The sequence below is a fragment of the Natrix helvetica genome (assembly GCF_964273705.1).
Source record: "Natrix helvetica genome assembly, chromosome: 1".
NCBI lineage: Eukaryota > Metazoa > Chordata > Lepidosauria > Squamata > Natricidae > Natrix > Natrix helvetica.
In genome coordinates, this window is record NC_138548.1 from 179,905,569 (window position 1) to 179,977,657 (window position 72,089).

Below are 72,089 nucleotides of genomic sequence, written 5' to 3' on the forward strand. Positions count from 1 at the left end.
AAGCAACACTCCATGATTTCTTTGACTGTAAAATGGTGTGTGTGTATGGTTTGGGGGGGGGGGGCATTTATATACTTCCAGGCTTTCAAGATTCTGTTAATGTAACTTTACAGTACAAATAGAGCTAATACTCCTGGATATGCTTCTTGTCTGCACTACTTCACAAAGCTGACATAATGTCACAATACAAGTAAAAATGATGGCGCTTATGCCTGGACAACATCCCATACATATATTGTCAATAAAAATAATATAAAAAAATATGTGTAGCTCAAGGATGAAACAGTTGGATTCTTGGTATCCTCTGAACATGGTTGTTTTCTTTAAAAAGGTCAGAGAATACTTGAACCCTATTAATATTTTGCAATTTGGTTTTTATATGGTTACGAACAGACATCAATGTGCCCTCTTACTTTACATATCTTGCACTTCTTGGGTGAAAGCAAATTGATCTTCAACAGAGAAAAAACATGTTTTTGAAAGGTAAAATACTTGCTAGGAATCTACCTGCCTTTGTTTACCCAATACACAAAACAAAGAGAAGCTATATTGTAAGTGAAAATGACATTACAACCTCTATTATCTAGTTTGTATGTATGCAAGTAAAGTAGTCAACACCAATAAGGAATGGCAAAATGACAGATTGGAGGACGGAGGAGTGCCATTCCCTTTGAGACAGTCATCTAAAAGCTCTGGGAGTCTTTTGTGTTCACTTCACGTTGGGATTAATCAGGCTGAGAGAGGAAACTATTATATCTGAGGCTGAGTAGAAGTGAATCGGAGAAGATAGTTAGTCGGTCTTTACGCAGCTAGGAACTGCCTCTGAATTGAGAATCAGGAAACCTAATTGAGCTCCCTTGATAGATTTAGCAGAATTGAGACAAGGGTACCATAGAGCCAACAAACAGTATTTTCCATACAATTTCCAAGATGACCTTCAGAGGAAATACTAAAGCATGAAGTCAGAAATGGAACACTGCCCAGAGGAACAAATCTGAAGCCAACCCCGTTTGATTCTTGTTTTCAGTTTAAGAGGATTGAGGTGAGGACCATTCAAGCTCTTACTCTTTTAAGATCCTCAGAGACTTGTAACTTCCTTCCTTTATAATCATCTCCATCACAAAGATTGTCTTTCACCTTTAAATGGCACATGGATCTAGTTCCAAAACAGATAGGAACAAAAGAAAGAAGCGAGTGAGCCAAAATTATTGTTGTACTCAATTTCCCTGTACAATTTAAACAAATTTTACTTTAAAGAAAAAAGTCAAACAAAACCATTTGATATTATTACTTTGATATTATTACCACTGACATGATTTCTATCACCTTAAAAATGGCAATCTGAAGCAAGACTTTTCTTTAGAATGAAAAAGTTGCATGCCTGTCTCCTTTAATTCATTAATTACTATCCTGCTTTGCTGCCAATGCAATTCTTGAAAAGAGCACCTTAGGTAAAAAAAAATGTTTTGCTCTCTTAGATTGAAGAGACTAACAGAAAGCTTGTATTTTCCTTTCTCAGTCTTAAAAGCTGAGATCTCAACACTTAGAGCCCTTTGCAGGATGTTATGAGAAGGGTGAGGTGGGATCTCAAGTGAATTATATACCCGATGGAGTTTTGCAAAGTGTTCCAGGAGGAGCTCCTGACTTCTGTAGAGATCTGAAAAGACAATCGCATGTTGCAATCACAAAGTCTGCTCCTGAAAAAAAAAGAGGAACAATCTGTCTGCTTTGGAGAAGAGGAAGTTACAGCTCTGGGCAGGTGAGATCAAGTTGCCGTTTTCTCTTCCAGATCTTTTAAAATACAACATTTGTCAAATTAACATCAGTGAAATTCATGTTCAGATGTTTTTAATTGCCTGGCAGCTGACAGTTCAAAGATCTATTTACACATCTAGAAGTGCTTTTTCAGAAAAGTAAAGCCAGTAGTTTACAACAAACCCAAATTGGCCCAATTTGCGACTTCCCAAAACCACACACCCACGTTTATGAAGGATGACATTCCTCCTCCTATCTGCTATCAGACAGTAATCATCCCAGAAGGCAGCATCTCAAAATAACTGCTCAGTATATGCGCAGAGAATACATTTTACATTAAAACTAACTGCTCAAGACTTGGAACTTTTGCCAGTGGATTTTCTCCAAAACGATATTCATTCCAACTCTGTGTAGGAAACAGCTAAGATAGCATGCTTTCCATATTGTATGATCAAAGTGGCTTCCAAAAATGCAAGCTTTCTTACACAATAAAATGTCATCAAGGAGATTTTTTTAAAATACTGTTCTGCATATCACAGGCGGTAGAGATTATTTGCACGACTATACTGTTAGCAACAGAAGATAAAAGGGAAGGGAATATCTAGTGGGTTCTGTATATATTTGACATTCTTTAGAGAAATATACGAAAATGATTGGATAACAACATTTTTTAAAATTCATGTAGATTCTTAAAGTAAAGGAGTCCCTGTGGATTTTACTCCACTAGTCATTGCCAACTATAGTGGGCGATGCTCATCTCTGTTTCAAGGTCATTGAGCTAGCGCTGTCCAAAGACGTTTCCACAGTCATGTGGCCAGGGTGATGTCAGGGGGCGCTGTTACCTTCCCACCGAAGTGGTACCTATTTATCTACTCACATTTGCATGCTTTCAAACTGCTAGGTTGGCAGGAGCTGGAGCAAGGATGGGAGGTCACTCCATCATGTGACGCTTGCACCTTGAACCTGCCAGCTTTCCAACTGACAGGCCTATTGTCTTAACTACTGAGCCACCACCCTGAATGTAGATTCTTATGAGCATTATTTAAAATTTTGCAGCAGATTCTCAATCTATAGTGGGAGAAAAAAGCATTTTCTGAAATAATATCTCTATGTCCGTTCCACCTCCAGTCCACCCTTTCATCAATCTGTAATTATTATTTTAAGGAAAAGCATTAGATTTCTTACAATAAGTATGGAATCCTTCTTCCCCTACCAGCTATCTTCTAGATGTGCTAAATCTACATTTCCTGAAATTTCTTAGCCACCATAGCCAGATACAGATATTCTCAATTTATCTCAAAGACACCAAATTTAAGAATTTGCACTTGAAGATTAGTAGATCCATCTATTCAAGTGCACAGTTGTTTTGCATTTCATTACTTAAAAGACACACTTAAAACCATAATATTGTAAATAATTAATAATAGTGCCAAACAGTTGGGAGGAGAAACAAATATTTTAATGTTCCCCAAATCCCCCTTCAAAAGTTAGGATTATTCGTACCTGTTTACATCTGAACTGCAACCCCTTTCTGTTCTTCACTCTGGTATCGTTTTCTAAAACATTTTTTTTTTCTTGTTGGCTATGTAAAACAATCAGTGTTTATCAGGTGATATAAACACACCATGTCATTAAACACATTTCTAGATATAATAACAGTATTATAAATGTGTTCAGATATGCTAATTTTATATAATAACAATATTTAAGGTATTGCTCACTGCAGTAGCCCCTCTTTGTTTTCACAGCAGAAATTTCTCTCCAATATTTACAAGCAGTCCTTGACTTACAATCATAACTGAGCACAGAATTACGTTAGTAAGTTGTAAAGGACGTTAAGCGGGTCATCACATGACTGTGCCTAATTTTACCACCTTTTTTTTTGCAGGGGTTGTTAAGTAAACATGGCGCCTATTAAGTGAACCCATTGTCCCCATGGGCGTTTCTTGCCATAAAGTGAAAGTAAATGCTAGATTCTGACAAAAATGTTGTATGTTGTGACCCCAAGACTGTGGGATGCTGCAAACGTGGCTAGTTGCCAAGTGCCCAGAATGCAAACTTAGAATGTGTATTATAAGGATCTTGGGGGGTAGGGGGGGGTATCTTAATTTTGAATGTTTTCTAAGCAACTCATTGTAAGCCTGAGGACTACCTGTTTAGAATCCATTCCATAGGATTCCCCCCCCCCCCAATATGACTTTCTCAATTTCAAAATCACATACAGAGAGAGCAAAAGAGGGGAAATGATGCAGAAGTTATATTTCCATTTTATGCATATTGATAGGTACGGTGATGGAGGAAAGTGATGTTTGTCTTCACTATTCCTGATTCTATCCAGAAATACATGACAGCACTAAACAACACATCCAGAAGGTTCTCCCCTGCTTTGGAACAATTCAGTGTGGCAGTCTGGGGCTGAACTTCCCTCTTTGGAGCCTTCAAAGCTTTTCCGGACCACTTGGTGGAAATAGTTTCTTATCAGTTTTCAGGAAGGCCCAGATGAAAACTGTAGTTCTGAAATAGGCATTTCACTGTCACTCTCCAAACTGCTGCCCTCCCACTTTGCAGCCTTAGCTCTCCCAAACATTAGGTGTAGTCTTTTATTCCCTAAGGTTGCCCACCCCTGCAACAGCATATTGTTGACCAGAGTAGCAAGCACAGGGAGCAACAACCTGGTTGTCTGAATAAGGAAGCCACATAGTTCTTCTTCCTTGTCTCCACTCAAAATGAGACAGCACGAGGGCTTCTTGTTCTCAGCTCCACCATTGTCAAACTCAACTGGTTAGATTATGCCATGATGTGATAATTCTACCTCTTGCACAAACATTTCAACATCTTCTGGGGGTTGCCATGAAAAGAATCACCAAAAAAGGAGCACTTTTGTGGGGGAAGTGGGAGGAAATTGCTTTGCAAATTTTATTTTCCTCTTTTCTGCTGTTACTTAAATCATTGTGTAGATGAAGCTGCCTATGCAGCTTACTTTCCTCGACTTACAACAGTTCGTTCAGTGGCTATTCAAAGTTACAATGGCACTGAAAAAGGTGACTTATGAACATTTTTCACACTTATGACCATTGCAACATCCCCATGGTCATGTGATCAAAATTCAGACGCTTGGCAACTGACTCATATTAACCATGGTGGGATTCAACTGGTTTGCACGTATTCGCTAGAACCAGTTGTTAACTTTCTAAGCAGTTTAGAGAACCGGTTGTTGGAAGAAATCATTGCATTTAAACTCTTTTAATTCCTCAAGGTGCTCTGGCACTCTGCCTGATTTGTAACTCTGGGTTGCAGGTATTTCTAATCTAATGATTGGCATTTAGGGCAGCTTTTTGCAAGCAAAGAAACTTTTGGTATTTTTGTACAGGTAATCTTTGACTTACAACAGTTCATTCAAAATTACGATGGCACTGAAAAAAGTGACTTATGACTCTTTTTCACACTTATGACCAGCATCCCCCAGTCATGAGAAGCCTGGTGAGGAGAAGCACCCCTCGATGTGAGTGATGTCGAGTTGGCCACACCCACCCAGTCACCCAGCCACGCCTACCCAGCTGGTAATTAGGGCAGAGAACCGGTTGTTAAATTAATTGAATCCCACCACTGCATATTAATGACAGTTGCAGCACCCCAATGATCACCTCATGTTACTAATTTAACAACTGCAGTGATTCATTTAACAACTGTGGCAAGAAAGGTCATAAAATGGGGCTGAACTCACATAACAAATGTCTCATTTAGCATCAGAAATTTTGGGCTCACTTGGGGTCGTGAGCCAAGGACTACCTGTATTAGTGAAACTATTTGTATTCTAAAATTTGTTTCTCAGCAATGCAAAGTGTCACAGTGAAACTTTTCCTCCGAAACTCTGAGTGCTGATTCAAATGGGCTTATGGAAACCAATTTCCTTGTCTGCATCTCTGGGCAGCAATCATAATATTTGGAGCCTGATCACTAAGCTACTTGGCTTGGAGATGTGATGTGTGTCTCCCTCTACCCGCAACACACTCATTCATTGAAGCTCCCTCACGCTACCCTCACTTCCTGGTGGTTTGCAAAAACAGTTGGCTCATCTTAGCGATAACGAGTACTCCAAGCAACGCCATCGTATGTTCCTTCTGTGTGATGGATAAAACGGGAGGCCAGACGGAGAAAGCGATGGGATGAAATACATGTCGTCCTCATTAATTACATTGCCTGCATTGCTCGAGAGTGGCTTTCACTCCTGTCAGTTGAAAATTGTGGATTTTAGCATGAAGGAAGCCTGGGAGCTTAGCTTTAACAGATGGTTGGTGCCATTTTGGATTTGGCTTCTTCTTAGGAAAACAGCTCTTGCTGCTTTTAAAGCTGCTTTTTATATGATCAAATACATATTTATGGATGCTGTAATAATCAAGTGTGTGGGTCTAGGACAAAAGAGAAAGAGGAGCATTTACATCTCTCAGAAAGATTGTCAGCTCAGTTTCCTAGGAAAAATAACACAGGGTAAACTTGAACCACTTTCTTTTTGTTTTTGTTCTTCTGGAGCAAAGCATCTGACCAGATGATTTGGGAAGAGAATGAATGATTGTTTCGCACAGGAGCGTTTTGATGGCTTGAGGGAATTGGGGAGTGAACTCAAATTTTAGTTTGTTGAGAGCACCTGTAATGTATGGTCAATACATATTTGGATATAAGCATGAAATATGTCTGTAAAGTTGGCATTGTATGGGGTGCATCTTAGACCAAAATGTTGAAGACCAAGAACACATAGCTTTCTGTGTAGCAAGCACTGCACTTAACCTCTGAGAAATATATTGGGAGGCTAGTAAGAAATTGGGGCCACTTGAAATTTATTTGTCTATCTCCCAAACTTAGAATAGAATAGAATAACAGAGTTGGAAGGGACCTTTGAGGTCTTATAGTCCAACCCCCTGCTTAGGCAGAAAACCCTACACCACTTCAGAAAAATGGCTATCCAACATCTTCTTAAAGACTTCCAGTGTTGGGGCATTCACAACTTCTGGAGGCAAGCTGTTCCACTGATTAATTGTTCTAACTGTCAGGAAATTTCTCCTCAGTTCTAAGTTGCCTCTCTCCTTGATTAGTTTCCACCCATTGCTTCTTGTCCTGCCCTCAGCTGCAGGTTTAATTTCATGAAACACATTCTTCTCTGGGTATTATGTAAATTCCTCCTTTTGTCCAGTTAACAATTAGAATGTCAAAGGAACTCTGGGGGAAAATTAGATTCTGAAGCCTGAATACAATGTGGAGACTTAATTTATTCTGGACACAACCCTCATCTGATGGACAACTTGGAATTATGTCAGAAGCCAGATAAGGATTATATGGCGACTTGTAGCTAATGTGGTCTAGCTAGTTATACAAGCATAGTTATACTAATTATGATTCATGTACTATGGGGTTTGTGAGAACTGAAGTTGCTCCTGTTGCTGCAAATGTTTGCTTCTATCTTTTCTGAAGGGACAGTACATATCACTGGCATTTCTGTTGACTCATAAGGGCCAAGACTGTAGCCAGAGGCTCTGCCATTCCCATGTTCATGAAGGAAGACCCTTTATACTTCATACATCTGAATGGTTTCCTGCTCCATTTTTACATTTAATAACTAATATATAGAAAATCACATTGGACTACAGTCTGGATCGGAGAGTAAAACCGGGCACTTTATTAAAGAGTTATGATTTCTACTATTGGAATTTACATTTGGAACTCTGTAAACTGTGACATGGGTGTGGTGAGCAACACATTCTTCATGAGAAAAATATATTGCGAGCGCACACGAACACACACGCGTGCACACACACAAAATGTACAAGAAATAAATCCAAGGTAAGGCTATACTGCTAATAGAATAGGACATGCAGAGAAAGGAGTGGGACATACAGTGGGACAGAAGGGTCTGAGATGATGAAAGGAAGGATCTATAGAGAGAACACATTTAATTATTAGTTGGTTTCTGTGACTGCCTTGAAATAGAACCAACTGAAGTCAGGCTTTGGTACAGTGCCACAGATGAGGCATGGCAAGACCTGAACCTAATAATCTAAGAGAAATGGGAACATGGATTACTGTATTTTTCGGAGTATAAGACGCACCAAGGTTTTGAAGACGCAAATTTAAAAAAAAGTTGTTAGGAAGATAGAGGGATAGAGAGGGAGAAAAAGAGAGAGAAATACAGTAGGTAGGTAGGTAGGGAGAGAGAGAGAGAGAGTAGTTAGGTAAGTAGGTAGGTAGATAAAGGGAGGGAGGGAGGGAGGGAGGGAGGGAGAGAGGGAGAGAGAGAGAAATACTGAATTTTTTGGAGTATAAGATGCACCGGAGTATAAGATGCATCAAGGTTTTGAAGAGGCATTTTTTTTAAAAGTAGGTAGGTAGATAGAGGGATAGAGAGGGATAGAAAGAGAGAAATACAGTAGGTAGGTAAGGAGAGAGAGAGAGAGAGAGTAGTTAAGTAAGTAGGTAGATAGATAAAGGGATAGAGAAAGAGAGAGAGAGAGAAATAGAGAGAGAGAGAAATAGTAAGTAGGTAGGGAGAGAGTGTGTGTGTAGGTAGGTAGGTAGGTAGGTAGAGGGATAGAGAGAGGGAAATAGAAAGAGATAGAGAGAAATACATTAGATAGGTAGGGAGAGAGAGAGAGAGAGAGAGTAGTTAGGTAAGTAGGTAGGTAGATAAAGGGAGGGAGGGAGGGAGGGAGGGAGAGAGGGAGAGAGAGAGAAATACTGAATTTTTTGGAGTATAAGATGCACCGGAGTATAAGATGCATCAAGGTTTTGAAGAGGCATTTTTTTTAAAAGTAGGTAGGTAGATAGAGGGATAGAGAGGGATAGAAAGAGAGAAATACAGTAGGTAGGTAAGGAGAGAGAGAGAGAGAGAGTAGTTAAGTAAGTAGGTAGATAGATAAAGGGATAGAGAAAGAGAGAGAGAGAGAAATAGAGAGAGAGAGAAATAGTAAGTAGGTAGGGAGAGAGTGTGTGTGTAGGTAGGTAGGTAGGTAGGTAGAGGGATAGAGAGAGGGAAATAGAAAGAGATAGAGAGAAATACATTAGATAGGTAGGGAGAGAGAGAGAGAGTAGGTAGGTACGTAGGTAGATAAGAGAGGGAGAGAGAGAGAGAGAGAGAGAGAGAGAGAGAGAGAGAGAGAGAGAGAGAGAGAGAAATACAGTAGGTAGAGAGAGAGAGAGAAAAAGTAGGTAGGTAAGTAGATGTTTCCAGGTTCTTTATCCATCTGCTGGAGAAGGAAATCGCTGACAATCTGCAGCACCTAAGACTTTGTTTCTGCTGGCACAGCACTTGATCAATGTAATTCTCATCAATCAGTTAAACAGTTTTCCAAAAGGAAAAAAAAAGTTTTTGCACTCTGCAAACCTCCCAAAAACGGCACGTTTTTTGCAAAAATGGGCCCATTTTTTAAAAAAGGCATGAATAGCCTTGGGGGGGAGCTTGCAGAGTGCTCCTGGGGATGGAGGAGGCAAAAACGAGCAAAAAATGGCCCGTTTTTCACGAAAACGGGCCCGCTTTTTGTTAAAAAAAATTGCATGCATAGTCTTATGGAGGCTTATAGAGTGCTGCTGGGGGCTGCTAGGGCAAAAAAATTGCCTGTTTTTTGCTCATTTCTGCCCTCCCCAGCCCCCAGGACCTCTCTGAAAGCTTCCATAAGGGTATGCATGGTCAGGAGGCAAAAAATGCTGTATTCAATGTATAAGACACACCCAGATTTTCAGCCTCTTTTTTGAGGAAAAAAGGTGTGTCTTATACTCTGAAAAATACGGTAGCTCCTGGTCAGACCTGGTGTAATCTTATGCCTCCTCCCAGATTAATGGCTACCTTTCTTCTGCAAATAAAAAAAGAGAATAATTGGTATCAGCATGATGGTCTGTTGTGAGAGTGACAAAACTAAAGAAGTATCATGAAGATAAGAAGGAGTGGGTATGCTGGGGTATCGGCATGACAAAATTGCTTCTAACTGTAGAAGCAGTGAAAATGGAGAAAATGATATCCATCCATCCATCCAAACAAGAAATGGGCTCTGGTGTTGTTTATCCTCACATATTTCTGATACCTGGCAAGATGGTGTGCTTTCTTTCTGCACTGGTGCAAGGAGAAAGAAATAATAAAGAAACATGCCTAGATAAAATAACATTACAAAGGAGTTCAGGGAAGCAAATACATGTGAAAAGTATTTCATTGTTTCTTTTGGACAAGTGAAGGGAGACCAGCGTTGTGCTAAAGGGACTCAAATAGGAACATCTTATAAATATTATGAAATAATGCTAAAATAAGAAATAATGGCAATACTGTACATAATAGGGAAAATTTATAGGGGAAATAATAAAATATAGTAGGAAATGAAAGGGGGAGGAAGGAAGGAAGGAAGGAAGGAAGGAAGGAAGGAAGGAAAGAAGGAAGGAAGGAAGGAAGGAAGGAACAAATAAACAAACAAACAAAGAAGAAAATTGCTAGCCATTCTGCATCTTGCAAGACGTAAGAAAAGGAACCAGAGCAGGGGTGGGTTGCTGCTGGCATTACTGCCGGTTCGGTGCACATGCAATTTTGCGCACACACACACTGGGTTCGCTTATGCACACACCTGTGCATGTGCTCCTCGCACATGCACGGTTGCCCATAAATAGGTCCCCGCATACGCAGAACATTAAAAAAAATCATGCTCTGCTGACCGGGGAACCAGTTTGGAGACGTGGCACGCCTGGGTTGCTGCCGGTTCTAGTGACCCAGGCTGGCAAATCACTACCGGTTTGGCCAAACCGGTCCGAACTGATAGGAACCTACCTCTGAACCAGAGGGATTCTCCCTCTCAGCCAGTATCTTGGCACACCCTGTACATTAGTTCAAACTTCCTGCCCTTCACATTATTAAAGACTCTTCCACTCACTCATATTCTGCCAGTACACAGGTTCTTTTAGAACAACCATGAAGAAATTCCAGATACAATTGAAGATCTGGGCTTCCATCTTTAGAAGGAAGTTTTGAGCAACTAACCAAAGAGTCACCTACTTTGTAAGGATGTGCCTGAATGTAAGGTCATCGTCCAGCATACTTTTGTCAGACCAGCAAGGCATTTTATTTCAATGTACGGAATCAACTCAGGCTTTATGAGTTTGAGTTACAGTTGTACAGCTTAAAACTTAGAGATGACAGTGGATTTTAGGAGGAGCCTCCTACTCTACCCCCTCTATCGATATTAGACAACACAATATCAAAAGTAGAGACCTTCACATTTTTGGGTTCTATAATCTCCTGGGATTTGAAATGGACATCTAACATTAGAACCATCATTAAAAAGGCACAACAAAGAATGTTCTTCCTGCATCAACTCAGAAAATTCAGACTGTCCCAGGAGCTGTTGATATAGTTTTACAGAGGAATTGTTGAGTCTGTCATTTGTGCTTCTATGGCTGTCTGGTTTGGTACAGCAACCAAACAGGACAGGTACAGACTTCAGCAGATAGTTAGGACTGCAGGAAACAACAACAACAATTGTAACCAGCCTGTCTTCCATTGAGGACCTGTATAGTGCACATATCAGAAAGAGGGCTGAAAAAATATCTACAGACTCCTCCTCCTCTTGCATGCCAAAACAACTAGATACAGTATTTTCACTTGAACCATCGCTCTGCCAAACACCTAATTCCCATAGTACTATCTTGTAACTAAGTACATTTACCCATGTGGTATGGCTGTATTATTATTATCATTCTCATCTTTTCTACTATTGGTGCCATTATTATGATTATTACTCTGTTATTTTGAATGTACACTGAGAGCTTCTGCACCGGAGACAAATCCCTCGTGTGTCTAATCACACTTGGCCAAATAAAGTCTCCTCTTCCCTCCCCTCTTTATTTCTATTTTATTTGCTTTTAAGCATTACTGTTTTATTCTGTATTACTTGGAGCAGAAAGTCATCATATTAATTGTAACAACACAAATACAGTATATAACATGAGCAATATGCCAAGAAGTAGATTTGGTTCAGCAGCCCTGGGATTAGCAATACAGGAGAGGGAGGCCATGACTTTAGGGAACTGTCATGCCTTTTCTACATATGCTTCATGCAAATCTATCCATCAGGCTGCAGGTTTCTGGCCTGAATTTCCAGCACACAGGCATCTTTTCACAACATAATTTCCCAGAGACAAGTTTCTTTGCTGCTGCAACGCTAAGCTGCTATCTGCACTCTTTTAGCACACTGATGGTTAAAGTCTAAAAAAAACCTTACATTGGCTGAGTTCCTTCTTCCGTTTGATGGCTCAACTGAAGCTTGATGTTTATGGTGGATATTGTCTCGATTTCTTTAGATGAGATGAGCATCTAAGGAGTTTGAAAATGTGTTTTAATTAAGATTCTGCTAAATTTTATCAGACACCTACTTGGAAAACAAAGCAACTGAATAATTAACTCTGATGAGAGCAGATGCTGCTCTAATGACAACCTGTTACTACTCAAGTGCCTCATTAGTTGTTTTACTATGTTCTTTTAATATGTCCAGAGCTCCTTGGCTAATGAGTATATTGGTGACTATGTACTTTAAATACTTCTTCATTGTGGACAGTTGTAACAATCATATTTTCCCCCATCTGCAAAAACAACAACAACCTCCATTAAGCCAGCTTCCTCTTCACCCCCTGACGTGTCATCTTGTATGCCTTCATGCACTTCGAAGCTTCCTTCTCCTTCTGGGATGTATTTTAGCCATACATCAAGTGAAGCTTACAAATTGATGAGAATCTAATGATGCATTTATTTACAGATGTGCACCCCTGTTCTTTCTTTTCTTGCCAAGTGCTGGGAAAGAGAGAGGCGTTTTCTTTTCCCCCAACAACATGAGACATTGTTTTGGACCCTGCAGCTTTTTAAAAATGCCTGTCCAAATATTTGTAGCTATCAAAAAGTAAATGTGCTTACACGAATACCTATAGGGCTGCCTACAAAAGCACAAATATGCATACACGTGTTTGGGTGTATTCCCTTCTAAAAATATGTAGATAGAAGACTGCAAAAATAGTAATTGGCTATTCATAGCCATTTAATGTATTTTAGCTACGTGGTGGTTTTATATTTTTCCCCCCTCTCCCAATGATATATTGTGGATTCCCCTAAGGGAAAGTTTTATTTTTATATTTAATACTGTGGGATTCTAGTCTGAACCATATGTGTAAACTGGAACCAAGCTGGCTATAAAAATAGATCATTAAAGGTTTAAACCATCATATTATTTTTATTTTTATTTTAAAAAGGAAAGTGAATTATCCAGAGAACTTGATTTCTCTTTTATAAGGCGCCTATTTCAACCACAAACCAGTTCCCAATGACGTGACATATTTAAAAAATTTGCCAGATACAACAGCTGTATTCCAGATAATTAGAGAATGGTAGAAATAAAAGCTAATGGCTTTTAGAAGTTTACCATCCTGTCAAAGACTTTTAAATATGATCCCTAAATTAAAATGAATTCAATGAGCTTTATGCACAAGATCAGTAAAAGGAGCATTGCCATCAAAGGCCAAGTGACTGGGGGGCGGGGGGGATTGTCTTATCCTGATGGTGTTGGCAGAGAAAATGCCTACTGCTTGGAACTCTGTAAGGCTTACATTTTGCTTATAGTTCAACTTTATACTGTAGAACATAGTTACGTATCATGAGTGCACAAGATCATTAGGGTTGGAGGGCACATCCAACCTATCCTATCACTGACATGATCATAAAAAAAATTATTAAGAAAGAAAGCAAGAGAAAGCCTGTGTGCACCAGTTGGCATAGGGATTAATGGAGCAGGGAAACTGAGATTCTAGGGTTCCCTTAAGCATCAACATTGAGTCAGCGACAATCACTCTTTTAGACCTAAACTGGGAAGTTGAAATGCATGTATCTGTCAACCTGCACTGACTTAAGCAAGGTGAGTTATGGACCATAATCATCATCATCCTGCAGTGATTTGATATGGGCTAAATATAATATATGCATGATAATGTATTATAGAGAATATTATATTATTTTTATATGTAACTAGCTGGATACCCATGCTCCGCTATGAAACTATGTGATCGGGCTTCATAAATCGACACTTACAGCTTGAAAATTAATGAGTAGTTATGATTGGTCTCTCCTCTCCCCTTCCGTCCCACAGGCTTGCCCCACAGAAGCCTCTCCTCTCCCCTTTCTCTCCCTCAGTCTGGCCCCATTGATCCTCTCCTATGTCTAAACTCCCAGCCCGCAGGCCAGATGAGTCACATGCTGGCCACATCCATGCCCAAGTGGCAGTTGGAACATAATTCTTTTTAGGTGGACTGGGGAGTAGAACGTCAAACTCCTTAGCATCAGAGCATTCTAATAATAATAATATAAAAATACTAATGATCTGATGGTCATTTCGAAAATTTTTTACTTAGCGAGCACTTAGAAGCCAAGAGGAACACACACAGACACAGAAACACACACAGACACACACACACACAGACACATTATCATGCAGTTTGCCACCCTGGAAAATTGATATCCAAAGAAGAGATTGGACAAACATTTGTCTGAAATGGTATAGGGTTTCCTGCCTGATCAGGGAGTTGGACTAGAAGACCTCCAAGGTCCCTTCTAACTCTTCTGTTATTCTGTTAAATAACTTTTTGTGTGTCTTTGTATCTGTGTGGACTCCTAGCATCTGCCTGGATAAGTCCCTGCAGTTTTCTTGGCAAGGTTTCTTGGAAGTGGTTTGCCTTTGCCTGCTTCCTGGGGCTGAAAGAGAGTGACTCACCTAAGATCTGCTAGCTGGTTTTGTGTCTCAGGTGGGATTAGAACACATGATCTCCTGATTTCCAGCCTGATGCCATCGCACCAAACTGTTCTATTATAAATATGTAACAATCATATGTTACCCTGCATATTGTCAATTTTGGCAAATTGATATCCAAATATATCACGTATTAGGACTAGCATATTAAGGGCATGAAGGGGGCACAGTGGCCTAGCAGTTAAGACATTGGGCTTGTCAACTGGAAAGATGGCAGTTCAGGACTGAAGTACCACATGACTGGGCGAGCTTCTGTTCCTGCCCCCAATTCTTGCAAATGTAGCAGTTTGAAAGCATGCAAATGCAAGTAGATAAATAAGTTCCACTTTGTTGGGAAGGTAACAGCTTTCCATGCACCTTCACATATAGTTATGCTGGCCACCTGACCATGGAAGCATCTTTGGATAATGCTGGCTCCCTTGACTAAGAAACGGAGATGAGCACCACTCCGTAGACCAGCGGTTCCTAATCTTTTTTTGGCAATGCCCCACCTAAGCATCTCTAAAATTCTGATCCCCCCCCCCCGGTGACATATAATTCTTACTTTATTCAAAAAGGGAACTCTACTCACATGGAGGAAGCCTAAAAGGCCATTAACCTGGTTTAAACAAGGTTCAAATTGCCCCCATTAAAAATCAAATTGCCCCCCTGTGGGCCATGGGCTCCACGTTGGGAACCACTGCCCTAGAGTCATACATGACTGGACAAGAGAAACCTTTACCTTTACCTATTAAGGGCAGAAGGGGTTGCATGCTTAATTCTGAGACAAGATAAGGTTTCCTAGACTCTCACACCTTTCTTTTACCAAGGAAAGAGGCCCACGTACTCATAAGCAGTGATAACATGGACAATCCAGGAAATGTTTCTACCGGTACATGCTGCAGAGAATACTCAGGACATTTATTTTGCTTGGAAAAGGAAGAAAAAGTGAATAATTAAATGACCTGATTTTAAAAAGATAGTCAAACTTTCTTCCCGTTGATGTTGTCCTGCTATTGTTTGTTTTTTGTTTTTGTTTGTTTTTGTTTTATTTGGATTTATATGCCGCCCTTCTCCAAAAGGACTCAGGACGGCGTACAACATTAAAAAACACACATCCCAAAAGTTTTAAAAAAATTAAATCCATATCCCCCCCAAAAAAATGAATTTAAAAGACAATACATTTAAAATAAGTTAAAATTAACAGGCCAGGCCGGCTTGCTGGAAAAGCCAACTTTTTAGGGTGCATAGGAAGGACCGGAGGTTAGGGATTACGCGAAGCTCTGGGGGCAGCTCATTCCAGAGGGAAGGCGCTCCCACAGAGAAGGCTCTCCCCCTGGGGGTCACCAGCCAACACTGCCTGGCCGACGGCACCCTGAGGAGGCCAACTCTGTGGGATCGTACTGGATGGTGGGCAGCTACTGGTGGCAGTAGATGGTCTCGCAGGTACCCTGGGCCTAAGCCATGGAGTGCTATTCATTCAGAGGAAGCAAAAATCTCAAACCAGTAACAAGTAGGATCCATAAATAAATTCTTATGGTCACATTGCGAGTGGCATTTCAGTTTGTCTGCAATATACAGACAATATGTTTAATTGGTTTATGAATGATGAGGATAATATTAATGGTACACCCCCCCCCCAGTTCTTCTGTATGTGTATTGTTGAACTAACGTCTTGCCACAACATAGGAGTCTCTTGTATAATGCAAGTTCTTGTTTAATAACTTGAATCCATCAGCCAGTAAGCAAAGGCTTTTTGTTATTACTGAAGGAATGTTTCTACTGAGTTCTCTCTCGAAGAAGATCTTTGCTGAATTAGATGTGTTGATTTGGTTGGCTTTTCCTTACAGCATAAGAAAGAATACTTAGCAGTAGATGTCTCTCCTGAATAAAGTTTCACTGTATATGCTTCTACCCATAGAGTGGGAGGGAGGCGCTGGTCCAACATGACACATCCTACTGCTGATGCAATATGTCACATTAAGACATGCTGAGAGCCTTGATTAAAATTTACTTTGGCACAATAATCATATGGAGCTCCACAGAAGGAAATGGAGTGCCATCAACGTACACTGGCTGGCTGTGTTTGCTTTTGCAACAGGTTGAAAACTGATGAAAACAGCTCGGAGTTTGGCTTCCAAGTGACCTTTACAATAAGTGCGCATTCTGTATTTTTCTACTTTTTGTAATAAACATCCCGCATCTTTGCCAAAACTGGGTGGCTCTTAGCCATATGGGGACTGGAGCTTCACTTGCGAATGGTTCAAAATACGGATTAGTTGTACTCCTCTTGCAATTATTGTGCGGCTACTCAAACAGGTAAACAGGGTTTTGTCCGCTTCAGTTGAAGAATTGCAGAAAACAAATGTTTACATAGACACATTCTTACCACCATGATTGATCTGTACATTAGCAATAATTAGTGGAAGACACTTCTGAATTGTATTCTTCTATACCCACTGTTTCATTGAAGAATTACAAAGAGAGATAATTGTTCAGGTATGGAAATTGTGGTTCTACTAAGTAAATAGATCTGCCACTATATCAAGGCTATATCAGAGTTCTGAGAGCTTCATGTTTTTGGAGCAGACAGATGCAGACACATACAAATACATATCAAGTCATAAGAGCTGTCTCGTTTATTAGTCCAAACAATGAGTCTATAAAGGAAGAGAAGTTAGCCCTCACCACGGTGACTTGGAAGGATACAAGCTTGTATGGTTCACATACCATGGTGTTTAGGGCATCGATGAGCTTAGACAGAACTGAGTTCAAGTTGTCACTTGATGTTGAAATTCACTGGGGAATTTGAGGCTGAGTATGAGTGGAACGGATTTATGCATTTCCCAACAATTTTGTGAAAGTAAAATAAAGCAGTGAAGCATTACTACAGTGTACCAAGTACCTTAGAACAGGGGTCCCCAACCCCCGTTCAGGACCTGGTGGGAACACAAGCAGTGGTTGAGCATACATGCATGCAAAGCTGCATTTCTACAAGCGATGTGCACACACGCAAAACCATCCCCCATCACCACCACTGCTAGTTCACAGAGCTCGGATCTGCTGCCTTAGAATAGTGCTCCATGATATCATGCTAGCCACATGATCACGGAAACCTCTTCAGATAGAACTGATTCAATGGTCTTTGAAACGGAGATGAACGCTACCCCCTATAATCAACCATGATTCGTGGAGTTAAATCTACTGGGATTCTTTTACCTTCTCCCTTTACCAAGTGCTTTAGAGAAATGTAGTATTGATTATGATGATGTCATACAAAGATGAGAGGTAAGCCATTCTGAGCTCTTTGAAAAATGATACAAATTTAGAACCTTTTCTCTCTCTCTCTAAACACCATCATTGTTAGGTTCTGCCTGCAAGCATCTCTGGTTCGACGGATGCCAGCAAAAATATTATCCAGATTTAGAAAACAAAATTTAGTAACTGTCAAATCTAGATCAAAACTTGAACAAAGTTTGCCTTTGGTACTCAATTTTTTGTTCTGCTTTCATTTCTGTTTTTTTCTTTCATGCTTTCATTTCACTCCCAAGAATCTCCCAAGAACCCTCCTTCAGTCACATGACTGCATTTTGACTGCTTGACAACTGGCCCACGTTTATGACTGGTTGCACTGGCCTGGGGTCATATGACTGATTTGCGCAGGGGTTTTCCCTGGTTAAAAATGTTCTTTCTAGAGAATGGGTTCGTGTTTATGAATATGTGATTTGCTTAATTGCATGATTTGGACTTACAACCACATGATTCACTTAATGACTGTGTAACATCGGGACTGATCACATGGGTGCCTGGATTATCACTGTCACAATTTATGACCAAAATTTCAGTTCCAGTTGCAGTGATAAGTTGAGAACTACTGTAAACTCTTCATAATTCATAAAACATGAAATACAAAATTGTACTGCTGTTTTCCTTGATGTTGCTCCTAATTAAGACATTTCTTAGAGGCAGATTTTTTTTAGTATCCATCTCAAAAATAATACCATAGCGGCTTCAAAATATAATAGTTTGTGATTTCTAAGCCAGAAAATAAGCTGTGAAATAGAACGGTCTTTCAGAAAATCAAGACTTTTATGTGAGGCATACAAGAGGTTCTTTGAAATACTACTACTCTTTAAAAAGATAGATAGAAAAAAAACCCTAAAGGCTATAATGTACATGTTTCTTTCCTTCCTTTTTTCTTTTTCTTTCTTTTGTCTCTTTTCTTTTCTTTTCTTCTTAGATATCCTATGTACTGATAAAAGTGTTGAACATATTAAGACTTGCTACGAATAGAAATATAATTAAATGATCGCATTAGACCAAAAAGAAAACTGGTTTAGATCAAAAGAAAGGCAAAAACTGATGTTCTGACTCAAGTCACGTAGGCAGATACAGGCACCAATAAAGTCTTTTATTGCATTGTTAAACCACGGCACATGGGCCTCCATGGGTGTTGGTAAAACTTCACCCCACTTTTCCTCACAAAACAACCATCAACAGTCATGTAACCCAGTCCTACCAGCTAGATCCATTACTCACCAGAACCAAGCCCCCCCCCCAAACAGGAATAAAGAAGAAGTCCAACACACAGTGTGGAGGTTGAAAAACAATGTCTGTAATTCACAATCCAGAGTCAAAGTCCACAAAGCAAGGTATGCAAATCCAAAGGCAGAAACACTAGTCAAAGTCCAGAAGTCAAAGTTTCCAAAAGTCAGTGAAGTGGGTGTTAAGACAAATGGTTGTTTCTGATGAACACGTCCTCCCCCCAGCCTCTGGTTAAATCACAGTGGGCCAGGTGTTCCTTGTGAGGACAGATGGATAGTCTCCTGGCAAGCAGCCTCACAGACCTCCTCTGAGCTTCCCTTTGCTCCACTCTCCATGCCTTTGGATTGGGTGGGGGAGGCACCTGTTCCTCAACAGAGGGAATCTCTTGTCTCTCATCCGTGCTACCCTGATCCTCCCCTGCATTCGTGAAGGTAGGCAGCTCCCCATCCAGTTGACCACTTCCCCTAATACCAGAGGGGCCTGGGACAGCATTGCCCTCAGAACCTACACTCTGGACGTTACAGGGGAGACGTGCCTTCCCTGTTGGATGGTTCTGGTTCCAACTCCTCCTCTGAACTAGGGGAGGTCATCATAACCAATCCCCTCTTTTGCTCTCTGGGAAATGATGTAAACAGAGCTTCCATGTCTGCTTTTTTAGTTCATTTTTAAATGAACTAATTCTAACATTTCTCAGGAAACCAAGATTGTCTTGGTTTCACCATTAGGACTCTCCGTGGAGCAAGCTTTGTTTTTGCATTGGATGAAAATGATAAATAAACAAGGGCAAAGCTAAGAGTGGGCATTTAAAATACTGAAAGTAATAAAGTACCTGATTTCCCTGTGGACCTTCACGTTTTAAAAAGCGTTTTTCACAGTTTTTTAAACAAATGTATGCATATTTATAGCGGAAACGAGAGCTATTGCCTAAAATGTTTTCACTTGGATGAAAAAGGTGAGGGGGAAAATATGCTAGCAAAATATAATGAGAATATATTTGTAGGTCACCTTTTCTACTTGAAAAAAGTGACATATATGCCCTTCATATTTATGGATGCTCTGCTAAGTGATTTATCTTTTATGGAACTATCTTTGAGTCTGATTAATTGGTGACTCTTTTTGGTTTGATTGTAAACCACAATCTGTTGCTAGAACTGAGCCACATGTCGTATCGTGACGTATCCCTTTGCAGAGCCGGGATGGGTGCGGCCTGTGCGTGATGCATCCAGCCTGTGGGATGCCAGTTTGACAGGCCTGCTGACCTGTACACCAAACTGTCTCTCACTAATACCTTAGGAAAAGGTGAATATAAAATAGATATGTTAGTCAGATGAAATGTATTTCTTCTTCCTTTAAAACCAAAATGGATTTATAATTAAATGCAGGCAGTTATCAACCCAGATGTCTAGACTAGTTTTTTACATTCTTATGTATAAAGGCAAGACACCTGTATAACTTTAAGCACAGCACCGAAGGGGCATTAACAGTCTCTCCTTCTCTTTGTGCGAGAGAAGTTGCCTCCAGTGAAAATTCTTCCCTTTAGTTAACTCACCCTGCGATGCTACCAAAAATGTCATGAAGTCAAATAATTCACATTTAATTACCTTCAAGGACTTAACCGAGGACTTTATAGATCTGTGTCAGCCATACCCAGATTCATATTGTTTCCTCTTTTCATAGATTCCTTATCTCAGAAATTGGCTAGTCTGGCAAATTTTAAGTACAGAATATGGTTGGATGCAAAAATGAAGAACTTCATTTATCCTTGAGCTGGAAGATGTCCAGATCATTTTGGGATGTGGCAAATCATCATTACAGCACAATTTTGCAACCCACCCACCCAGTTTCCCTCTTTCTCAGAAATATTAGATATAAAAGGATGAGGAGGAGAAATCAAACCTCAAACTTTCAGAAACTAGACAGCTGGATCAAGAAATGAAATCAGGTTCAAAATAAGAACGGTGGTAGTAGTGATATGGAAGCCACATACAATTTATGGTTTAGGACAGTGGTGGGCAACCCGTGGCTCGCGAGCCACATGCGGCTCTTTACACCCTTTAATGCGGCTCTTCTGTGTGCCGGGTGCCCGCTCTCCTCCCTCCTCTCGGGCTTTGGAGGGAAGCTTCTGCAAAAGCCCGGGCGAGTGACAACCAATTTTGGTCCTATGACTGCAGAATGCTGCAAAATACCATAAATGCAGGCCAGTTGTTGAGTGTTTCAAATGTGATTGGAACACTCAACAAGGTGACCACAGTGTGTGTATGTGTGTGTGTGAGTGAGACAGACAGACAGACAGAGAGAGGAACAGAGAGAGGGAGTGAGGGAGGGAATCAGAGAGAGACTGACAGACAGACACACACACACACAGAGACAGAGAGGGGGAAGGAGGGAGAGAAAGATAGACAGACAGAGAGAGAGACACACACAGAGTGAGTGATTAAGTGAATGAGTGAGAGACAGACACACCCACATACACAGAGTGACAGAGAGAGAGGAAGGGAGGGGAGAGAGACAGAGGGAGAGACAGAGACAGACACACACACACACACAGAGTGAGTGAGAGACAGACAGACAGACACACACACAGAGTGACAGAGATGGGGGAGGGAGGGAGAGAGAGACAAAGAGCCAGAGAGAGAGAGAGAAAGAAAAAGAAAAAAAGAAAGAAAGTGGGAGAGAGAGATGAAATTAAAAACAACAACATACAAACCTGACTTACTCAAACTATCCAAGGAAATGCAAGGCCAATGTTCACATTAGTGGTTGTGACTTTGTCAGTCAATGTCAGGATGTAATTTTCTCTACATTGTAAGGCAAATTTTACGGAATTTAATGTTATCGATAAATAATATCGTTCTAAAGTTTTTGTTTTATTAGTTGTGTTATTTGTATCCTCCCGACCTATGTGGATACTTGCATGCAGAATATTCTCAATAAAAACTTATTGAAACTAAAAACAGTGTACCATCCTATGTATTTTCGGTTTTAAAAATGTGGCTCTCAAAGTAAATTTCAATCGTGGTTTTGGCGAGATTTGGCTCAGTTGAAAAAAAAGGTTGCCCACCACTGGTTTAGGAGGTACACCTAATTATTTACTCTAGCAAGCAATGGGACAATCTATTTGTTTCATTTTTGGAAGCTGGTTACTTTTCCTCTATTCCTTTCTCTCCGTTTTCCAAATTAAATGGTGAAAAAAAGACATATTTCCTTGAATGCAAATTAAAGGTATTGCCTTCCAAAACATGAATTTATAAAGCTATATCTAACTACTATAAATCTAGATGTAATCTTCATTGATCGGAATATTTATTTTGGAGTACTTATGTACCAAAGTGCACTATCCTTGCATTTTCTCAATGTGATTTGAAAACTATTTTGGAATCCTTTGTATGCCATTTTTTTTGCATGTTGGGGAGTTTTATTTTGATTTGGGTAATCATGTGAGTTTTAATTGTGTTTTAAATAATGTATATATGCATAGGATTTACATGGGATGCAGTGGCTCAGTGGCTAAGATGCTGAGCTTGTCGATCAGAAGGTTGGCAGTTTAGCGGTTCGAATCCCTAGTGCCCTGTAACGGAGTAAGCTACTATTACTTGTCCCAGCTTCTGCCAACCTAGCAGTTTGAAAGCATGTAAAAAATGCAAGTAGAAAAATAGGGACCACTTTGGTGGGAAGTAACAGTGTCATATGCACCTTTGGCATTTAGTCATGCCAGCCACATGACCACAGAGACGTCTTTGGACAGCACTGGCTCTTCGGCTTTGAAACAGAGATGAGCACCGCCCCCTAGAGCCGGAAATGACTAGCATGCATGCGCGGGGGAACCTTTACCTATAGGACTTACTGTATGCCTTCTAGAGTTAACCGTAACAAATCCAATAAATAAATAAATAGATGATAGATAGATAGATAGATAGATAGATAGATAGATAGGTAGGTAGGTAGGTAGGTAGGTAGGTAGGTAGGTAGGTAGACAGGTAGGTAGGTAGACAGACAGACAGACAGACAGACAGACAGACAGACAGACATCAGTGACCTTTATAAGAAGCTGGCAGGTTTCCTGACTAGAAAAGCTCCAGTTCTTTTTTTGGTTCTCCTTTCTCATAGAAAATTATGAATGACTATTGCAGGTGAATTGTTAGAAAATCTTTAGCGTTACATGCCTTGGAGCACCAGAAGATTAATTTCATTGCTAGGAAACACAGTTATTGCAGATCTGGTGTGCAGAATAATAACCCTCTTGGAATAAAGTATATATTTATTACAGAAACCTGTGTTCTTTAGTAACAGTTTTGGAGGATCAGCGAAGAAGTAACAGGTGCCCAAGTGCCTTTCAATTTACTAAGCACAGTACAATCAAAACAGCAACCCAAAATACTTATATTTTACCAGACTTTACAGACAGAACAGATTTGTTTATTGATACCATTACAATTCCTTGAGGTGTGAAAGTTGCAATATGTAAGAGGTGACTAGACAAGCTGTATGACAGGTATTCTGCAAATGTGTCAAACAAGGCAGACAATTGAGAGGCAAACAGAAAATGGAAGCATGTGGCTTTGCAGAGAGGAATAATGAATAGCCCAAGAGATTAATAAGGTACTAACCCAAACCAAGACGTGATTGACTCTATTGCAAGTTTTATCCTGCAGAGAATTATATATTTAGTCCTTATGAATCTGATGCTACTTTATTGACTGAGATGCAAAAAACTCATTTTTTGGTTGTTGCTTCCAATAATCCTTCAGTGGGATCCCTGGGACTTCAGTGGAATATTAAAGTTTCTTTACTGCTAGAATTAGACTTGCAAGACTGTGTTTGATGTAACGTCTGAACTTTCAGGCTGTGTTTCAGTCCAGCTCCCTCCCTCCCATTCACTTCCACAAGAGACTGCAGTGCAAAATAGGGAGATACAGGAAAAGGGACTCTGAAGAGGCAAACAAGGCCTGTATTACAGTTTGGATAAAGCCACTCACCTAGATCGTAACACCCCACCCCCCGCGCAGGTGAGGAATTATTCTTTGGGGAATAATAAAATGCTTTCATGTCTACCACTGAAAGATAAGAGCCAGTACATCTGACTAGAGATTCAACATTTCTCCAGAAAGCTTGGGGAAAGCTCAGGTACATGCAACCAAACATACCTTTATTTATTGGAAAAAAAAACTGGCTGACCAAATTGGTGCTCCAAACCACTTGGAAAAATGATCTTGGGTTAATAAAACCAAATTTAAAGCTAGAACCTATTTTGAAGAGCTTTGTATCTAATATCCAGAAAGGCAGTTTTTAATCTTTTGAGAGCAAAGTTATAAGGATGCAAAAGCAGACTTATGAAGATAGACACTATGTTTATTCTGGCTGCATTGTGTCCATGATGACTCCCACCTATGTTTTTCCATAGATGTGAATGGTTGTTTCCAATTTCTGTGTTTCCTTTGGAGATATTAGGTTAGTGAGGGCAAAATTCTTCCCAACATATTAGTTCATTGGGAGAAATGGCACTCAGTGCATCTATGTATCCATGCATACCTTTGCACACCTATGCTGCGCTTCAATGTTTAGATGGCCTAGACATTGCTTTTCAAACATAAAGGTAAAGGTAAAGGTTTCCGGCTCTAGGGGGCAGTGCTCATCGCTGTTTCAAAGCCGTAGAGATGCCGCTGTCCGAAGATGTCTCTGTGGTCATGTAGCTGGCATGATTAAGCACAGAATGCTGTTACCTTCCCACCAAAGGTAGCTCCTATTTTTCTACTTGCATTTTTACATGCTTTCGAACTGCTAGGTTGGCAGAAGCTGGGATAAGTAATGGGAGCTCACTCCGTTACGCGACGCTAGGGATCCAAACTGCCAACCTTTCTAATCGACAAGCTCAATGCTTTTGAATATTTATATTTTATTGGGTTCTACTAATCTAGCTGAAATGTTAATTTATATTGCTAGTATGGTATGCCATATGCTAAATAAATTTCAAAAAATGTGCACACATGTATAGATATGGAGCAAAAGGTCTTTTTTGACCCCAAACCAAAGATTTGCTACCTAAGCTGAGTGTTATATATGGCTTGGGAGGGACTTCGGGCCAGCAGAAATGACAGGCTTTTTATGTCAGGCATAAAAGAAAGTTGTTGCAATCTTGAATGAAGTATTTAATGAGGTGTGTTCTTATTTGTTTATTTAATGAATTTATGTAGCCATCCATCCCCAATTATGGCTCTAGACAGCATACACAAGATTAAAAACTCACAGAACAAGAACAAATAATAACAAACAATGACACTATGATAGCATAAAGGCCTCCAAGGGCAGTCAAATTCAAAACACACAATCCCAGTCACATCAGACCCCCCCTCCCAAATGATGGATTCACCCAACCTACCAGCCCCTTGTCCATGGGAACATTGATTAGTGTCCCTGTATTGAAAGCCTTGAAAAATCTCTCACTTATTTACACAAACAATCTTTTGGGATTTTCAGCCCAAGTGTGTCAGCAATAGCAATAGCATTTAGAGTTATATACCACTTCACAGTGCTTTATAGCCCTCTCTAAGTGATTTTACAGAGTCAGCCTATTGCCCCCAACAATCTGGGTCCTCATTTTACCGACCTCAGAAGGATGGAAGGTTGAGTCAACCTTAGCCTGGTGGGATTTGAACTGCCAAATTGCAGTCAGCTGGTAGTGAGCAGAGGTAGCTTGCAGTACTGCATTCTAACCACTGCACCACCAAGGCTTTCTCAATGCTGGAAAACAAATGGAAATTGGGGAATTCTGCTATTTTCTTAATACCCCACCCAACTTGGGGGAGGCCTTCTGTTGGAACAGTCTGCCTGTTGTGCCATCTTCTACTTCTCCCAAAGTCAGATTTATTACCTCCTTTGTTGGCAGGGGAGGTTGGCTGGAAGATGGAACAGCTGAATAGTGGGCAGGGCTGCTCGCATTTGGAGACATTCCTATGTTCAAGATCCAACTGTTGGGAATATGAGGCCACTTATATATGCATATACAGTATGCATTGCATGCCTACAATGTATGCAATGCATATATGCCAGTTATGGTAAGAGGCCTGGATTTACACAAATCATTGAGGCAGGAGCAATGCATGGAAAATTCTAAGGATACAGTGGTGTTAGGAAAAGGATGAAAGCTTAAAATAGATTGTCTCTCTGTCTGTCTCTCTCATCACACTTTCTTGTGATATGCCTCCCTCCCAAACGTTAATGGCATACCTAACTCTAGAGAATTGGCACCTGCCCTGACTTTTGGAGGGCAGTCGAGAGTGACCTTAAATCAGTGGTGGGATTCAATTTTTTTTACTACCAGTTCTGTGGGTGTGGCTTCCTGGGTGTGGTGTAGCTTGGTGGGTGTAGCTTGGTGGGCGTGGCAGGGGAAGGATACTGTAAAATCTCCATTCCCTCCCCACTCCAGTGGAAGGTTACTGCAAAATCCCCATTTCGTCCCGATCAACTGGGACTCGGGAGGCAGAGAATAGATGGGGGTGGGGCCAATCAGAGGTGGTGGTATTCACCGGTTCTCCAAATTACTCAAAATCTCTGCTACTGGTTCACCAGAATTAGTCAGAACCTGCTGAATACCATCTCTGCCTTAAATATCCCAGCTTTATTTGATGCATGATGATACTGCTATAATGATTGTCCTGAGGGGGATTATCTTAATGGTGTTGAGGGGAAGGTTTATGTGGCTAAACTAGCATCAGTCTATTCAAGTTAGGCAATGGTCTAGAAATGTTGTAAATAAACGAATAAATCAAGAATAACTTGCCTCCAGTCCATGGACAAGATTAAACAGGGAGCTCAAGAATTATATAAACTTTTAGCAAAATGGGATATAAGGCCTCCACCAAAAACGAGATTCCTGAGGAATCTGGGAACGAAAGGAAAACCATCAGATGCACAAAGTATCAACAAATGTAAGTAGAGAACATAATGTCTTGAATTGTAGGTCCTGTTTGAAAGAGAGAAGACTGTTAAGCAATCAATTTTTCTACCAGTTCTTTAATAACAAGAAATGTACTGCATCATATTTGGCATTGTTTTCATACCTGGTCTGCGGCAATATCCAACACAGAGCAGACTTGATTACCCTGTTTTGTTTTGGGAACACAATAATTAAATAAAGTTCTGTACCTCTTCCACAACCTTGTTCTGAAACCAAGCAAAACATTTTGAATCTCGCATCATTCCCTACTCCCCACCTCCCGGACTTTCTGAGTAACTCTGTTCAAATTCTGCCATCCCTGGGTTTGAGTATTTAGTTACTACAGAGAGTGGCTGAATAGTTTTTTCTGTATATTCAGAGAGGTAGGCCTTACTGCATTGCCTCCGGGTTTGTCCATCTTCCTTGGCTGAGTGGCTTGAATCCCCAAATAAGGATCCCACCACAACCATTCAGAATTGTGCTACAGTCTTGGGTTGCTGCTTAAAGGAACTTGTTTTATTTTGGCAGTGACAGCAGTGGCCAGCAGTGATGCTAAGAGAGTTTGTTAGCAGGGCTGCTCCTGGCAAAAATGAAGCAATCCTATCCACTATTGTCTGCCTCCAGTTGTGAACTTCCTGGAAAGTCCTGATTAGCTCAGCTCTCAGAGGCGTATCACTTCATTTGAGGCAAGGATCACATGTGCTAGTCCACTATGTCCACCTCTCTCTGAACAAGGGTTCCAAAAATCTTGCTCAGATAGCTCCAGAGGTGGGCTTCAAAAATTTTAGCAAGGGGTTCTCTGCCTGGTTGCTGGGTGGGTGTGGCCATGGTGGGCGTCGCCTAGTCGGCCTCCTGCACTATGGTAGGGGGACCCTTTTGCCCTCCCCGTGCTCCGGAGGATTTCCTTGAGATTCTGGGAGGGCAAAAATGGGCACCCCAGGCTCTGGAGGCCAGAAATGGACCTGTTTCCAGCCTTTACAAACTTCCAGTAGGCCTGCTTTTCACCCTCCCTGAGCCTCTGCATGCGCTCTGCACTTACCTGCATCCAAAATGAGCCATGTGGGGACACCTGGGAGGGGCAAGGTGGGGCAGGCAGGAACAGCCAGGAGTGGGATTTGGGGGTTCTCCGAATTGCACAGAACCTTAGCTAGAAGTTCTCTCGAACCCCTGTGAATCCCCAGCCGCCCACCCCTGGATAGTTCCTCACAGCCTGACACCTTATACACAGAACAGTGGTTTCTCAGGCTTAGACAGAGGGTAAGGAAAAGTTTTCTATTCACTCTCTTCACTGGAGAGACTTCACAAGCCTGACTCCGGAGAGGAGCCACAGAACACAGAAACGTGGGTCAAGGACCACAGATCTTGAGGAATGGCATCCACTCCTGTTTGCCATATGGCTTGCTGACATTAATACCTCCCAGCAAAGCCACCTCAGAAACTTCTTGCTGCTGCTTGACCAACAGCTTTGAGCATCAGATGTGCTGAATTCCACTGAATTGCATACCAGAAAGAGACAATGCTGCTAAAATCTATGAGGTATGGTGGAGAAGGAAATTTGGCTTTTGTTTCCCTATTTTCTATTTTAGAAAAATTGGGAATGTTTTGGTGCTTTGTAGCCAATTTTGACATAAACTTGGATGGTTCCATAAAAGGACTTTGAAGGGTTGATTAATCCAAATATTAAAGATGAAGAAAAAAAAAATTGTTTTTTTGGGGGGGGGGGGGGAGAAGGGAAGCAGAAGAAGTCCTTAAAGTTGCTCATAGACATTGGTCCAATTGGCCCCTAGTGACACTCAGACGGCACATTCTGTAGTCTTTTCATGATTATTGAAGGTGAATTTCTAAAAAGAAAGGAAGGAGATCTGCACTGTCTTCTTATTTGGGATAGATTTTCTGTAGTTTTGATTTTGAAAGTAATGAGTAAGTAACCCTTTTTAAATTAGAGGAAATGAACTTCCATATTGCAGCACTGTATATCTGTTTTCATCTTATAGGAGTTAGATGAGGAGCTTCCACACAGAGATATTTTTTCTATTTACCACATAGTGAAGGACAAAATGATGAAAATGTCAGCCTTACTCTCTGGGTGAGGTAAGAAGGGCTAGTTCTATACTGGGGATCATTAGAAAAGAATTAAAAAATGAAACGGTATCATAAGAGACATTCATTTATTGCTTTTGAGTGTTATGCACTGATTCGGTCACCATAGCAAAACAACAACCACAACAACCACAACCAAGCAACCCCCCCCAAAAGAATATATTCTCTTCAGAGGTCGTATTCTGCCGGTTCGCCCTGGTTCAGGCAAATTGGTAGTGGCGGCGGTGGGAGGCTCCACTCAGACTTCATCACAGATGATCTGTGCACCATACACACACTCCTGGTTCCGAACTGGTAGTGAAGATTAGAGCATTTCATGCCTGATTCTCTTGCTACCAAAACCACAGAAAGTGGAATAAAAATGATCAACAGGGTGACACAAGTGCCTGAAGCAAGCTGTCTAGAATGCCTTTGTTCAGAAAAAGAGTAAGGAAGATGAAAGATTTATAAATGTATGCATTTTACCCAGATAAAAAAAGCAGACAGAGAGATTCCTCCCCCCCCCATCCCCATACAGCATTGATAGAACCTGCAATTATCTAATGGAGCTGAACGTGGAAGACCCATGTGGATTAAAAAATGTGCTTCTCCACACCACAGAGTTAAGCTATGGGAATGGCTTCCAGCAATTGGTGAGACTCGAAGAGCATTTAAACCAATCCATAGTGGTAAAGTCTTCCAATGACAGCTCTTTTTTTTATCTGAAGACTATCCTGTATCTTTAAATTGGTTTTGGTTTACACTAGTAGGCTAAGGTAAAGACACATCTTATCATGAAGATATGAATAGGCATAAATTAATAATTTAGTTAATTAGAACAATCCAATTCTCTATCTCTATTATAAATACAGTTTAACCCAAGTCCATCTTAAAATGCCTGAGCATTTCTGAACTAAAACATAATTTTCAAATCGACATTTCACAAATAAACCACAGAGTTTAATCTAAACTTAAGCTGTTGTTATAGTTTGATGTGTAGTGGCGTATCAGAAAGTCCACAAGGCAACTTTGTTTGGGCGAGTGTCTCTTTGAAATCTGAAATGCCAACCAATTTTATGTTGACATTTCTTTCTTGAAATTGTCAGAAGAGTGGTGAGTTTCTTTTAGACTTTTTGTGGTGACTCATAGTTCAAAGGTCTCTGTGAATAATTTTTTACTTGGAAATAGCTTGTGCTCAGGGATGTGCGGTCAGGGGAGGCAGGGGAGGCAGAGCCTCACCGCTCTCATCATGAAAAAAAAGGGGAAAAGCGCTGAGGAGCCTCGGGGAATTTGACTACGCGAGCCGCGGTCCCCTTCATGTTGACTCAGGAAGGCGGGGAATGGGACCACGTGTGCAGGACAGAGGGAGGTGCAGGAGGCTCCTCTAGCCTCAGCCTCCCTCCTGCACACGTGGTCCCATTCCCCGCCTTCTGTCGGGTTCTGATGCTGGAGCTCCTGGTTCCAGGGCGAATGCGTGAGCGGTTCCCTTCCTTGCACTGAGCAACGCAGGTTTACGGGAAGTTGCTCGCGAAAGGACGGACTTTTCGGACCGTTAGCTACCGTTTCCCTGCCAGTTCGCTCGTGAAACGACCCTGGAAACCAAGTCATGGCCGACGCCTTACTAAGAATTCTCTGCCTTCCTGATGACGTCACCAGCCTCACCAGCCATAAACCTCACCGCACGTCACTGCTTGTGCTTCAGTTGACAAGAGGAGGTTCTCCTCAAGACAGATTGAGGTTGGAGCTGAATTATTTCTTGGCTGGGAGATTCTCCAGATCCCGTCAAAGATGCTGGGATGTCAGAGAGACTTCATCAGTATAAGCCTCATCTTCATAAAGAATAGCTCTCTTGACTATGCCAATGGTGTTGAAGGTGTTGGTAATTCCCATTTCAGTACCAAAACATGAGAAAGATTGGGAAGGGAGAAATCCAATGCAAACCATTTATGCAACTATAAGTATTACAGTGCAATACATTGTCCAATGCAACTGCTACTATTCCAGGAGATGGATAACTGTCTACTATAAATACTTACAGTATAGTTGCAGGAAATCATGTTCTCTTCACTGCTTTCATTGACCTAAAGTCAGCATTTGACTCAGTCCCTAGGGGTTTGTTGTGGTCAAAACTACTTAAAAGTTCTATTGACAGACGTTTGCTGTTCTTAATTAGGTCCTTGTACAATCAGACCTCCAGCCAGGTCAGGTGTGGTCTGCAGGGAGAACTTTCTAATCCTATCCCGATTAAGAATGGAGTAAGGCAGGGATGTGTTCTGGCTCCTCTTCTATTTAATATATTTTTATCTGACCTGGCTGGTTACATCGGACATATTGAATCCCACGCCCCGAAGCTGACAACTACAAAGATCCCGCTTCTTCTTTACGCTGACGATGCGGTTCTTCTTTCATTGTCAAGGCCAGGACTGAAAAGATTACTTTCTGCATTTGGGTCCTACTGTGCTGAAAACCATTTGGCTATTAACTATGATAAATCAAAAGTACCAGTGTTTACTAGAGCCCGGAAATTGTATAACTGGGATATCAGTGGCAATGCTGTTAAGCAGGTTTTCCATTTTAAGAATCTAGGTATCCAATTTCAGAACACTGGTGCCTGGACTAGACATCGAACCCAGGTGCTGAACTCGGCCTCCTGTAGTCACCAGCAGATTTTAAGATTCTTTTATACCCAGGGTGGCCAGTTCATTCCTTCTGCCCTACGTATTTACAAAGCCAAAATGCTGGCCCAAACTCTTTATGGCATTCCCATATGGATACGGGGCTTCAAGGACTGCATTGAAAGAACCCAGGGTGCTTTCCTTAGAAAACTTCTGGGTCTTCCCCCTTGTGTTGGTTTTGCCTCGATATACCTGGAACTGGGCATTCGATCGGTGGAATGTATGGCCTGGATAAACACCTTTAAATGGTGGTTTCGGGTGCTCTTTCTGGCAGTTCCTGGCAGCTACCTCTCCCTGGTGTTCACGGACTCCCATATTTCTCGCTGGGAGAAAGAGCTGCTGAAGAAACTTCATCTGCTAGGTTTCACGGAGGATGACTTGGGAAACTACGACCTCAAGGATGCCCAATTTAAGATAGTCCAATGGCTCGTGGACATTGATTTACAATATCTACGAGCCAGAGCCAATAAAACTTGCTCCCCCCTGACTCTCAACCAAGTTAACAACTATGGATTGAGGATGGCTTCCTATTTTTATACCCTAACTATTCCCAAGTATAGAAGAGCTTTTTCCCTAGCTCGCTTCAATGTCTTGCCCTCAGCACTTCTGGATGGTCATTACAAGAGGCTCCCAATTAATAAGCGGCTGTGCCCTTGTGACAGAGCCGAGGTTGAGACAGCAGAGCATGTCCTTCTATTTTGCCCTATGTAAAGCGCGGACAGATCTAGGTTACTGTCTCTTCCTGAACTCGTCCCTCCTGGTCCTGATGGCTGTGATTTGTTTGTGCATTGCCTTGGGGATGTCTCCTCGTACATCACCTCTCAGGTTTCCAGGTTTTTCTTGAGAGCTGTGACCATTAGAGGAGAGAGCTGTAACCTCCCTTAGTTGGGCTTTTGGTGACTGGCTGCTGTGTCTCTTTTGTACTGTTCATGTTTGGTCTGTGACTGTAAATAAAGTATTATTATTATTATGTTCTTAATATGTCTTTCTCATAGGGAGCTGCATTGTTTCATACCCACTGGAACCAGTTTTGATCGTAGCCAGCTTGCAAGCCTGCAAATGAGCACATAAGGCCAGTTCCTTAATCAGGATCAATATGGAATCAATGTATATTAAGTGGCATCTTGTATTTGGGGGACAAATGGCGACCATTTGGGATTTGAAAATCCTGCTCTCACATGCTGTTTGTAGGCCTGTTCACCCTCAAGATAAAATTTCAGGCTCAAGATATTTCTTCAGTTCTTTTAATATTTTTTACGCTGTGAAATAAAACAAACAGCAAACACACAGAAGGGACTGGGTATTTTTGTAAAACATTTTTTTAACATCACCTTTTATCTTTTGGGGAATTTGGAAGGTATAGAATAAAATAAATGCAAAGAAAACAAAAATATATCACTAATAGATATATCAAAATGCTTTGGTAAACAGTTACTATCACATCCAGTACTGAAATGATCGGAAATTTAATCCCAAGACATCCAAAAGGTGCTTTTTTTCAAGAGGCAACTGGACTTTTAGGTTTTTCTTTGAAGATGTTTCACTTCTCATCCAAGAAGTGAAAGGTATGAAAAACACTTTTGAGACAATCATGAACTGAGTCTCCATAGACAATCCCAAGACATGTTTATTTGTTTTAAGCTCTGATCAGGATATAAACTTCTCCTAGATTGCCACTATTCAAAATTCTCTCTTTTTTCCCACCTCTTGCATCTTTCAATTTCAATGTTATTACTGAGTATTGATGAATTAGAATTTAAGAATCACTATAATAACTCTCATAGCTGCTGTAATAACTATAATAACTCTCATTTAGGCTTGAAAGGTCAAGAACAAGCTTTCCTAGCTCTTGTCCATTATTCTTTATCTCAGAAAATGGCATCAAGCCTCCCTGACCACCAAATTTAAGTACCATATTTTTTGGAGTATAAGACTCACTGGAGTATAAGACGCACCAAGGTTTTGAAGAGTCAAATTAAAAAAAAAAGTAGGTAGGTAGGTAGAGGGCTAGAGTGGGAAAGAAAGAGAGAGAAATACAGTAGATAGGTAAGGAGAGAAAGAGAGAGTAGTTAGCAATGTTCCCTCTAAGGTGTGAGGCTGCGCGGCTGCACACGTGGCAAGAAAACACCATACAGCAGTTTTCAACTGCTGTGCAGTGATTTCTACTGCCACAGGTTCCGGAAGCTGGCCGCCCACAAAGGACCTCCCTGGACTTGTTTTGATGAGCACGGGGTGACAGACGATAGCTGTGAAGCCCCAAAGGCCCCGCTGTCACTGGAATAACTGCTGCCACCTCCTCCTCCTCTAATAGCACTGCCGGATTTGCCGCCCGGCGCTGCAGCTGAGGTGAAGCTGCCAAAGCTCCAGCCGGCATCCCTGCGCATGGCAGCGGCGCCTCCCCCTCCACTCGGAGCACCTGAGCTGAGCCCCGTGTCACCCCTGCCCCCTCCTCCTCCTCCTCCGTGCTTTTGAGGAGCCATGAGGCTGCGGGAGCCAGTAGGAAGGCGGTGGGGGGTTGGGAGCAGGGGGAAAAAGGCCTCATGGCTCCTCAAAAGCACGGCAGATAAGATCTCGTCCCTTTCTATAATAGAGGATAAGGGGAAGACATAGATAAGAGATAGATGTGGATCATAATCCAATTCCAATAATATGATTCCAAGGAGAAAAAATCATTCTTTAAATTAAGGATGAATGAGAGGTTGTTGCTCCAAGAAGACATATTACAGGAATATAAAGAACATTTTTTTTAAAAAAATTATAACTTCAGGTATGTCAGAAAACCACCATATGGGAAACAAGCAAAGTTTGTATGAGAGGAATTCTTATGAGATTTGCAACAATTCAGAAGAAAGAATACAGCAGATGGAAATCACAATTAGAAGAGAAAAAAAAACAAATCCACAAAATTAATCCAAAGCGACAGGTATTGAAAGAACTGAATAAAGTTAAACAATTAGATATATTATAAATGGATGAACTCCAAAAGAGTTTAAAATATTTCAAACAAAATCATTCTGAAGATACAAAGTAACCAGGAGAAATGTGGTATATCAAATGAGAAAAGATAGACAATAATAGCAATTAAGAAAGGAAATAAATTGTTATATATGAGATTGGGAATCATAGGAGAGCTTATGGAAGTTTTCCATAATATGTATGTGTGTGTGTGTGTGTGTGTGTGTGTGTGTGTGTGTGTGTGTGTGTATATATATATATATATATATATATATATATATATATATATATATATATATATATATATATATATATATATATATATATATATACACACACACACACACACACACACACACACACACACACACACATACATACATATTCCAAGCGGAGGTTTTAAACATATAGTTTGGTGACTCAGTGGGCAAAGCATTTAATCTATATATATATAAGCCAAATACCAGTCACTCATCACGAAATCTCCAGAACTGTAAAACCTACAAACTTGAAATTTGGCACTTATGTTCCGCTTGGCTTCTGGTTCGCTAAGAAAGGATTTTTTGAAATGACAATCAGATCATTAGCAATTCTTATACAATAATTAACACACTCTGATGCTAAGGAGTTAGACATTCTACTCCCCCTCTCCACCTGAAAAGAACTCTGTTCCAACTGCCAGTTGCCTCATATTTCACTAGTTTTTCTACTACGCATGCCCAAGTGTCCTGTCGCGTTTGAGGAGAGCTTCGGGGAGATGATTGTCCTTCTTGGGGCTTGCAGTGGTACCCTATTCCATCATTGGTTCCAGGTCCAGCTACGAGAACTTCCTGGGACCTCGGGGGATACCCTTGAGCTGCGATGTCCTGCCTTATAGCCGGAACATCATGAGTGAAATGGGGCGGTTAGCGATGAAAGGAGAATGGAGAGCGTTGGCAGCTGCTGGCGTGGGTGTGGTCAGCAGCTGCGGTGGGACACCCGACCTGGGGTCTCTGCAGCCGGCGTGGGTATGGTCAGCGGTGGTAGTGGGACGCCCGGTCTGGGGTCTCTACAGCTGCCGCTCCCCATGACGTGGTGTTATCCCGGTTGCTCCCCCCTCCTCCTTGCTTATGAACATGATAAATTAGATCAGTGGGGAGGGGCTGAGGCAGCTGAGGCAGCTGGCATGGATACTAACGCCAGCGGAACGCCAGCGGAAGATGGCTTCGGGAGTTGGCATGGGCGCGGTTGGAGTGGGGTGGTCCTTCGTTGTGCCCCCCCTGGTGTTGCCGCCATTGCCTGGGCCACCGTATGGTGGGGGCTGAGGGCCAAATGATGTTCGGAGGACGTGGGTTTGCTGTTTTAAGAGCGATTGCACATTCCGACCCTCATTGCCCTTCTCGCACCCCCGGGTACTCGGGATTACAGGACCCTGGTCTCTGGCTGGTGTCGCTTAATGCCAGGTCTGTGGCACATAAGGCTCCCCTCATTTACGACCTCATACAAGAGGGTAGAGCGGACCTGGCGTGCATTATGGAGACCTGGTTGGGCCATGAGAGGTGTGTGCCCCTTAGCGAACTATGCCCACCAGGCTTCCGGGCGTTTCACCAGCCGAGAGCCCAGGGCAGGGGCGGGGTGGTGGTGGCGGTGGTTATCAGGGAACGTCTCAGACTTCAGGAGGTCACTGTGCCTCAGATAGGCGGGTGTGAGTCCCTCTGTGTGAAGTGGGGCCTTGGAGCTCAGGTGGGCCTTTTTGTTACATACCTGTGTCCCTGCTATGTTTCATCGGCCCTGCCGGAGCTGCTGGATATTTTAACTGGATTGGCGGTTGATTTCCCCAGGCTCATGGTCCTGGGGGATTTCAATCTGCCCTCCATTGGCGAGACATCCGAGTCAGCTCGGGGATCATGGCTTCCATGACAGCTATGGACCTAACTCAGTTAATTCAAGACCCCACCCATCCTACTTAGTGGTGATAGAAGTGGCAAAACGGCAACATTTTCCCGCTCTTATCACATCTGCAGATAACTGCCCAGCCGCCCTGTTTAGGGTGACCCGCTCCTTCTTTAACCAAGGAACTGGGGAAGACCCCTTGCAGGGTAAGGCTGAAGAATTTGTTTAGTATCTGTAGGATAAAATCGCTCAGATCCGGACAGGCTTGGACTCTGACTGGGTAGATTCAGGCGAGCCGACGGGGATGAATCTTGAGGAGACAATCTGGGATGAGTTTGACCCTGTGACCCCCGAAGGCATGGACAGGATTATGGGGAGACTCAGTGCTGCCACTTGTGTGCTGGACCCGTGTCCCTCTTGGTTAGTTTCGGCTTCCCGGGAGGAGTTCTTTCCCACCGCCTTGAAGGAGGCGGTGGTGAGGCCCCTCCTTAAGAAGCCTTCCCTGAACCCAGCTTCTTTAGCCAACTATCGTCCGGTCTCCAACCTTCACTTTGTAGCAAAGGTTGTCGAGAGTGTGGTAGCTGTCTACCTGGATCCGTTTCAGTTGGGTTTCAGGACCGGGTACAGCATGGAGACGGCATTGGTCGCATTGGTCGATGATCTCTGGCGGGCCCGGGACAGGGGCTGCTCCTCTGTCCTGGTCCTATTAGACCTCTCAGTGGCTTTCGATACCATCAACCATGGTATCCTACTGAGACGACTCGGGGGGTTGGGAGTGGGAGGCACCATTTACGGTGGTTCTCCTCCTACCTGTCAGATCAGTCGCAGTTTGTGTTGACTGGAGGGTAGAGATTGACCCCTAGGCGCGTCACTTGTGGGGTACCCCAAGGGTCGGTTCTCTCACCCCTCCTGTTCAACATATATATGAAACCGCTGGGCGAGATCATCCGTGGTTTTGGGGTACGGTTTCATGAATATGTTGATGATACCCAACTTTTCATCTCTACCCCAAACCACCCAAACGATGCCCTCGACGTGATGTCCCGATGCCTGGAGGCTGTGCGGATCTGGATGGGGAGGAACAGGCTCAAGCTCAACCCCTCCAAGACTGAGTGGCAGTGGTTTCTGTCATCCTGATTTGTACATCTTGTTCCATCTTTGATGATAGGGGGAGAAATTTTAGCCCCCTCAGAGAAGGCTCGCAATCTGGGAGTCCTCCTGGATATGCGGCTTAGTTTAGAAGAACACCTGACAGCCGTGACCAGGGGGGCCTTTTACCAGGATCGCCTGGTATGTCAGTTGCGCCCCTTCCTGGATCGGGATGCTCTGTGCACAGTCACTCATGCCCTCGTCCTTTCTCGCCTGGACTACTGCAACGCTCTCTACATGGGGCTGCCCTTGAAGAGCACCTGGAGGCTTCAGCTGGTCCAGAATGCGGCTGCGCGGGTTGTCACCTATGGGTACCTAGGTGCTCCCATGTTACACCCCTTTTAGGCGGCCTGCACTGGTTGCCGGTTGTTTTCCGGGTGCGATTCAAGGTATTAATTATGACCTTTAAAGCGCTCCATGGCTTAGGCCCAGGGTACCTGCGAGACCACCTACTGCCATCGGTAGCCTCCCACCATCCAGTACGATCCCACAGAGTTGGCCTCCTCAGGGTGCCGTTGGCCAGACAGTGTTGGCTGGTGACCCCCATGGGGAGAGCCTTCTCTGTGGGAGCACCTTCCCTCTGGAATGAGCTACCCCCGGAGCTTTGCATAATCCCTGACCTCCGGTCCATCCGACGTGCCCTAAAAAGTTGGCTTTTCCAGCAAGCCGGCCTGGCCTGTTAATTTTAACTCATTTTTTAAATGTGTTGTCTTATAAATTGGGTTTGTTTTTTTGGATATGTATTTAATTTCTTTTTAACTTTCGGGATGTGTGTTTTTTAATGTTGTACGCCGCCCTGAGTCCTTTGGGAGAAGGGGGGCATATAAATCCAATAAAAACAAACAAAACAAACAAAAAACAAACAAACAAACCACCTCAATTCGAACTGGCAGACGTTTCAGTCCTTCACTCAGGAGTGGTCTGGGGCTCCTTACAGTACTAAACATTGGTACCTCACCCAAATGTCCATCTATGGAACTGCTTCTAGACTCAAGGTGGCGAGAGCGATATTCCCTTATGTGTTTCAATCACTGATCACCACTGAGCCGACAAATTGAACTGGAGTGAGCTGGATTTCTCCTGCATTGCGAAGCATGGGTATGCATCTAGTGAACAATATAGACAAGCACTAAAAAAATTCAAGAAACCAAAATAAACAACCCCCAATTAAAAAAAAATTGACAAACACTAGGCTTAGATGGACCAACAGTCCAATATTATAAAAAGTTAGAGAAAGAGCTGTAGGAACCATTGGTATGTTTTTTTTAAAACAGTCACTGCACAAAGCAGGCAGTAAGCAAAGACTATCTGAATCGTTAAAAAGAATCAAAGTTAAATTTTTCATTGTTGCTTACATCCCAGTATTTCTAATATTATTACAGCCAAGATATATATTCACATTTTCCCCATTTTGCATGGAGAAGATGATTGAGAAAATGGTTCAGGAAGGATTGTGGCTTTGACTTGGAATGCCAAGCCTGGTCTCTGTCTGACAGATTCTGCTCTTTTCTCTCTCTCCTCTGTCTGGAAAAGTCAGCTTGTCTGAGCAGAGCAGGAACAAAGTGAGTTTTAGCTTAGTTATAATTTAATTGCCAGTATTAATGAACTAGAAAAAACCTTGATTTTTTTTGGCCTTCTGCATTTTTTCCCTTCAGCTCACAAATTAGTACTCGCATGGCAGAAGAATTGAACTCTATATTTGTAGTCTCTATTACAATCTAAGGCAGTGGTTCTCAACCTGTGGGTCGGAACCCCTTTGGGGTTCAAACGACCCTTTCACAGGGGTCGCCTAAGTCCATTGGAAAACACGTATTTTCGATGGTCTTAGGAACCGAGACACCAATTTTATGGTTGGGGGTCACCACAACATGAGGAACTATATTAAAGGGTCACGGCATTGGGAAGGTTGAGAACCACTGATCTAAGGAAATCATTCCCAACTTAATGCTGGGTGTGTTGGACTGAAGCGTATGCATTATTAACTTCGCTATGTGAGCATCACATTTTCTGTTTGGAATCAGAAATGCTGTACAGTACACTTCTGAATCATTGTTATTCTTTGCCTTGTAAATGTACAACGTTCTCTATACTGATGCTAACTCTGCTTTGTAAATTTGACTGTAAAAAAAAACCCAGTTCATTTGCAAGACACTTCAAATATCTCACTTTCTCACTGTTGAATGGGAAACAATGAGTGTTCTGGAACACAAATGTTTGTCTTCCTTTCTTTACACAAAGATAATGAAAGAGAAGCAATGAATATAACACTCTTTTTAATGAAAAGGGTGGTATTAATTTGCTTTTACTTGACATCTCATTCAAATACATTATTGCTGGACTTCCAGGGATTTGAATATGGCTCCATATTATGACTAGCACCAACGATCATGGCAGAAAGAAGAGCTGGTGAATGAATTGGCTATCTGAATTCCTCTCTGGATTAAGGAGAGAACCTGGAATCACCCACAGTACTTCATACAGATGCTCCCTGGGACAAGACTGCTTCTGGCAGCTTTTAGAGCTTTGGGAGCTAGGAGAATCAGCTTTGTACAAGCCATGGTTCAGAGCCCTCAAAGAGACCCTGGATCTGTTCATTTCCTTTCTTAATCACTTTCACTGGAAATGGCTTGTAAATTGCTTTTTTGACATTAAGAACTTTGAGAACCACACATTTTATTACACTGGGTGATTTTCCTTCAACTCTCAGTGAAGGAAGTTGCATGTAAGTTTAAGAACGTAAAGAAAAAATGTTATTTGGAAATAAGTAGCAAAAGGGTGATGAGAATGTTGATTTTGGAAAGTTTCAAAATGGACTAGGGGGCAAGATTGACTGGAAATAAGATTATGAAATAATTATAAGAACACTTCCTGTGGTTTGTTTAAAATTCTATTAAAAATATATGAAGATTTTGAATGTAAGTGTAATAAATCTTTCGCTGGGAAAAAGTTGTGGATTAGAGAAAAACAGAGTAAGAGGAGACCTTGAAGGCTAGTTACTAAAGGCAAACAAAAAGAATCTAATATTATAATGAAAGGAGAAAACCACTGATACAGAATAGAGGAAAGTATTTTAACTGTAGAAGAATTCAAGGATAATTGACAACAATGTCCACAGAACTTTCTTTTCAGCTTTTCCATTACCATAAAAATAGGTTGAAAAGAAGATACAACTGAGAATCAGGCTGTTTGGATGCGGATTTAAAACTGAGAGAATAATACTGACAAAGATGTTAATACAGTACAGGATTTACAAATGAAACCAGTTGATATTATAATAGCTAAAAGAGACACACAAATAATAAATCATAAGAGTGGTTTATTATTTATTTCAGAAGTCACTGATTTTAAGAGAAGTTAATCTCTGGAAAGTTTTCCATTCTCTTGAATGAAGGAGGGTTGGCAGGAATTGGAAGTGTAGGTTATCTTCAATTTCATTATCATAGATGGGACAAAGATGACAATAAAGCCTGGATGATTGTGTGAATCAGCCTCTCCCTTGTTTTTAGCAGCTTTTAAATCCCACTTTTGAAGTGAGTTATTGTGATCTACATGCCCTTTGTAATTGAGAAGACAAAGCCAGGCAACCTGAAGCAATGTAAGTATCATAAAATAATGATTAGAACTACAGGTTCGCTCCTGACAAAGAACGAAAGATAGAAAAGAAAACGCTCTCAGGGGGTTTTCGTATATTATAGTCATGTCAAACTGCTGGAGGCAGAATTGGAATAATAAAACTGAGAGTATGCTTTGATTCAGCCAAATTCCCAACCCAATTACACTGATTTGGGAGATGTCTGAAATGAATTGAGGCTTTTTCGGAGCAGACCAAAGCAAAACTAAACCTCCTGAAAGTGTGTCAGGGATTTCAGCACAGAGATGCAGATCACATGCTTTTAAAAATGGTTCACTTTTTCCAGCACTTTTCATAGAAAAAGAGCGAGTGAGGATAAAGGAGAAGAAGGGTTTGGTGACTATTAGGATAGATTTTACCAATACTCAATGCATGAACCAAGGTTTTCTTATTACAAAACTTAGGGAAACTAATTTATAGTAATATTATGCTATAACTTCAGTGTCTTTTGCTAATTTTCTCTCGATTTTTTAGTGGTTTTCATAGGATCTGGAAGGTTTTAGTACTGGATAGTCACTTGGAAATAGCTGTAAAAATCTTTCTATCTCTGACACATGTTTGTTCCATGTTAATCATTCTTGCTTTTGTTTTTAATGTTTTAAGATTTGCATTAAAATTAATGAGTTGGGAACATCATTGCCTATCTGCAGAATCATCTTAATGAAGATGCATTCACCATCCATTGACCTTAACTTTTTAATTGTACAGAAGGTTATTATTTTGGATCTATACAAATGGTCCTTACCTAGGCAGAGAGTGTTTGAAAACTTATAATCTAAAAGGAGACATGGTTAATGCCACCCGCACCTCCCGTGTATGGAATATTTGTACCTGAAGGGGGAACATGAGGCCAAAAATATTCAGTTACTTAGATAGCAATGTTCAATGTCTGCGTGAGAAGGGGAAATTGTCATTTGGACAGGGACAGTATGCAAAATAAGAAACACTGAATTCATGGAGATACAATTAACTCATAGCATCAATTTATCTGTGGTTCTCTAACAATATGTGGGGATGAACCTAGGAGACAGGAGGGAAAGCCACAGATGGGATAACATCAAGCAAAAGATGTCTTCATCCACCTAAGGAGGGGGAGCATGGGAAATCTATTAGAAGGTACCCTCCCTAATTTTCCAGAGAGGAAAAAAAAGAGAGAGAAGAGGACTATGCTTCCAGATTCTGTTAATATAACCTTACAATAAAGAAGGAGCTGGCATTCATTGTGGCACTTTTTGTCTAACACTGTCAAACTCCTGGCCCATGGGCCAGATGCGTCACGTGTTGACCATGCCCATGCCCGGTTTAGCAAGGGGAAAAAAAGTCCTTATATGTCATGTAATGCTGCCATGATGATGTGACTTTGATACCCTTGGTCTAGACTATCTCAAAGAGCTAACGGATTCATAGGCCATTGTGAATGTTTGATTGTCTGTTGCTTCAAAGTTACGCTTTCCAAATTAAAAGGGGGAAAAGATTCCTGGACAACATGACATTTTAAGCACTTTATGCAACAGTTTGGGCTGTCAGCTAAATGGATCATCTAAGATCAGAACAATAATCAACCAAAAGTATAAACAAATAGCTGCCATATGGGCAGAAATGGATTTTTAGATCTTTAGGGTCAATTAAAGAAAGCACAGAATGAAGCAAGCGGCCCCGTGATGATCTGGGTTGTAGCTGTTGTTTTTTAACTGGCAAAGTGCCCTACTTATTTTTGTTTATCTGCCTCAAGCACCATTTAAAAAAAGCATGTTGTTGATAGAGGAGATTGTGTGCAGCTGAATTGAGGATATCAGAACCACATGGATTGTTACTAAAGTGTTGAGGGAAGGTAAGGATGGGAGGATATCTATATTTATGGCTTCTTTGTTAAAATGGAAGCAAAAGTAATTTTATTCCAGTTAACAAAGGTAATAGGAGAGTCATTTCCAATCACACTGAAAAATAATATGGATAAAAGACTTTTGTAAAAACGCAGGAAGTCAATCTCTGGGGCTTCTAATTATTTGCCCTACCTCCTGGTGCCCATCTTGCCATTCCTTTTGTTACCCAGCTGCAAACTGAATGATAGTAAATTCTACGCATTCCTTGTCTGGAATGTACCTCTCAGTTTTTATTGCCAGTACAACAAAGGAACTTGTTTATTTGAAGAGCTGCCCTGAGAAGGTAACTTGCTCTAGTTGGATTTTATTTTTATGTGTGAAAGGGGTTAATCCTAGAGGCTTAAATGAATTAAGCATTCTCTTTGGTTGACCAGGAGGTTTTAGCAAGCCAATTTCACCTTGACCAAAAGTGACCTTCACAATTGTCTCAGATGGGTAAATATTTGCATTCACTCTTGCTGAATCATAGCTATTTTTCTTCCCAGCAACAGTTCTCTAACATTAGTGTTGCAATGTCCAGTTCAGTAGCAAAATTCCATAAAGCTCTTTTGGGATCCCTATAAAGATCAAGTTTTTGAAATGTACATTTGTACATGTTTTCTATACATCTGTACATCAAAAACTGTTACTTAGACGCACCTTGGTGTGTAACAGAGAAACACATCAACTCAGAGGAAACAGATACATTATTCTGTTTGTCGACTCTACTGTAGGGTTTGCTAGAGATTTATGCATCCTTTCATATTTTGTCTTGTGATTGTCCAGTTGTCCTCCAAAACTTTTATGAAAGAAGATTCTAGTTTTAACCGGAATTTTGATATGATAAGGGTTTATGTGTTTGTATGTGTTATAACAGAATAACAGAGTTGGAAAGGACCATGGAGGTCTTCCAGTCCAATCTTTTGTTCAAGCAGGAGACCCTACACCATGGGTGTCAAACTCGATTATGTCACATGATGTCACGTGATGTATTACAACATTTTTGCCTTTGCGGAGCCGGGGTGGGTGTGGCCTGCATGTGATGCATCCGGCCTGCGGGCCTCCAGGGGTGTATGCTACCCCTGCTCTACACCATTTCAGACAAATGGCTGTCCAATCTCCTCTTTAAAAAAACCAGTAATGGAGCACCCATGATTTTTGAAAGCAAGTGGTTCCATTGATTACTTGCTTTCATTATCAGGAAATTTCTCCTTCTAGGTGGTTTTCTCCTTTATTCTTCCTGGATAGTGATTTCCATCCATTGCTTCTTATCCTGCCTTCACGTAAATATATGTATATATACACACATGCACATGAAACTCAAATTTTTGTCTTACATCATATTTCACATCACCTTTTTTTCAAAGGAAGAGAAAATCTGAGAATTTCAATTTTACCAATCAAGAGCTCATGGTTTTTTCCATTGACTGAAAATCATGCTGTTTAAAATTAATCAATTTTAACAAATTTTTCTCTGGTCATTTCACAGGATTCTGTAACATTCAGATATTTAGATTTGCAATAGAGGGGCCACTAAAGCTTAAAAAAACTTTAATACCATAAAGAAGCTGATGCAACAATGAGATTTGTGACATAACTTAGCCTTGGTGAGAATTCTTAGGTTTGTGTGTGATGGCATTCACTTCAATTACAAACTCAGTTGTTTTAATGCTTTCATATAGAACATTTCCATGGCTACAGTTGCTTAGAAGGAGTTAAATCTTACTTAGCATGAATGACCATGTAAAGCCTGATGAGTAACAATTGTGCAAACATGCTAACACGTTTGTTTTGGACAAGTGGCAGATATCATTTTAGTTATGCTTGATCAGATGTTACTTTCTGATCCAAAGCTGAGTTTGTCTAAAGGCCAGCTACTGATTGGTACTCAAAGGAAGTGTCACACTTTCCAAAGGTTGCTCATTGTTACAATGGGGATTTTCTTATGAGGTAAATATCCTTGCACGCTCCCCCATTAAAAATAGATGTCCACATTTTAATGTCCGCATGAAAATCATCCTTTCCTTGTTTCACAAAGTTTTATTTACCGTATTTTTTGGAGTATAAGACGCACCAAGAGGCAATTTTTTTAAAAAAAAGTTTTTGCACTCTACAGACCTCCCCAAAACAACCTGTTTTTCGCAAAAATGGGCCCGGTTTTTGTCAAAAAATAAAAGGGCATGCATAGCCTTTACAAGGCTTGTAGAGTGCTCCTGGGGGCTGCGGGAGCAAAAATGGTCCAGGTTTCATGAAAATGGGCCTGTTGTTTGTCAAAAAAAGAGCATGCATAGCCTTTAGGAGGATTATAGAGTGCTGCTGGGGGGGGGGGCAAAATGGCCTGGTTTTTTGCTCATTTCTGCCCTCCTCAGCCCCCAGGAGGACTCTGGAAACCTCCTAAAGGCTATGCCCGGCCATTTTTGCAAAGGGGGCGGGGTTTCAGGAGGTCAAAAATGCTGTATTCAGTGTATAAGACACACCCAGATTTTCAGCCTCTTTTTTGAGGGAAAAAGGAGCATCTTATACTCTGAAAAATACGGTAACTCTTCCTGTAACACAACTGGCAAAATGATTTCAGCATTCTAAAAAGATGTTCACAGTGATTCAAGGAGCTTGAGCTGTGCATTACGTTGTACATTAGGGCATTGAGGGGGAAGTTTAGAGTTTAATGTTGTAAACCACCCAAGTTATCATGTGTGAACTGGCAGCTATATAAATTTGCTTAATAAATAAGTAACCGAGTGACATGTACGGTACCTAAATTTGATAAACAAACAAACAAACAAATATGATCATGGCTACGTTTGCCGTTTTTTTCTTAAACTCTTCTGGGGACTTGTTTTTCTATGTTCTCTCCCCATGTACACTGCATTTCATGCTGCTACTATTTTGCAGAAATTCAATATGACAGAACCGGAGGTATCACCATCTGGAACTCTTAAGTTCAGCAAATGGGTGAGAATAACGGAATGTGCATGTTCTTCATTTAACTATTTCACCATCTTTCCATCTTCACTGCTAGGCACGCTGTTCAGGATACAGTAAAGGCAACTAACATCTGGACTGCATATCTATTAGGGCCATATGCTTTCCTTAGCTACCGCATCATGCTGTTGATTGGGGAAATGCAAACCGAAGGGGAATTTTTTGGTATTTCAAATGGTCAGAAACAAAGTCACAGAATTCCACACTCCCCCACTCCCAAACATCCCAGACTAGATTGTACCGGTTTCAGATTCAAGACTGCTTATTGCTGAAAATAACTTGTTTCTTATTTTAAAATTCAAATCATCATCATCACAGCTCCAAACAAACGATGAGATTCTCTTTTGGGATCGTTGTGCGCTAAATATTTTAATTTTTTTTCTAAATTAAATCCAGGCAGGTTTCTTTGATGGACCGACTTATGAACTGTGCTCTCAGTAATATTGTAATAAATTCTAGTTTTGCCCCAGTAGAATTCTGTTGGTTTACAGTTGTGAGGTCTAAATGTGCCCTCAGATGGATTTGCATAGGAACATGCAGTTTATACAAACACTGAAATGCCAGCAAAGGGAGCTTAAGGTTATTGACTGAATGCAGTTTCAACTCCTTTACTACTGTGACGAAATCATAACAAAGAATACCGATACTGTATATATTCTGGCTTTGCAAGCATGGAAGAAAGAAAATAATATTTTGTCTTTTTATAAAATTGAAAAGAAAGAGTACTTTGACTTTATAAGAGGTATCTCCAAACTAAAATTGCAGAGATTTCTAATGTAACCTGGAAATCATCCTCATGTTACATCCCCTAACATGTGGAAGCTGCATCCATACCCTTGCATTGGATAATAGGTTATTTTTACTTGACCAATTTTTATTCACACAAATGGTTTTTACATCAGCCTGGAAGTCTTGTATCTAGTAGTAATCATACTGAAATAACAAGTGCCCTCTAGGGATGAACAAATGGTGTGCTCACCAAAACTAATTCTCCTGCAGTAGGGATAGGGTACATAATTCACAGCACCCTTATGTTTTTCTCACAATATTCTTTGATTTAGAAATCTTATCCAGAAAATGTGTCCATTTGAAAAAAATATAGACATCTGGGAAAGTTAAATCCAGAAAAAGATACAGTAAGGATTGCTGACATACAAAAGTAAATTTAAGAATATAGAAACATGCAGATGTCTTAATGAAGGAAATGTATTAATCTTTCCATGTTATTCCTATGTTCACTGGCACTTCTGTTCCTTTAGTAGAATAACACACACATACTCTGCTGCACTCATTCAGAATTTTCCATCACCAGGAACTCTTGATATGAATTTGTTGGCTGAGAAACATAGACTTGCCTGCCACAGCCACAGAATCACTGCACATAGATCATCCTGTGGGATGGCCCACACTCATCTCACCAGGCATGGTGGTTAGTCTGCTGACCTTTTCAGTTGCTGTCTATAGAAAATAATCTGAGTATGAAAAAATGTTGCATGCATCAAGTCTTCACTCTGTCTTTAAATTAAAACCTTTAAATGTTATAATAGCTCATGAATAAAATAATTTCTCTTCCTTATTGATGCTGCTTATTATTTATTTAGCATATGGCATATTATACACGGACTAGCAATATATATCAACATTTCATCTAGATTAGTAGAACCAATAAAATGCAAACGTTAAAAAGATCTATGTTCAAATGCCAATGTCTCGGCCATCTATCCATTGAAAAGCAGCATCATTCATATATTGATGTTGTATTGACTTAAGTTAAGATGAGTGAGATATTATGGTGGGGATGGGAAAGTGATGGAAGGGAAGTTAGTCATGAAGAAGAGATAGAAGACAAGTAGATAGAAGACAAGTCCAACTAATAGCTGATTTTACAAAAGGCAATTCAGTCCAGGTGGCAAGAAAATGGAAGGAAGCTTTTCAAATTATTTTAGGAGACTCCATCTTAATTAACCCATTATAGACAAGGATGAGACATTCCTCTTGCAGTTTCCAGAACTACCATTAAAGGGGCCTCTCTGAAATCTGTCCAGTTTTTGCTTCTCTGATTTTGACCAGCTGTGTGACTTCAGGGCACTAAGTGTTAGGGTTCTAAATACCATGCAGAAATAAATCATTGTCCAAGGCAAAACATCCTTAAAGGTGCAATTTATTCCGCAGGCATGTTAGCACGGCTATGGAAAATTCCAACTCTGAATTACATCCTGTAAGTTCACCCAGTTGAAAGTTCATGATCTCTCCCCACACCCACAAATCCATCACATGTTCCAATCATCATCTTCCATGCTGGCATGTACACCCATCTTCTTCCGGCCAGGTGTCGAGATGCGGAGACAAAAGATGACCTTGGCTTCTACAAAAGAATGTCAACAATCCATTCTACAATCCTACTCCTTTCTATTCCCCCCTCCCAACTACTACACTATTGAAACAGCATAGAGAATTATTAAAAAGTGTGGCAGGCCAAAGATCCTAAAAAGAACATAACTACAGGCCTGACAGGCGGCCTCTCCTCAAAAGAAAAACGTTTCCTGCAAAGAGAATAACATAAAAGTTAACATAACAAAATTAACCACCTCTTCTCCACCCAGGAGAACCCTTTGACTCCTCAGGAAACTTCCCATTGAATTGCTTTACTAACTTCTCCACTTTTAGGTTCCCACTGTTCACCCAATTAGCTTCAGACCAAGGGTAACCCTTCCAATTATTATTATTTATTATTATTTCTTCGCACTTCTAGACCGCCCCCTCTACCAAAAAGGACTCAGGGCGGTGTACAGTCCACACAGCAAATAAATCATCCACAATAACATTCGTTAAATAGATAAACAGATGAATAAGTGAATAAATATAAATATGGAGGAGGTTAAAAAATTAAAAGTTAAAAGTTAAAATGCACTAAGTATTGTAAGCGACCCCTATTCAGCCTGAAATCTACAATTTTTTCCACCTCAGATTGTGTTTCCCCTTCTATCACTACAGGAGGAAATTGAGCTTGGGTGGATGCTCTTCTGTTAGACCCAATTACTGGTTTCAACAAGCTACAATGAAATTCTGGGTCAATTTCCCCTAGACTTCTGGGTAGACTGAGTTGAACTGTAACTGGGTTAACTATCTTCACTATTGGGAATGGACCTAGAAATTTTGGACCCAATTCCTTGCTAAGCATTTCTAATCTTATGTATTTGGTAGATAAAAAAACATTGTCCCCCACACGGTAGGGGTTTTGGAGTGAGCGATGTTGATCATCTTGCTTCTGGTAGGCTTCTGCCGCAATTGCTAGAGCCTTCTTCGTATTCTCCCATCCTTTCTTTAGCATGTCCATCCATTCACTCAAAGACATGAAAGAAGGAGGTTCTCTAGGCAACTCAGGCATGGCAACAACTTCCATGCCACTGGTAATCTGGAAACCCGCTAATCCTCTGCTGCTGTGGACCGCATCGTTGTACGCCACTTCGGCGAAGGGTAGCAAGTCCGACCAGTTGTCATGCTGATAGTCCACAAAACACCTGATGTATTGTTCCACCACCGCATTGGCTCCCTCTGCTGCGCTGTTCATGCTGGGATGAACCTCTGAGCTCAGTTCTTGTGTGGACCCAATAGATCTCAGGACCTCTCTCCAGAACTTGGCTGTGAACTGGACTCCGCGGTCTGAAATGATCCTCTTGGGTACTCCATGCAGGCGATAAATATGTTTCACAAACATTTTCGCTAATTTGTTTGCGGATGGCAATCCTGAGCAAGCAATGAAGTGTGCCTGCTTAGAAAACAAATCAATAACAGTCCAAATTACTTTATGCCCACTGCTGTCTGGGAGTTCCATGATGAAGTCCATTGCGACCTCTTCCCATGGCCGTTTCGGGCTCTCTGCTGCAGGTGCTGTAGGTTCTGGGCTCTTGGATCCAATCATCCATGGCTGGCCTTGTTCCTCCTCCGAGGCCTCCCCCTTGGTAGGACTCTTCGTCACCTGAAGTTGGGGATCCTCTTCCAGAGGCTGTTGGCCCACATGACTTTTCTGTGCGGGCATCTGGGGCCCTCTCTTAACCACCGTGGCAATTGGTACACACATTTGTTCTTCGGCAATTCCCTCCTCCGAGGCCTCCCCCTTGGTAGGACTCTTTGTCACCTTAAGCTGGGGATCCTCTTCCAGAGGTCGTTTGCCCAGATGACTTTTCTGTGCTGGCATCTGGGGCCCTCTCTTTACCACCATGGCGACTGGTACACACATTTGTTCTTCGGCAATTCCCTCCTCCGAGGCCTCCCCCTTGGTAGGACTCTTCGTCACCATAAGTTGGGGATCCTCTTCCAGAGGTCGTTTAGGCTTTTCCCCCTCCGAGGCCTCCCCCTTAGTTGGACTCTTTGTCACCTTAAGTTGGGGATCCTCCTCCGGAGAATGTCTGCCCTTTTCCTCTTCCGAGGCCTCCCCCTTGGTAGGACACTTCCTCACCTTAAGTTGGGGATCCTCTTCCAGAGGTTGTTGGCCCAGATGACTCTTCTGTGGTGGCATCTGGGACCCTCTCTTTACCGCCGTGGTGGTTGGTGCACACATTTGTGGCATTGGGGCTGGAGCCAAGCACTCTGACGCTCTGTGGCCAAGTTGACAACAATGGTGGCATTTAATTGGGCCCCACGAGGAATGGAACCTAGTTACATCTCTAAACTCAGGAACCGTTTCATCACACTGCCTTGCTCTCCAACTTGCAGCTGCCCCCTTGGTAAACCCTTCTTCCATGGTGGAGATTGCTTCTCTGTAGGAAGGTGGAGTAAGAACCTTTTGGGGCATTGCAGATGCACCTTGTCCCGCTTCCCATCTTGCAGGCCTGGCTTTGGTAATCCCTTCTTCCATGTTGGTGATTGCTACTCTGTAGGAAGGTGGGGTAAGAACCACTTGGGGCCTTGCAGGCGCACATTTTCCCCCCATCCACAATGCAGGCCTCTGTTTGGTAATCCCTTCTTCCATGGAGATTTCTTCTCTGTAGGAAGGTCTGGTAAGAACCTTTTTGGGCCTTGCAGGGGAGACTGGAACCGGTGGGGAGGTCAATCCCTCGGTTGGCCACTGCCCAGCTTTCTGCCATGGTGCCATCTGCTGAGGGAGGGCAGGTGCCCACTGGCATCCCTCCCATCCATGACCTGGGGTTAAGACCCATCCCGGGGTTGCCTGCTTCACAGGTTGCAGCTCAACCAATGATGACTGGCTAGGGGGTTTTACGTGCCAAGGACCCTCCTGCTGGCTTGGAGGAGTTATGGGCCAAGTAGGTGCCCTTTGCTGGCTTGGATGAGTTATGGGCCAAGTAGGTGCCCTCTGCTGGCTTGGAGCATTTCCCCATGCTGATGGCAAAGGAGTTGGTAAGTAGCATCTCTTCCATCCAAGTCCTGGGAGGAAAGCCCAATTTACTGCCCAATTTGCTTCATTTACTGGTTGCAGCCCCATTTGTGGTGGCTTGCAAGTGACAGATGCTGGAAAAATCCCTTCTTCCTGCCTCCTTTGAAATTCCCATTTTGGAAGGGAATCTTTCTCCCAGCTAGTTGCAGGGTGATAAGCCATTTCATTTATTGCCGTCTGGAAGGAGCCCAAACCTCTGTTCTAGGGTTTTTTTTCCCAAGCCTTGTTTCCAAGCTGGGGGGAAGGAGGGGGAGCATGCACTCACATTTTGATGAAGAAGTACGTCTGCGACCTTCCTTCGTCTTGTCGTGTCTCCTCCTGCATTCCTCCTGATGCAATTAAACTGGAAGCAGCATTCCATTGCCTTTGAAGTTCCGCACTCAGCTTCTTATCACCAAAAGCTTCTCATTTATTCTTCGCTGATATTTACGCTGTCCCGGTCAGCATTGGGAATGCCGAGACCCCATCACCAGATCTTCCATCACCAGCCCTTCCCCCTTGAGAGGGGGAGGGTGCTAGTGAATTATTTTGAAGTAGAGAGTTGGAATAATGTTAGGGTTCTAAATACCATGCAGAAATAAATCATTGTCCAAGGCAAAACATCCTTAAAGGTGCAATTTATTCTGCAGGCATGTTAGCACGGCTATGGAAAATTCCAACTCTGAATTACATCCTGTAAGTTCACCCAGTTGAAAGTTCATGATCTCTCCCCACACCCACAAATCCATCACATGTTCCAATCATCATCTTCCACGCTGGCATGTACACCCATCTTCTTCCGGCCAGGTGTCGAGATGCGGAGACAAAAGATGACCTTGGCTTCTACAAAAGAATGTCAACAATCCATTCTACAATCCTACTCCTTTCTATTCCCCCCTCCCAACTACTACACTATTGAAACAGCATAGAGAATTATTAAAAAGTGTGGCAGGCCAAAGATCCTAAAAAGAACATAACTACAGGCCTGACACTAAGTCTACAATCCCAAGGGTTCACACAATTCTGAAAAAGTTTTCAGCAAGGCCTCAAGAACTGTGCATTTTCTAAAGTTACCTTCAAATTGTAATTTCTAATACATTGATATCATTGAAAGTGTAAGCTATTAAATATGTGCAACTAAGGGCACTAATGGTATTTAATTAATTTCATCTTAATCATTTAAAATAAGGGCAAGCATGGCTTTCAGCCACCAAAATATTGTGTATACAAAGTCTAATAACAATATTTCAACTTCCCAAGAAAGTTTAAGTTGTGGAAGACAAGCTATTGTTAGGAAAACTGATCTTCCCTTACAGATTATATTGATGGAGGAAATGTCCTCCAAATGTCTACTCTAGTTCTCATAATATCTTACCATGGGGCACCTAAGAAACTGCCATTTTAATTTCATACAATGAGGGATATTATGGGAATCTAATACCTCTTCCCCATTGAGTGCATAGTCTTCTCAATACAGACATTATAGTTAAGGAATAAAAGTCATACTATGTAACAAATTTGTATACTAATACATACTTTGGTATACTAATGACTGGTATATGTAATTACTATTCATATATTAATAGACCCAGGCCCTTCATCACCGGAGGTAAGAAGTGCTTTATTTTATTTTGGAAGGAAAAGCAATATTATTTTTCTCACTACTTAGTTACCTCACTAAATTAACCTCACGCTGAAGTGCCAAAAGAATTGGAAGACTTTGCATATAATATCCAGAAATAGAGCAGACCTGATTTAAATAGTTTCCCCTCTAGGACTCCTAAAATTTATTTAATCAGAAGGATTTTCACTTCTCCTCATCAGGAGAGTTGGATATAAACACTACTGCAGTGATGAAAAGTCAGTAATTCACTTCCCCTAGTCAGTTCTCCATGCTGTACATTCACTTATTAAATTAAATTCCAGCTGTTGCCTGCTATTCATTCAGTTGTTCACTCACACATTCTCCCTTTCCCTTTCCTTTCTCCCTTTCATTCCTTTACATATACATTTTACATTGATTTCAAACAATTAGTTTATTATATTTCATGTTTAAAAGGATCTAAAATCTGTATTGGTGAAAATGATAAAATGAAACTAAATAGGAAAACATCAAATGAGAAATTAGAATAGAAAGTATAGTTTAGAATATTATAAGCTATAGAAGTGGCCAATCCCTTGATTTATATTTAATGACAGCTTCTATGAATATTAAAATTGCATAAAGAGTATTTTTTCAAGAATACAGAATGAAATGAAAAGACAGAAGCAACGTTAGGTTAATGTTCTTTCCTATAAAGTAATACAGATGATTAACTTTCAAGCACAGTTGTCTTCTTTGGGAGATGGATAAAAATTATAAAATGACAGATGGCTTGATGCAAAGTTACAATTATTGTGTGATGATGAAGATCACCATCATAATAATAGAATAGTGGTCATTTCTGTCCCAAAAGACTGTTATTAGAAAAAAAAACTTCAATAGTGTGAATAGAAAATGCACATTCCTATAAATATTTGCAAAACCCTTCTTGTATATAGCCTGTTTCTTATAGGAGGTCAGATTTTTAAAACCGGGATTTAATGCTACTAGAAGAGAGCTTTGGTGAAAGATACTGGTGAGTATCTTTATTATTTTATTTACTATAAAGGCAGTGACTCTGTACTGGAGATCTGTAAGGGTGAGGAATGGGGGTTGGATTTTTTTTTTTTTTTGGTCTTCTTTTCAATAGAACAGCAGTGGCCATGTTTCACATTCAGAAAGCATATTTCACCACTCTCAAAATATTGGTGGCATTGTGGGAGCTTGGCTTTTCTACAAAGGCCTATAGTAGTAGGTGGGACCAATCATCAAACACCCACTTGGATATTCTTGGATGTACTGCAGTGTAAACTATAAGACAAGCCAGCATCATTCCCCCCCTTCCAGTCCTCTTCACAAGCTACAATATACCAGCTGAAGTTACTGTTGTCAGCATCCTACCTCCCTAAAATTAGAGGCTACATTTTTAACTGTGCCAATGGGACTTGTTTATATGCTGAATCATTCAAATAATGATGTTCTTTGAGGTATGTCACATTTCTTTCTGTCTTTTTCAAGTAAGATAAAGAATCTTCCAAGAGTCAAGAAAATAACATACTATTGTGTTACCTACCCCATAGAGTAGTGTTTCTCAACTTTGGCAGCTTCAAGATGTGGGGACTTCAACTCCTAGAATTCTCCAGTCAGAATTCTGTGAATTGAAGGCCACACATCTTAATGTTTCTAAGGTTGCTAAGCAGTGGTGGGATTCAAAATTACTACCGGTTCTGTGGGCATGGCTTGGTGGGCGTGGCAGGGGAAGGACACTGCAAAATCCCCATTCCCTCCGATCAGCTGGGACTCAGGAGGCAGAGAATAGATAGAGGTGGTGCCAGTCAGAGATGGTATTTACTGGTTCTCCAAACTACTCAAAATTTCTGCTCCCGGTTCTCCAGAACAGATCAGAACCTGCTGAATACCACCTCTGTTGCTAAGTTACTATCATAGAGAAACAGGCAAACAGACCTATACTCATATATGTCATCTCCCTCCCTCCCTTCCTATTTTTACACCATCCATCCCAGTGGCTCTGGGCAGTTTACGAAATATGTGTGGGATGTCTGCAGTGTTGGCAGTGAAGAGGGAAATGACAAAATCTATAAATTTTGCTCCTTTTCTCTTATCATGTAAGGAATAGATTTTGCATCATGATTTACAATGCATCTTTTACTATTTACTATTTTGGCAAAAACTCCAGGTACACATAGCCTTTACTAGAAATCAAAAGGATAAAGCAGGGATATACTTTTTCTCCTTTTGCATGCAGAAGCAACATTATCTAGAAGCGATTGCACAAACAGCACTTGTCTGTAGGATAGCTGCCTGTTTTCTACATTTTAAAAAAAGTTTAATTTTCAGATTTTTTAAAATAAAAACTTTTTTAAAAAAAATATTCAGTGGCTTTCCAATTGTAAGTGACAATCATAGTCACAGGATTATGAGCCAATGAAACAGTCAACAGTTACAATGTACAATAGTAAACAATAATTTCAGAATAAATTGAATGAGTTAGTAAAAGCAAAACAAATCATTTGCGACCACTTCAATCTCACAGCAGTTTGATACAAATAAGTATTTATTGAGCTACACTTCAAATACATTTATTGGTTTAAGTCTGGATGGCTGGATACATATTATTACTAGTATGCACCATTACATCCTCTGATCAATGTTGGTCAGTGGAGCATCCCACATCATCTGTGCTGTACAAACTCAATTCTCCAACCTTATAGCCCCCAAGTCTGCTGCTGATGTTGCTGCTGCAGAGTGGCACTGAGTTTTCTGTTGATTGGGAGGTTTGTAAAGGTGGGTATGTACAGCAGTCATTTAAGATTCCAGGCTTGGAAGTGGAAGCAATAAGATATATTTGGATTGGCAAGGTACATCCCAAGAACCAAGATAGATGTTTGGCTTTCCTTGCTCAGGTAAACAGTAATTTTGCTTTTTAAAAAACCAACAACTGTTTGAAGGCTCCTTGAGGTCCTTCAGATATGAAACTAGAGGAGAATATTTGATACTCTTTCATTCTCTTCCAGCCTTCTTCACAACCTGTGAGTTGTTTAAAACCGAATTCTGTTTTCATGCTTCCTAAAAAAGATAACCAATATTTTAACTCTTAAGCTGTGGCAGTTTCAGATAAAGATAAAATGTATCTCTTACTTCCTTTCTTGGACCTCCTGGAAAAGCTCCAGAAAAAAATATAGGCTGGTTTCCAGACTAGGTTTCAGGGCCTGATACTGTATATACCATTCCTGGTTGTAGCCGAGTCCATACCCTGGACCTTTTTTGACTGACTGATTGATTGATTTTGTGCTATCAAGTCAATGTTGTTTCTTAATCATAAAAAGAATTTATCCATAACAATCTGCCCCAAGCCAGATCTTTAAGGTCTTCCAACAGTACAACTGTTGCCTCTGAAGTTGAATTCATCCACCTTGTTAATGGTCATCTTTTCCTTCTTTTTCCTTCCACCAGCAGGTTTATCTAGAGATCTAGGACTTCAGGCAATATGCACCAAAGCCTGGTAATTTGACATGGTCATTTGTGCTTTGAGTGAAAACTCTTGGTTGATTAATTTGATGATTCATTGATTTGTTTTCTGGGCTGTCCATGATATTCTCAGGAGCTCTATTTGAAAGTCCTTGTTCTTGGAATAACTTGCCAAATATTATATTAAGTCATTTCCAAAGCTAATCACTTTCTGCAGGGGCTCTGGAAATTGGATCTCAAAAAAACAATGGTTGCATTTTCCTGGTACTTGTTTGTACACTAGCTTACATCAGAGGTGGGTTCCTACTGGTTCGGACCGGTTCTCCCAAACTGGTAGTGTTGACTTCAAATGGAGAATGAACCAGTTCTCTGTTTTTTGACAGTCCTGTTAAATTTGTAATTTTTAATATGGGGTATTTTAATGGCAAATTTTATCGTTATTATTGTGTTGTATTTAATGATTGTTACCTCCTCCGGGTATGTGTATGTATCCGTATGTGTGTTTCTGTATGTTTATATGCATATATGTATCTGTTTTTATTGTACGCCGCCCCGAGTCCCTTGTGGAGAGGGTGCGGCTAACAAATTAAATTTGATTTGATTTCATTTGATTTGATTTTTAAAAAGTGGGCCCACCCACCTGCCCCTGGGGTATAGTTAACTTTATTCCAACTTCCAAAGCACAGCTGATCCAGGGCGTCAGCTTGAATTGCTGCTCCTCAGCTATTTTCCTATTTTTGACTAATTTTTGTTCAATTGCGCATGCACCGCAGCGACCTCTCGAAGCGCACCCTCAGCGAACCGGTAGTAAACCGGTAGGAACCCACCACTGGTTTACATATAATACTCACAGCCGAGTCAGAATCAGTAACTGATATCACTGAGGAGTTGCCAATACTCCAAATCATGTTCTTCCACCTCTTCATCTTCTCACCAACGTTCCTAATAACTCCCCCACTTTAACTCCACACAGTGATGCCATAATAAATGCTGTTTTAGATAAGACCAAATTTAATCCAGCATTATTTTCCTAGCAGTCAACTGGCTGCTTACAGAAAGCCAACAAGCAAGAATCCTAGAATCATAGTGTTGGAAGGGGACTTTTAAGCTATAAGATCCTGCTACGACCCCATGCAAGTATACATTAACTGTCCAAGTCAGATGCTCCTTATTCAGTGCTTGATCTCATTCTGTGAAAAAGAATCCCCAAATTGTCTGGATAATTGGTTTCACTTTGAAACCGTTCTTATGTTGAGAATGTTTTTTCTATGCTGATTTGGAATATGACACCCCCTAACTTGTTTTTGAACATATTGCACTCTAAAATGTAAGACAATAGATCTCAACCTTCTTCCATATGACATACTTTCAGATATTTGAAGGATACTGTAATTTTTTCTCTTGCAATGTCTATTTTCGACTTAATGTCTCTCTGCTTATCATTTTTGTTGCCCTTCTCTGAAACTGTTCAGTTTTCTCTCAATGTCTCTTTAAAATATAGGGCCCATAACTGGGCATAGTGCTTGAGATAGGTTCTAACTGTAGCAGATTAGAATGGAATGATTTCTTCCTACCATTTGGAATGGAACGGAACGGAACAGAACAGAATAGAATAACAGAATAACCTTGGAGGTCCTCAAGTCCAACTCCCTACCTAAGGAGGAAATCCTGTACTATTTCAGACAAATGGTTATCCAATCTCCAGCCTTGGAGCATTTACAACTTCTGGAGGCAAGTTGTTCCATTAATCAATTAATGGAATTAATGAAACTGTCAGGAAATTTCTTCTTAGTTCTAGGTTGCTTCTCTCCTTGATTAGTTTCCACCCATTGCTTCTTGTCCTGCCCACAGGTGCTTTGGAGAATAGCTTGACTCCCTCTTCTTTGAGGCAACCCCTGAGATATTGGAACACTGATATCATGTCACCCCCTCGTCTTTCTTTTCATTAAACTAGACATACCGAATTCCAGCATTTGGAACATATATTTATGTTTGATACAACCTAAAATTAAGATTAATCAATATGGATACAAGCTTAATATAGTTTTGCACTTAGTTTTTGTTTATGAATGAATGTTGTCCATGGATTCCTATTACTTACCCAGCTGGATGGATGCACTTCTATTAGGGCTCTGCAAGTCTTTTGAAAGAAAAGTAGGGGGGAATCCCCCCACTTGAATGAATAAAGCAGCTGCAACAAGTATTGTCTCTGGTCTCACTTGTGTCTGCTCACACAGCCATTTTGCTTCACATATGCGTGCCACCACAGATGGTTTGCTAAGTTCACACATGCAGCTACAGGTCAGCACAGTTTCTGAAGCATTCATATGCACCTGGAAAAATATGTGGCTATTTGAATTGTTTGAGCAGAAGTGTTTTGTACATGCTGCAGCACAGTGGTGGGTTGCCAATTTTATTTATTAACGGTTTGGGCGTGCATGCACAGAAGCTTCTGCACATGCGCAGAATCATCTGGGTGAGTGGGCAGAGCCTCTCACCACTGCTAGTGTTGGTTCGCCCGATCCGGGCCAAACCGGCAGCAACCCACCTCTGCTGCAGCACTCTGCAAAGCACTATTTTCAAAACATTTGCCCAATCCTGATGTTTCCAATGGAAAATGATTGTTCAATCAATCAAATGTTTAACCTTTAGGAAAGCAATGCTCTCTAACAGAAACAAAACCAAAATTGCAAAGATATCTCTGCATACTGTTATACACTATGGGACAAAAGATTTGCAGACATCTTGTCCGGCCTGAGAACAGAAATCTGCCTGCCATGTCCTGTGATTAAGAATCAATGGACAAAGTCAAAATGAAGGAAAACAGATCTATACATAGGCGACTTTATTCAGTCCCTGAGCTCTGCCAGATGCCAACAAATCCATTACTGAGAATGCATTTTGCACTAGAAGAGTCTCACAGCTATAGTTACAGGTTTAATAGAAGGAGCTCTGCTTGATGAGAAGGAAAATTCCACCTCCTGGGTACGATTTCCAGGGAAGGCGGGCTGTCCCCAAGTGTAAAGTAAATTGTTGAGAACAAGGAACCCAAATTACTAAAATTGCACACTTCCCCGCTCCCCCTTACTTTTTATGCTGGGCAATCAGATGGCTAACTCAATCCCTTCCTTTCTCCTGAGTCTAAATATTTACCTTTAGCCAACTGGGAGGCCCTTCTTATTTTCCATTTCCCACCAAGCTCTGTGAGACATTTTTTTTTCCATTTTGGGATGATCCCATTTTATATTGAGGAGGTGTGATAGGCCTAAATGGGAAACCCAGTGGGATTTATTGAATGAAACTCACAACACTTCCTAAGAAAAGCAACCCCCTCCATTGGTATCTCTGTAGATATTAGCAGCTCTATAGTCGCCACCTGCTTTGCTTTTTTGTAATTTTAGTTCATTGCCAGCAACTGCATTTGCTTTTTTTAAGTGAGGTGGGCTGATTGTGGATAAAATAAAGGGAATGAGAGGATAAAAATGGAGCAAATAAGAAAAAGGAAGGAAGGAGGAAAGAAGGAAAGAAGGAAAGAAAGAAAGAAAGAAAGAAAGAAAGAGAAAGAAAGAAAGAAAGAAAGAAAGAAAGAAAGAAAGAAAGAAAGAAAGAAAGAAAGAAAGAAAGAAAATGCAGGGGCAAGGTTGTCTTCCAACATACACACTACATATTCAGGATCAAACTAGATACATATAAATGCCATAAACTGCTTACATTTTTAAATTACAGGATAAGCACCATTCAGGATGTTACATAAGTTAGGGTATGTTAAAATTTTACTTTTGTATATTGCATAGAATTGAAGAAAACCAACACACTTAATTTTACATCTCAAAAGGCAAGAGTTGGTGGCATGCTATTTATATAAATATAATGACGTACCAACCTAGAATTGTATAAATATGGGCAAATCTTTAAATACATGTAAATAAGTTTCTCCTTTATTAAGGCCTATCACTGCCTTAATGTTTTCATTTACTGTTCTCTTTTTAAATGTTATCATATTGGATTTTTTTAGAAATTGTGTTGGTTTTGCATTTTTAATGATGACTATATGATAGAATTTTAAATATTTGTTTTGCAGTGTTGCAGTATCATACAAAAGAAGATAATTATTAAAATATCACTTGAATAAGGAGTCTTTGTTTTAAGAAATAGGTATCACAGTTTCAAGTCATGGTTGATTTAAAGAGGACTTCATCCTCCATCACTTTAAAAATATATAGAATTTCCGAATGCAGATATTGAAGGTAACCTTAAATTTTAAAATCTTAAAATACCTTTGAAAGAAATTAGTAAATAAATATAAGTATTCTGATTGATTGTGTGTGTGTGTGTAGTTTAAACGGGTTGTACAGAAATTTGATAAATAAAAGATACATACATACATACATACATACATTAACGCATATACATATACAATTTACACACACACACACACACACATATATGTTGCATTTGTGCTGATTATATATATATATATATATATATATATATATATAATCAGCACAATATACATTTCTCCATGTATTGTTTAGCTATAATCATTATTGCCTAAATATGTTTTTATTGATTAACTTGCTATATTAGTAGTGTATAAATAAGATGCTTATTTATACACCACTAGCTGCTAACTGATCTTATATTAGAAGGAAGGGATGGACAAACAACTACAATAAGGTTGACTAAGATGGCCATTTCTATTATGTGGCCACATTCTTAATGCTCTAGAAATCTAAAGGATTTCTAAAAGTGTATTACTATTATTAATCTTTCATGAATAACTCTTGCCTTAGTTCATTGTTTTTTCCTTAGGATGGTAACACGTTAAAAGAAAAGTGTCATCCTTAGTCATTTAGAGCCTTTTGTTGAGGTGGGGATCATATAAACTGAATGAATGAATGAATAAATAAATAAATTAAACAGTCACACTGAATCACAAATGTAAATCAATTGCATACTAAAATTGGATTAAAGAGACTGTTAGTGTATTCACAAAAGGATAGATGTTTCAATAGTGGCGGGAGTACATTATCTATATTCTTTCTTCTCTCATGAAAAATTCAATTTACCACCAGTAGTGATCTGAAAAAAAAGGGGGGGAAACCACCTTCGTTTCCAGGTTCCTTTTTTGCAACTGTTGCCCATGCATCAGACATATAAACGAGAGGCAAAGAAGGTGATTTTCACTGAGAACATTAACCTTACAGTGGAGTCTTTCAGACAATGAAACTTTCCCCTTGTTTCCTATGACTATGGCTAACATTGTCAATGAGTCAGTCTTTTCTTGGCTTTCTTTGCTGATGGATTTTGAGGAGCTTCACTGATTTACGTGGTTTTCCTTGAGCCACATGCTACTATTTATTTGCCAGTTTATTTGAATTACAGTATACATTCCTAAATGCAGTGTTTGAAAATATAAGAACTACATATGCTTTTTATCATCATGCTATGTACTGCAGATATAAAATGGATATTTCATATTGATAGTATGGAGTTTTCTTTATCACACCATTGTGTCTCACACATACGTCCTCTCTCCAAACCATAGTACCTTCTCATTTGTTAATTTGATTATCTTCTGCCTTTGTACTCTGTGTGAATACACAAAACAGCTAACAAGAAATGAAGAAATTATTCCTTGAGTGCTACATTATGAAATTTAAAAAGTTGCTGTAGGGGAAAAAAAGCTCAAGGGACAATTAAGAAGGAATTAGGAAGGTATAGAGACCTTCCACAAAAGATCTGTCTGGTTTGTTTTAATTAATTAGACGAGTACAACAAAAATATCTGAAAACAGAAGTTTCTTTCATCAGTAGACTCCCTCGTGGCAGCTGAGCTGGACTCCCATTCTCTTGTGTGTCATTTTAACTCCTGAAAAACCCTCTTGTTCACCCTTCAACATCAAGCGAAGCTCTCTGAGTGCTTCTCTGTTTGGAAGTGGGAAATGCCTACCTAGCAGAATATAAAACTGAAGCAACATTTATGCCCAATAATTGTTATTGATCCTTTGATCAGTGGCCTGACTTTAAAGCTCAATTGTGACTTTTCTAGGGATAACAAAGAATTCTTCCTTGGCAAATTTCTCATAAACCAACTTGGTCTACTCCTCTCTGCCTAATATATGGATCTAACAGTAACAATCAATTACTTATATCTCAAAAGGCAGTGATGCAGATAGTTACCAATGTGCATGGTAAGCTAGTAAATAATATGCATTCTTAATTACATAGTTTGACAAAACAAATCAATATTATTTGGTTATTGGATATCATCACCTGCTCCTTTTCTGCCTAGTTTCTCATTAGTTCTGTGTCTTTGCCAATTATGAATGCTTTGGCTTCCATTTTTTGTTCCAAAGCTAATGGTTGAGATCTGCGGTCTTCCTCCTCCTTTGAAATCTCTTCCCTGTCCCTTCTTTCCCTTGACTTCTTGAGTTAAAGCACTCTCCCATTACTTTCACAGAGCCAAATATGCCTGCCTGCTTTTCTGAGCTTCTCTTTGTCAAAATTTTATCCAGCCTCTTCTGTTAAATTCCCTTGAAACCTTCCTTCCTTCACAGATGTTGCTGTTTCTCAAAATATGAACTATTTCACATTTTCATCAATTTTGATTTGCAATTTCAGCAGGGGAGAAACATTCATCTAGCAGGCCTGTAGATTATATACACATCAGAAAGTATTTCTGTTTTTCATCCAAGTTCTAAACACCTTATAGCACTGGTGTATTTTTGTTTAGCTCCATCTGAACAATAGTTGGGATCCATCTATTTGCTTTGAGGCAAAGGAAAATCACAAAATAAAGATAGCATCTTTTTTCTGCGATGAAAAATACAACCAGATTATGTTCCATCATTACTGTTAATAATCTTATAATCAGTTTATATACAGTATTTATGCATATTTATGCATATTCCATGATGTCACAACAAGTCAACTAATTGTTACACCAAAAGATGACACTCAGTTTATAGGCAATTAGATGACAAGGTCCCTGTGCTGTTAGTCTACCCGAATCCTGCAATCTGTGGTTTGAATTACCCCTAGTAAGAATGCCTACATGTTTAAACACTGGATATTCTAAGGTATTCTCTTTTTTTGTTTGGGAAATGCAATATACTTGCAGTTAAATTTTAAACATGTTTATAGGAAATTGAAGGCTGGTTTACATATTATGTCTGCCACATGGCGGCCACTTTTAGTCACTTCACATGGCAGCTGCTGCTAAGCTGTTAATAGGCAGCATCTCCCAAGAAGGTTTGGTGATATTCTTCATTTTTGTCATAAATATTCTGTAGCTTTCATTATAACAATATAAAGAAAGTTGCTTAGCCTGTGTGCAGATAAAAGTGGATTGAACCCAGATCTTTCCAGTTCCAGTTAATAATTTAACTACTATATCACATTGGTTGTCATATATGCTGCTCTCAGTCCTTCAAGATGTGCTGAGGACTAGTTCAAAAACAGTGGACCTGCTGACTTCTGAACCAAGTAAACTTTGCCAGAATTTTAACTAATTGGTCTCCAGCTGCTATCAGGAGCTAGCCCTGCCTGTTTCAGAGTGCTTTTATCTGTTCATGAATGAACTCCCAGAAATTGCTAAAGTTATTTTTTATGTCTAATGTTAAGGATTCTGGATTGTGAAAGATGTTTGGGTGTATAGAAAGGAGAAGGCGGAGAGAGAATCTACCAATTACTAATCTTATTAGACTCATAAATATCAAAATAGAAAAGTCAGCAAAATCAGAAGGTTGGAATAGCAAGGTTGGTTTCAAGATGACAAGCATAAAAGCATCAAGACAACATTGCTGAAGGTAAAAACTGTTCAGATAGCATTGATCACCATTGGTGCATATTGCAAATCTAAGAATTGTCACAGAGAAAGAAAATAAACAAAAGAATGCAAAATGGAATCTCAGTACACACTCTTCCTTGTAGTGAAGATATATAATCTTGGCACATAGCTCTAATTTTTAGCAAATGATAGTGAAGCAAAGCAAGCAATATAAATAGTGTTCAGTTGCTTGTGGATTTACTATAAGCTATATAATGAAGTCCACAAGAATTAAAAAAAAAACATCATAGCTGCACAATCTCTAATTATGAAGAAAAATGCTAAAGAAGTGAATTGGGAGCAGTCAAATCAAAACCAGAAATCCTTTATTTTTGTACAAAAGATTGTTTTAAGGAATTGAGGGTCAAATGGAACATCAGGTTAGGATGGCACTCTCAGATTAATTCCTTAAAGTGGATTCAATATGAAATACCCAAAGAACAGGAATTAAAAATTAAAGATTAGGAGGGAAAGTTTGGATACAAAATTACCATGCAATAGAATCCTGTTAGGAAACCAATTCTTTTGGTTCAGGGGTGTGTTCCTACTGGCTGAACAACCGGTTTGCTTCATGCACACATCATGTTTGTGACGTTTAGCAAAAATTGAAGGTCCGCATTGCAAACAAGGAAAGGAGCAAGGAAAACAGCTGAGGAGTGACAATTCAATCTGCCGCTACTGATCAGCTGGGCTTTGAAAGCAGAAATAAAGGTCAGTATAACCCAGGAACTGGTGGGTGGGCGGGTGGGCCCACTTTCATGAAAACAAGGAACCAGTTCGCTCTCGGCTTGCAGTCAGAGCTAATGGTTTGGCCAAACTGGTCTGAACCAGTAGAAACCCACCACTGTGTTGGTCTGATTTACACATTGACTAACAGAGATTTAAGTTAGCCTGCAATTAAACCTGGTTCCTGAAGATCCCCTCTGTTCAGTCTATAGCTGAGTTAACACACCCTGCTTGAAAATCCACCTGTGGAGGAAAGGTGTAATTCCATTAGCTTCCACCCTACTTGAAATCCACACAAGACCAATATGTTGGTATGTACACTTGTTTGTATGTCCATGTTGCTTGAATGTACACTGATTATATTTTCTTGTGTACACTGACAGCTTATGCACGGGAAACAAATCCCTTGTGTGTCCAAACACACTTGGCCAATGAAATATTCCATTCCATTCCATTCCAATTGGTTAACTTGGAGTTGTATTAGCCTACAGGTGGACCTAAAATGTGTCACGCTCTGGCCACACCCAAGCCTGGTTTAGCGAAGGGGAAAAAAGTCACGATACATCACATGATGATGTCATGATGCCATGAGTTTTATACTCCTGCCTTGCCAGGTTGGGCTATGGGGCATCTTTCTGGAGCCCAGGACATCTGCATATACTGCAGCTAACTTAAGCAGGGTATGAGTACCTGCATCTTTTTTTTATAATCTTGAAAACAAAGCTTTGACAGGGCAAACCTATTATCAAATAAGTCAGGGCAGCCTTAGGGTTTTTTTTTCCAGGTAGGTTTTTTTGAGGTCTTTTACCCAAGCTTTGGGCCAGACTGCAGAAGGGTGAAAGCCAAACCTTTATGCAGGTTTTGTCTTTCAGAGGCTGGATAGTGTGGCTTAAAAAGCCTGTGAGAGAACTATACCACAGATAAAGCAGCTGGAAATTTATAAAACCTGCTTTAAAAAAGAGTTAGAATGGCAGCAGTGGAAGGTAAAGGGTCGGAGACTGAGGCATTTGTTACTCCAAGAAAGCAATCTGGATTTAAACCACAATTCAGTTGTAATAAAAAGTATTATTAGCACCTTTCATCTTTCCATCCTCTGTGTAATGTCAGAAAACACCCAAACAGCAGAAGGAAATACTTCCCTTCCTCCCAATTCAATTTAGATCCGCAGCTACCCTTTGTTAGTTATTTGAAATCATGATGTGGTTGTGGAGAGACAGAAGGAGGACCCACTGCCATCTGAAGGGAAAGCCAGGACTCAGTCTGAAAGGCCAAGCCTCACATGAGTCAGGAATTAAGGAACAATAGGAAGAGAGGAAAATACCCTTTACTTTACTTTACTTTATTTAGATTTATAAACCGCTCCCTCTCCCCGAAGGGACTCGGGCCGGTGTACAGTCAGAGTTAAAACACCATATACATACATATACATAGAGGAGGCGATATACAAACTGTACAGTAATAATAAAATTAGAAGCAACATTAAAATCTACCCCAAAATATACCCCAAAATTAAAAATAACTGCCAGGAGGATAAGGAATAGGACTATAAATGGGCCAGGCCAGCTAATTGGAACAGGTGGGTCTTGAGTTTCTTGCGGAAGGAGCGGAGATCTGTGGTGGTTCTAATATCAGGGGGGAGGTCATTCCAGAGGGTTGGGCCCATCACAGAGAAGGCCCTACTCCTGGGCGCCGCCCGCTGGCATTGCTTAGTGGACGGCACCCGGAGGAGTCCCTCCCTGTGAGAGCGAATTGGTCGCAGGGATGTATGGGGTAGGATGCGATCCCGCAGGTAACTAGGTCGACCCACTGCCTCCCACCTTAACCAACCAGAACTGATTCTCAGAGAATGTAGCTAGGAAAGCAGCCCTATTGCATCTGAAGTTTTCTATGTTACAAATGAGTTCTTCCTCTTGCTCCTGGGATGGTTGCAATGAAGCAGAGTGATTCTTGGTGCAGTTGCAAGCTCCTTCCTTTTTCTTCCGAATTTCTAGCATGGACTCACATAACAGGTGTGTAACCTCAAGATCAGTCCCAGGTGCTGAGAAGCCAGGTTCAAAAGTCATAACTTTCTGGGAACTCTGCATGTCAAGCTTCCCGTGGATTATCTGGCACTGTTCCTAATGTGGCATGATAAGAACCAGACAGCAAAGCCCTAAGAATGGAGGCTTAGAGTTTTCACAAAGTGTTGATATTTACATCGTGGTGTTGTGAAACGAGCTCTAATGCTAATAGGAAGGTGGGAGGGTACATTGCCATCTTTCAATGAATGTATCAGAACTGCCACCTCATGCCTGCGCTCTGCAATCATTTTGGTACCAGTCTGCTATGAACCTTGAAAGGGAGGGGGAGCAATTCTGGGTGGGGGTGGGGGAGGAGAGTGAAAGTTAAGAAAGTGAAGGTACCTGCCCAAAATGGTGTTTTAAGAAGAATGCAGCTGCAAGGCAGCCTACAATCAGAGTGCCCATTTCCAAAGCATCTTCCAAATTGATTGGGTGATGGGGGACCAGCAATAGGAAGTGCCTAAGCAGGGAAAGGCTTTTACTTGGGGTTTTGCCACACGAATTTCAGCTCTGGCTTTGCAATATTGCATTTCACTTGGCTTCTAGTAAACTATACCTTTCTCAACCCAATGGTGTTAAGGGTCATTCTTACCTACAGGCTCAAGCTGAGGCAGGTCTGACAGAAAGTTTCATTATTTCCCCCCACTTGGTCTCTTTCTATGGATGTTAAAGGGCACAGACATAAAGACTCAGGCTCCAAGCTGGGTGATCCATGAGAATGCTCTTTGTTTTCTACATTCTGATGACCAAAGTCAAAATAATAATCATTGTTTTAAGCTGGCCTAAATCAAAACAACAAATCTCATGAGAGATCAGCTATGAAATGTTAGGTTTGTAATTATTTTTTATTTAATATGAAGTTCCCTGGATGGTATTTTGTTTATATGATACAATTACATTAAGACTTTGTGAGATACTTCTATTGGAATTGTTCTCTTTTAATCAACATTCATATTTTGAAGAAAAATTGTAGCCTTGTGAAATTTCTTTATTTCTCCCACTATTAAACTGACACCAATAGTGGCATACGAATACATATTTAAGTTATCTCTACTATCTGCTTAAATCCCTGAGCTGATGACCAGACTGATATTTGCAAGGCGATAGTCTCCAAAGATTTGAGGACACAACTCAGAGGGCAGATACAATAAGATCTGCTATCTGTAACAGTTTGGAACAAATATGTTAAGCTGATCTATTCAAAAAAGATTAGAAAGGATTCAGATTTTAACAGAGACAAAGGGTAATGTTATCTGGCACAGTCTGGTCATTGCAGCAGAGTATCTGAAGGTTACATTTTATGTTTATTAGCATCATCCAGATGGCATTTTATGTCCTTAATAACTTTGTCCCTGACTAAGCCATGAACCTACTGTTTGACAGGCAGTAGAGAAAATATCCACCTGCTGTAAAGGTGGTTCCTAATGGCAGCTTGAAACCATTTCCTTTAAGGTGCTGACCCTTGTCTCACTTCATTATTTCTGCAGCAGAAAAGCTTCAGCAGCTAGGGGGACATTTCCTTTGGCTTGGCTGTCACCTCTCCATCCACCTCCCGCAAAAGGCTTTGATTTAAAGCTTTCTGAAAAGCATGTCAAAGAGGTCACGGAGCAGACAAAGCCACCTAAGTACTATGAAGAAGAGTGAGGAAGAATATGCCAGTCAGAGAGAAACCAGAAAGATGAGGACACCAAAAAGCTCTAATGATTTTATAATCATAGAAGAGAATTATCAGCTGTGAAAGACATCTAATTTCATCAGTTGTACTGGATTCTTTGCACTAGTAACAGTGAACATAGCTGAAATCTTGGATGCTTGAATCTAGGTTATTTTAACAGTCCTGGTTTAATAAATTATAATAAAAATGCCATTTATTAATCCATAGATGACCACGAGGTGTGCATTTTTCTCTTCCTCTCTTCGTGCACCACAGTTCTCTGTCCTGCTCAAGCTGCGAGACTGTGATTTTATGTCAGTTTAATAATCAAATTCTTAAACTAAAACTTGAACTTGATTTATGATCCTGGTGAATCATTAAACCACTCTTTCTATTTCTGATTGGTAATAGGGAGTTCTGGTTTCAGCACACAAGTTCTTTGACATGAAAATGGCCACTCAAAAGCCCTTTAAGTAACTTCTGCAAGTATGCTTTGAACAAGAGCATGGTGCATAGCCTTCAGCACATCCATTGGGAACTGATACTCTGTGACAGGCTGTCGGATGCCCTTAAAAACCTTCTGTGCAGATTCAAGAAGTAAGCAATACAAATTACCTCTGTATTATTATCAAAGAGCTATTTGGACTTATCCAGTTAGTCATAAAGAGCTGAACTCCATTCAAAGCAGCAGTTATCCTTACTTAGATTTACATCATTGAATGTCTTCAATTACCTAGCTATAAAATGGTGCCTTGCTTTTAACAAGCATCGGAATCTAGACAGGTATGGTCAGAGTAAATCCACTGAAATAAGTGGGCTTAAATTAGTCTGATTAATGAAGTCCCATTATTTTAATTAAGCATGGCTCTCTGCACCTAATTCAACCCAGCCAGGATATATGGATAAAGAAATACTCAAATGTATTCAGATATAAGAATGAGAAATAGCTTCCCCAAAGAGCATTGATAAAACTATTTTGATCTGACTTTCAGGAAGGAAAGGGACAGACAAGAATGAACCCTTTTCCTGAAAATACTATCTTTTCCAGTGATGTGTTCCTACCAGTTTGGCCCAGTTTGGTAGTGGTTTGACCGGCAGCGACCCAGGCCTGCCACGCCCCCGAACTGGTTCTCTAATCTTGTTTTTGAGTTCTGTGCATGTGCAGAACAATTTTAATTGCACTATGCATGCACTCATAGTGCGCACACGCATAGCGCACACATGAGCAAACCAGCAATAGTGCCTGCCAGAACCCACCCCTGATCTTTTCCCCCTGCTTCTCTATTTTTATGTCACTATAGAGGGAACTATACTAAATTTCAGAGTGACATAGCAATGGATTAAACTCTGGTTTAATAGAATTTTCTAAATCAGGGATGGGGAGTCCAAGAACTTCTAATGGCCAATGAGGGAAGCTGAGTATTTAGTTTAGAACCTATTTAGTTTAGAATTTATTTAGTGTAGGTTCTCAACAATTGCTCTCTACGTTTCTCTCTCCAAGTCTCACCCTGTACTTTGGATTGTCTCTTGAACTTCTGTAATTTGGATAACTTTCAGAGCTCTGGGATCTCTTGTGGTCTTAGAAGCACTTGCATGTTTTACCACCTGATCCACTGATCCCATGAGAAACCTCTATAGCTACATAGTGCTCCCTACTTCAAAAGTCATATGGAACAGAATAGTGGAAACTAGGGGTTCAGAGCTATTTCCCCCCCATGCCTAAACTCTTCAGGTAGAAAATGCAGCTTCTGAGACACAAGCTTCTGCTTGTGGTTGGTCATTGTACTCATCACCGTAGCTGGCAGGCAGCCAATCTAAAATATGAAGGAGCCTTCAAGTGTCCATTTGTCAGAAATTTGTTCAGGAATTAAAATGTTTAACTTGGATGCTTTTACCCAGGGTAAACACAGGAGAACAACTCATCCTCCCATCCCTCAGGCAGGTAGGATATCACCATATAGTAAAGGCTCCCTTGAAGGAACTCATCCTTAGAATACATTGACATATTTATGTAGTTTTCTTGGCAACGACATACTTTGCCCACGATTTACAGAGAATTGTGTTTTCAGACTTTTCAGTGTACTCCACAGCCATGGCTTTCACGGATGTTCTCCTTCCAAGTACTAACCAGGTCCAATCCTGCTCAGCCAACATTGACTAAATGCTACCACCTGCCATAATGGTGTGAATGTATTAAATAAATACATTGGGAAAATGATAATGATTTAGAAAGAGAGATGAAATTGTTCCCAGAACAAAGAAATTATTCATAGCTGCATTTTAACATAAGGGTTGCATTCAGCATCAATTACTCAAAATCAGCTGCTTAAGACATTTTGCTATTCAACTGAGGAGCAAACAAGGTCTAGGTGCATAATATCCCAAAACTGTCAAATTATTTTGGCATCCATGATAGGAAAACACAGTATTTCTTGGTTAGTAGCCACTGGTTTAAATTTTCACTTGCGAAGCAAAAGAGTGTGGCTCCCTTCTAAACCATTAATATGCATATATACATACACATTACATATATACTACATATAAACACACAAACATACACACACACATGAAATAATTGATGATATCTCTGTAATTGTATACTTTTATGCTAAAACACAGGATATGTACAGACATGGCTCAGCATGTCCAGTGAATTATGGCTTATCTGGGAATTTAAACACAAAGATTATAAAGAGTGGGCTGAAACATTGCCAGGAGTACTAAAATTAGTGTTCCCGCTATCAAACTAAATATATGTTTTTTAAAAAGTAATAAGAGGGAGTCGTTATTGAAACTGCAATCATCCTTCGCAATAAACACTGTTTTCCTTAAAAGCTGCTATACAATAAAGCTATATCAGGACTTGGATGCCCTGCCCTTATAATTAAAACAAGTCTACAGAGAGAAAACCTACTAATTTTTCTTTTAAAGTTGAGTTTCATTGTGCTCACGCAGAAATGTGAAGAATTATTCGTCACAGGCTTTTAAGAGCTTAAAGGCTTTGTGAAAAACACAGGGACAAATGTTTCTTTCACAAAGAAGCCCATGGCCACACTTAGCCCAGTGCTCTCCACTGAGTGACAATGGTCAACCCGAACCTTGATGAAAAGCTGTTTGCAGAGTCATTATTTGTAATATTGAAGAGATC